The sequence below is a fragment of the Patagioenas fasciata genome, chromosome 2, assembly GCF_037038585.1.
Source record: "Patagioenas fasciata isolate bPatFas1 chromosome 2, bPatFas1.hap1, whole genome shotgun sequence".
NCBI classification, from domain to species: Eukaryota; Metazoa; Chordata; class Aves; order Columbiformes; family Columbidae; genus Patagioenas; species Patagioenas fasciata.
This window is the reverse complement of record NC_092521.1, coordinates 32,126,645-32,198,733: the sequence shown is the minus strand read 5'-3', so window position 1 is coordinate 32,198,733 and position 72,089 is coordinate 32,126,645. Positions and strand designations below refer to the sequence as shown.

The 72,089-nt window shown below is 38.5% G+C and overlaps 2 protein-coding genes across 3 annotated transcripts; one reads left to right on the top strand and one right to left on the bottom strand.

Moving 5' to 3' along the window:
• The first annotated feature begins 17,834 nt into the window (after positions 1-17,834).
• Positions 17,835-53,064, top strand: ZC2HC1A (zinc finger C2HC-type containing 1A). 2 transcript variants are annotated; one of them, XM_065829947.2, is made up of 10 exons: positions 17,835-17,954; positions 29,898-29,971; positions 30,650-30,766; positions 30,976-31,111; positions 33,842-33,990; positions 34,979-35,078; positions 35,992-36,100; positions 42,502-42,624; positions 46,564-46,671; positions 47,368-53,064. In XM_065829947.2, the coding sequence occupies exons 1-10, from the start codon at positions 17,939-17,941 to the stop codon at positions 47,546-47,548; spliced, it is 1,113 nt and encodes a 370-aa protein (XP_065686019.1). In that variant the 5' UTR covers positions 17,835-17,938; the 3' UTR covers positions 47,549-53,064. The 2 variants fall into 2 exon arrangements, with proteins under 2 accessions (XP_065686019.1, XP_065686021.1); XM_065829949.2 differs by lacking the exon at positions 42,502-42,624 and having other exon boundaries at positions 17,845-17,954.
• A 2,838-nt stretch (positions 53,065-55,902) lies between these two features.
• Positions 55,903-63,654, bottom strand: LOC136098896 (interleukin-7). Its single transcript, XM_065832660.2, has 4 exons — positions 63,441-63,654; positions 59,330-59,416; positions 58,401-58,553; positions 55,903-56,917 (listed from the first exon to the last, which is right to left on the bottom strand). Exons 1-4 carry the CDS (start codon positions 63,507-63,509, stop codon positions 56,765-56,767), a joined length of 462 nt encoding a protein of 153 aa, XP_065688732.2. The 5' UTR covers positions 63,510-63,654; the 3' UTR covers positions 55,903-56,764.
• Between the last annotated feature and the right edge of the window lie 8,435 nt (positions 63,655-72,089).

The window sequence follows — 72,089 nt, the reverse complement described above, 5'->3', positions numbered from 1 at the left end:
AAGTGCAGAAGTCTCAGAAAGCTTCTTTTCTGAAGATTAACAACACCACGCAGCAGCTAGAGTCCTACCACCTCTTCCAACCCACCTGACAAATTGTGTCCTGTTGTTGACTTTAGGTTTTAGTTTTTTCTTTCTTCGAAGTAATACAACTTTTCGACATGTTTTTACAAAAGACCAGAAGAGTCCTGAAATAGAATGTCAATCTTGAATACTTAAACCAGACTAAACACAAAAATTCTCAGAGAAAACCTTCTTCACTCCACCAACACTGGTGCCTGTTTATATACATACAGCTGAGAAGATCGAAGCCTTCTACTGTCACCAGTCCAAATAGCTCTCTAAGGAATCACTCTTAACCCATGATGGTATGTTAGTGCTTCTCTCTTTGTTTCAGTGTTAATTCCATAACATTTCAAGAAGGTTTGGCAGGTGTTAGAAGCTCTGGAAAAGACCACAATCTAAAATACTTGCTTTTCTAAAGGCAGGACTTGCCAAAATAGAGGACTGTCAATTCACCTTGACAACATAATGTTTGCTCATGATAACACCTAATCAATACTGTCACAACTCTGGTGAGTAAACCCAGTTTCTACCTTCTTTCTCAGTGTCTGAAAAATGACCTAGTGCTGCAGTTGGTTCCATTTTATACCAACAAATTTCTTATTAAACTATCTATACGTTCCTTCTTCAAAATGAAGTCTTTTGACCAATCTTTCTAGGATTGTAAAACAGTTCTGCATGAGGCAAATCCAAACAGAGAAATTACATTCCCTTTAAAGTAGCCTGTCTATCCTTTCACAAATTCAGGGTCCACATTGTATTTTAATATTATGAATTATGGCAGTGATGGTAAGTTCTTTTGAAATGGTACAACCAAACATAGCAAAAATGTTATGCTTGTATCACTCAAAAAAATTAAAATTGCTGTTTAACTCTTCCAAACACAGTTCTCCCATGTGCACAGCTTTCTCCAGCTGAGTTACTGGTACACCTAAATGTATGCAGCCACCTGTGAACCTTATCAATTGTGGATTTTTTTACTTCTGTTTGGGAACACAGTCTTTCCTAAAACTTCCTTGTTTTCAAAAGCAAAAAATGACAAATCTCCCTGACGAAAACTATGTACTTTCCTGATACATATATATGTGTGTGAATATTCAAAGACTGGAAAAAAATAGGCAGACTTCTCTTTCTTTGGTTGTTACTGGCCTTTGAAAGTTAAAGCAAAACAAGTTGCTGTATTTAATTTCCAGGAAAATCCACACCCTTTGCTAAATAGCATTCTTCTACCAAATTTTGGCCATAAAATATCTGATGTTAATGTCAACTCACTGTATTGTCACTGTATTGCCCTGGGGACACTGTTCTTTCAAAGGATGAAATACACTATTTATTCTATCAAGATGATTTTGCCATCAATTATGTTGATGCAAAGCTTGTATACAAATGCATCCACATAATATTTTTATCAGTGTTTGACCTGCAGGAGACCTGCTTTCATACCAGCTACCTGCAAGGCCAGTCAACATCTTCCTAAGAGCTCACAACCTCTTTCTAGTCCTTCGCTGCTGTCTCCCATGAAATGTTCAGGCTTTGTTCTCTGAAGCATTATTCTGTTTCTCTTAAATACTTCAGTGATTGTGGGAATGGCAGGACATGCAGTTCCAGCCACCTGGAGGATAAAGGAAGATCAGTACTAACATGACCATCTGGGCAAATACTACTAACACGATTAAATTACAGCAATTAGTCAAAACATAAAGGGCCTTGGACTGGTTATACAGGAGTATGTTTTTTATGAGTGTAAGGAGTGAGGCCACTGAGAATGATATCTCGGGCTGGAAAACCACCCCCCTATGTATGACATATAAATATTGGGCCTGGGCATGTGAATGAGTGGGTCGGAAAACTGCCCACAAGATATGCATGAGAACGTGACTAAAAACAGTCATGAGATGAGTGTGGTGTGTTTCTAATAACAATTATCGAAAAAAATGTCCTGGCTAACCTCTTGGTCCAGGAACTGTAAACCTATGAATTGAGAACTGTTAATTAAAGAAGGCTCAGCTCGGCTCAGCTCTGCCTGGCTCTGCTCTCGCTGTCTGCGTCTCTGTCTGTGTCTCCAGGTGCATTGTTCTCAATCGCTCCAAGTGATTGATATTCGTGTGTTGTGAAGTCAGAAAACATTTAGAAGTTACTACTTTTATCTTCCTTATTAGAATGTTTATTTTTTTCTCTGCTGTTTTTATGTCTTTATTGGATATTAGAGTATGCAAGTGAGCTGACAAATAAGTGCTGTCAGTGGTAAGACAGCTACAAGTCTCTACTTTTAAACCTTCAGAGGTATTTGATATGAATTTGAAAATTGTTCTTACATGGAAAAGCTGTAGATGGGGTTGTGACAATGATTTTATTTTAAAGGGACATGATAACACTACTGTATTTCATAGTATCCTATTTCTTTGCACTTACGTGGTAGAAGGAGAAGGCAGATATGTGTCACCTTGGAATTTATTTCCTTTCCATTTATTACCATTTTCTTTTCTATTTTAAGATTTGAATAGTGCTGTGAAGTGAATATAACAGAGGAATTATCATAACAACTTAGACCAATGTCTGGACTTGAACATGATATTTAATAGAATTAAGTATAATTACATATAATCTATTACTTATTTACCAATATGTTTCATACATATTAGTAAACTGATCTCCTTTTTTTGCTGTTTAGGTACCACACACTGACATTTCTCTCTTTCTGAAGACTGAATACATTGCTTGTTTGAGCCTGAGATGTCTACTTTTAATGCTTAGAAGATCACCCCATTTTGGCCTTTTTGAATAAAAAAAAAAGGCTTTTCAATCACTTTTACACGAGAAACATCCAGCTTCAGAGAAGCGTATGAAATCTGTAGCTCACAGCTTTGAGGTGAAAATTCATGTTTTGTTATTCTGCTGTTTTGTCTACATCCCAGAGAACATTTAGGAAGGGTTTCAGAAAGATCCTGATGAGTTTTTTTCATGATATGAAGTCATATCAACCATGAAAATCAATCTATTCCACTACTCAGCCAGGAGTAACAGGTCTTTCCAACTTAAGATCTGAATGAGTTCAGTCCAGTGCAAAGCTCCCTTTCTTACTAGTTGTTTCCTGAACTGTGTTTCATCCATTAAATATCTCTATCTACACCTATATATCTTTATTTATATCTACATCTATATCTCCATCTAATCATATGGATTCGCCATAGCTATATGGAAATATACTAACTACATTTATACAGATATAATCACATAGATGTTATAGAGACATATTACATTTCTCTGTAATCTATAATGAGTAGAATGGTACAATTTCCCCAAGCACAAAAATGGTTTGACTCACCGACTACAATCGTATGGCAATTCAGTCCTTTTTTCAGTTTCAGCAACAGGAAGAGCAGAACACATTTTTCATGAGCATTGTTTCTTAGGGACATGGTTTAGAGGTGGACATGACAGCATTAGGTTAACGGTTGGACTCTGTGGTCTTAAAGGTCTTTTCCAACCAAAACAATTCTGATTCTATTATCATAATACCTAACGACTCTAGATTATTTTGGACTTTGTTCAAATAGATGAACTATTTAATTCAAAGCTGTATGTTTGATCATATGAACATTGTAGAGATGTAATGACAAGTTAGCATTTATATTCCAGTAAAGATAGGACACCAAGCCTTCTGCAGATACTTTACAGGAAAACTATGCAATTTTATCTTAAAATCTCTCATGCTGTAGTTTGACAGCTTGGGCTTTGAAATCTGTGAGTTCTCTGACCCAATCTATCAGATAGCATCACAAGGTACAAATGCCCTGCACATGAAGTGAAGGTGCAGCATATAATCTTGAAGTGTCACACATGAAAAAGGTTAGCTCTTTCAGTTATCGTCATTCAGCCATGAGTTGATATATTCACACATCCTTACCAGAAAGCCAAATAAATGTTTGAGGGAAGGACTCTCTTGCAGAAATTGTTTTTCTCTAAGCTCATTTAGTGTGTATGGCAGCCACCAAGTATGTGAATACCAAGGCCAGAACTGCCTTCTATAATCTTCATTCTTCCAGGGAGCTGGGTTGCTTCTCTTTTAAACAGCTATTCATCACTTCTGCTATCTGATATTTTAGAGTCAAAACTCAAAACCTTAAATAAATATAGCTCAAGGTCTAGATGCTCTGTCCATTTGTGCTTGAAACTGACATCTCTTCCCCTTTCCTGTTGAAAGCCACAAAAACCTTGGGGCATTTTATCCTCTGAAGTACCTCAAGCAAATGTGGAACAGGACAAGGGCCAAATGGTCATGACAGTGCACTGTGTCACAGTCTAACATTTAGTCTTCCTGGGACACCACTTTGTCGAAGGACGTAGCAGCAGTGCCTATTTCCACAACAGTCTAAAGATTAAAGCTTTGATCCGTGACATCAAAGGTTCAGAATAAATTCCATCCTTTGTCTGAGGCTTTGAATCTCCATCATCTACCTTCTAGGCAAGAAAGTATCCTGGTGCTGAGACTTTCAAGCCTTCTTTTTAAAGCATTTCCAACTGTGTTAAAAGAAATTAAAGGCCTTACCTTCTCCCAGGTGAATGCCTTAACCATTCAACTACCTGACAATGAATCCAAAGCTACACTGATTGTTTTCATTGAGGAAAAACAGTCGGATTGATAAACTCATCTTCAAAGGAAACTACTCAAAGGGATTTACATGCTTAGTAAGAGCAGTCAAGCCAAAAAAGAGAAAGGCACTCACAAGCCCAAAGGGAGAGATTTACATCCTTGACAAGCAGGTCTTAAACACCACCTTGTGCTGTTCTTTATAGGCTTATGCACAGACACATGACTTCTCTAAATCCCATTTCTATGCCAATAACTCCGAGTCAGTCTGGGCACCTCAAAGGACAGAGAACTGCAACAGTTGCATCCTCCTCATGAGCACAGTCCAACTTTTCCTAACCGTCTTCAGCTCTCACAGGAGAGCTCACTACTCATGACTGATCTGAAATCCAGATAAAACCAACATTTTCCCTCCAACAACAAGAATAACAAAACCTCCCTAAATTATAATTATTCAACCAATCAGTGGCATTTAGGAGCGGATTTCATTCTGGCATTAATATTCCAGGCTAATCTTGGGTGAGGTTTGTGACAAACAGTTGCTTTTGAAGCTGTCAGTTAACCACTGCTTCCCCACTCTAGTCTTTGCCTTTATAATACAATCTGCCTTTTTCATGTATGATGTTGCTATTTCATAAAAAACCCCAAAATATCATTTATCAAGAGAAACATACAACTGAATGAATATAACTGGGGTGAGGAGGAGGTGTAGAAAAAAAATCTACAGTCCTTGGAGTTAGTCCTTTCCTGACCTGGAGAGTTGCTTTTACAGTATTCTGAAAGAAAAAAATAATAATTTAACAAGATTCTTTATAAATAAAGAGTTATTTTTCAGTGAAAAAATACATTTCAAACACAATAATAATAATAGTAATAATAATAATAAAGCAATAGATCCTTTACAGCTATGTTTAACAAAAAGATGTATCTGGTATGCTTAGAAATAGGAATATATATGCCAGAAATGCATACCATACATTTATGACTATTAATAGATATATTAATTAAGTCTGACACTGAAATTCAGTAGTCATCTGCAAAAAGAAAATTACAAGTGGGAGCTTTCCCTTTACTCCATCTCTCTGCAATATGTTGTCCCTGAGTAGATGTGAGGCTGCAGGGGCAAATTTAGTTCCTACGATGTAAATCTAAAGTAATAGTGATGAATTGAGTATCACACTTACTTATAGGCTTTGAGAGCAGTAAGCAACTGTACCCTGTAATTTCTGCATCAGGCTCCTGCTGTAGATCAGCTTCATAATTTAGCAGGATTTAAATCTCTGTATAGATGTATTTATTCCTGGGGTGTGTTGGCTGCATAATTGCTACTTCAGGCCCACCGGCGGGGGGCGGTCCTACATCGGACTGGATTTCCTGTTAGGCAAAATGTCTTTATCCTAAAAAGTTATCCCTAACAGAATCCAGCAAAGATATTTCAGACCTCAGTTCTCTCTTTGAGCATATGAATACAATATTGTTACTGCTTACAGCATTAGAGCTGAATAGCAGCATCTGAGAATAGCATATTGTTTTGATACTTCACAAGACCAAACAAAACATTGGAAACATAAACAAAAATCCAACCCTTCAGACAAAACCTTGATTATTTTTATTCCCCCCATATTTATTTGCCATTTAGCATTGAAACTTTATTTGAGGAGTCATGAGGAGGGATTATTATTGTTGTTGTTGCTGTTATTAATAATAGTTAATAATAATAATAATAATAACATCAACAATAATAACATGGAAGTATAAAAATAAAATACTGAGTTATTGTTTTTCATCATAGCTTGACTCTGCAAGACTTTCTCACAAAATAGTCACCCAAATAGAAACATGACATCATCCATATAATGTTAAAAAATAAAATCACTGCATGCATATATTTAATTCATGGCAAGTAATTAATTTAATTTAATGGTATGTATCAGCAACAGACATCTCCTGCATGCCTCCAAGTTTTATCCTTAGGACATATCCACCCTGGTGACTGACGTACCAGGGAAACTGGGTGATGCCATCTCTTTACTTCACCCATACCTTTTTAATGAGAAGGGAAAATAGGAGGGTCTCATATACTATTAATAAATCCTCTTTTCCTCACACATGGTGCTTTTTGGAACTTATTAACTATATTTGCTGAGGTTGAGTGCTGTCTTCAGTACATCCGACTTTCACATTGTCCAAAATAGCAGCTTTTTAGGCCAGCAGATGCAACTTCCTTCTATATGAAAACCATTACTGTGAGTGGGAACTGTGAGTTGATGCACACAAAATTTTTACCTCCCCATGAGGCTGAGGGGCACAAGGGCACAAGCCTGGATCCTTCAATTTAGATGTTCAGTGCTGTATTCTAGGAGGGATCATCCCATGCTTGCTAGACCCTACAGACCAGATCCTTTCAAGATATGTCTGGTACAGATTGTACAACATTTTTCCTTCATTCCAAGTATGTAAAGAGAAAGATAACTTTCTCAACACGATACACTGCAATTAAACATAATTGTAGTAATACATGTGAAATCTGTTGGAGGAATTCTTCATGGTTTGAATGCTTTCAGAGATGATGGAGGATGTTTAAAATTAAAACATTTACAAGATCAGAGAACACAGCAGACAGCCAGACAATGTGCAGAGAAATTCTGAAAACTTGATGCACACCATGCTTCTGGTTCGATTTCTGGTTTACAGCAGTGTTTTTAAGAGTACAGTCAGATTTCTTCTGCAAGGACATGTCATATTAACTGCTTCTGTGTATACCTTTCCTCAAACTTCCCCAGCCTGGTTCTTCTCTTTGAAGGGTGTCACTGGCGACTCTGGTTCTAAAAATGCTGAGCTTTATTCCCAGTCCTGCTGGTCACAGAATATGTTACCTTTCTGCTCCAGCTGGGACTGGACCTCTCCAAGAGCACACAGGCTTTTGGCTTTCTGTTGCAGCCCCTTGATAGATGTGAAGCAGCCAGATATCCCAGACTGAAGCACCTTCCAAGAACTTTACAGTCAAGTCAGAATTTTAAAAACTTAAAACATGTTCATGGGTGAAAGGCTAAGAAGAGCCACATATGAGATATGGATGTAAACTCACACAAAATAAAAAATATTTATTTGAGGAATTTTGCCCTGGCACTTTTATCGTAATGTTATTTTATATATTATCTGTTGAGAAAATAAAATAGAATACTTCTTAAGACCAACAAACTCCTCAAGGATAACATAGAAGTGGTATAAGGAAAATATCCACCAGCACCACCACACTGCCGTCATAAATGTTTTTTAATCAATGTGGAATACTGTCTTCTTAAAATGTCCTTTGGCACACGGTATTAAATAAAAGCCAAATTAACATACTTTTTTTTTTTTTATTATTATTATTTTGCGAGTATTTAGCTTTCTTCATGCAAAAGAAAGATGACTGTGAGTAAGAGTCAGGGGACACAATTTCAGCTCTTCACTCTGCTTGTGATTTTTTGGTGTGATTTCACTTCCCCTTTCCGTGCCTTACACTGCCAGTGTCAGTAACAGTTTAAGATCAAAAGATTTCCTTAGTTTCTTGCCATTATTTTGATAAGTAATAGCTTCTATATCCAAATGGGTTTTTTTAGACTGAGTATCTTGGAGCAAAGATCAGCTTAGTTCAGGCTCTGAGTTCCTGGTGTGTCTCATAGTATTGAATAAAAATGGAAACCTTCACTCAGTTCCAGTTTTGAGACCAATGTATGCAGATCTTTTAAATCAATATGAAATTCCACAGATAACCAGAGGAGAGAAGGAAACATTAAGCTATGCCTAATCAAATACTCCCCAGTGAATCAAATAATCGAAGATTTTTGCACTTCTGAATTCTACAGTTTGATCAAATAACACAAAGTATTTAACAATATATTGTGAAAATAATTCTGTGCTAGCATGTGTCCTTTCTATTTCTGTTTCCTGTGATTAAAATGGAAGTATGCCACCACCCAGTTGTTGAATTAGTTCAGTATGATGGGCCAACTGCTGAAAATCAAAGCATTGATTAATATTTTTGTGTTTCTTGTTGGATCCCATGTATATTTGGTGACTTTTTATAAAGATGTGGAAAGCTTCATGCCAGATAATAAATCCACATTAAAGCGGAATATTGTATGAGTTTTTTTCAATAGAACTTACATTAATTATCAAAGTCAGTCATGAGCAACTATTCATCATCATGAATAACGTTTTACAATCTAGTCTGTGCCAATTGTGTCAAGACTCTTCAGTAAGTATTCACACGAATCTGGAAATATCAGTGGAGTTGTATCATGCACAATAACTTTCAGTTTCTTGATAACTTTCAGTACATTGATCTACACCTAAAAAGCCATTTATTGCAATACTCATTTGAGTTGGGTGATAGAGAGGATGAAGAGCCAATTTTTACCACACACCGTAAGAAGATGTAGTCACTGATATTTCTTAGTACTGGAAAACAACATGGGACATACAGATATCTGACACTTGGAAAAAGAATATCACAAATCATTATGAGACAGAGGGAATTCTCACCATGGTTAGATACCAAATGCTACTAGTAAGACGTGATAGAGGGAGAAAGGGCAAAGACATATCTGGAGTGAGGTTGTGGTTCTGGAAGGACAAATACTATAAGGCAATCACTGGGAAATCAGCTACAACTAGAACAGGCCTGGAGAATTCATTGATTGGGCTCTTTTTGTTTAATTTAAGGAAATAGCATCCAATTTAAACATACTTGGATGAGATGAAACTAATTATTCATCTAAAACTAGATGAAGCTTTAACAGTTTCCTTCTTTGCTGAAGTACTATGCAAAAATGCTTAGTTTTAAGAAGGATTTGTACCACCATGTCCATGGCTACATATTCCCAAAGAGAAGAACTGCAACTGTGCGAATTAGTCACATCTCACAAGGTGATAAGGAATGATATGCACATTCTGGGACAGAAGATGGCAAGAAGTTGACTATATTAAGTGGTGAATAAAAAAGGAAACCAATAGGTGTAAATATCTTATTTTGAAATAAAAACTAAGTTCAGTCAGTAAATTCTGCTTTCACTGTGATTTAATACGTGCTTTTCCTCTGAGTGGTAAAGACACACAGTAAAATCACAAGTGACTATAAATATAGATTAAATTGTAATGCCTTTTTAATTTCTCAATTAAAGAAAATTTCCTAGAAGGGTCAAACCACCTCATGCCATCCACATTATCATGGTAGATGTGTAAATGTAATTTTAATTGCCATACAAAGCATTTGGAGAAAAGCAGAATATTTCACCATCTGTGTGGTCAATTGCTTTTCCAATGTATAGAAGTGACCAATTTTTACATGCCTACTCAGCAAAGTCCATCTTCTAATCAAACACTCAGGGAACAGAGAGTCATAAAGTGCTTTGTGGAACTCCCCCATATAAAATGGCTTAGTAAAATCAGCTTTGCATCAGTGCTTTGTTTCTCAGTAATCTCTCAGCTCTGGTTTGTGCTTTGCCTTAGAAAACAAGATTGTGTCCTAAACCAACAAGCTGGAGAGTGGAAGTGTGTTGGAAATGAAACATAAACAGTGCAGGGGACTTACTAAAAGTCAATCTGTTTCGTTTACATATTCTGTAGTCTGATTTTGCCACTCATTTTCTAAGAAGTATTCTGCTAGTAGAACTGTGAAAACTAACACCCTACCATTCAAAAACTGTTATATAGGTTGCAAATGCCAATATATATATATATATGAAGAAAACAGCAGAGGTACTACATGATGTGAAACTTTAACTATGTCTCTAATCAGGACTTGGAAGCAGATAATATACAAAAACTGTGTGTACTGTGTAATTTGCAAGTTCAGCATAAAAATACAGAGCCATAAAAGACCAGAATTTTGTGCTTAATTGCATAAATTTGGAATTACTGATTTTTTTGACCCCTGGTTATTGCAAAGTAAATAAAGCTCCTTCAGATAGAGAAGAGCAGCTGAGGCAGTGAGATGGTAATACAAATGCAATCCTGTTTTAAAAGAGAAAATACGAGCAAAAGCTGTAAAACAAAAGGAATATGTAAGCAAAGAACTCAATAATCCTCCTGTTTCTTCAGTCTTGAAACTTCATTTTATCAGTACTGGCTTTACAGATGCCACAAGCATACCTTAGTCTGCAGAAGAAAGATGTTATTCTAACCAGAGGAGAGTGACACCATACCTTGGACAAGAACAAGCTGGTCTTGCTGTCTTCTGGAGCTCTGGTTCCTCCCCTCCGCTCTGGGCAGTATGAGGTAGTTTGAGGACTAGAAAAAGGGCGATAGGAGAACATGTCTGGCAGAAGCACAAACAATTTGGGAAATCGACTTCTCCACAAGTTCCTACTGTGCTAACAGTTTAACATTTTCCATACCTGCTATTTTGGTCCAGTCTCTAAATATTTACCTATCTGAGGGAGCAAAATGTCAGGATTTCTTGAAAAAACAAGGAATAAGAACGGGTAACACGCAACAGTTCGTACTTCAGCCAGACTGAACAGCAATGAACAGGAATGCCTACCTTCCTCATTTTGTCCCTTCTATTTTCGAAATGTCTGCTACAAAACCATGAAAGGATTTGAGCCCATTTAAATAATAAAAAAATCACCCCTGTGAGACTTGTATAATGGACCCATTAAGGTTTCACATAGAATCTTAGAGACAGAAAAACCCAATCCTACACACAGGGCTGTATTTTAAGTGTTGAGGTTTTTGTGCTTCTGGATCAGAAAAAGATGAAGCATTTTAATGGGCATCGGATATTAAAACAATCAAACAAACAAAAAAACCACAACAACAACAAAAACGAGATCAGGAAGGATATTTCATATCAGACATGGGAGATCAGAAACTTACAGTCTTTTTGCAAATCCTTGGGTTTATTGCTGGAGAAAAACCTCCACATATTGTCCAACAGGCTGAGCTGAAGTGACTCCTGAATTTATCTGCTCTTTAAACACTAACTAGCAATGGAAGTGTCAGTTCTTTCTTATCCAAAGACTGAGTAATAATTCTAATTTTGATGCAGACAGCCTTCCCTGTCCTGGCACAGCTGCTCATGTAGCCAGCAAGATGGACAAATCTGATAGGGGGGTGTTGGAGCTGGGTAAGTCCTGAAACCACTTGAGCCCGTGAACATCTGGGACAGCACAAGGAGGACAAGGTCAGAATACAGAGCTGAGAAACCATGGTAATTGGAGAAGGACAACTGGTGGCAATGATGGTTTACTGTTAATGAAGGTATGGCATTACTCCAGCAATAGAGCGTCTGGTGGAATAAAATAGTATTCTTCTATTGTTTGCTATCCAACTGAAGAGTTAACGCCTCATATGAAGTCACAGTCCCTGCACTCCTCCTATTACTGGCTACTTCACCTAAGAATATACACCTAATATCATGGCATCCTAGAATTTAAATTGTTTTATTTTTGGTTTGGGCATTATTACATCTCATTTGCTCTAATACTTCCAGCTTAGATTCAGCTCTATAAATTGAGCAACTCACATTTGGAGAGAGCAAAAACTGTTCACTCCAGCACAGCTTACGAATTTTCATTTTGCCCTCTGGTCTTGTTCTATCTAATTTTTGGTAGTCCTGCAGCAAATAAAACTATAAAAGTGTACTGAAAAAAACCTGGGTGGGTAAAATCACAATACTGCAATCCTGAATATAAATTGGGACTACAACCCACCAAAGGACAAAAGGCACTCTTGTAGTAATTTAATTGCAGTTATTTCAGTAGGAGAGTAATCATTCTTGTCTGTAGTCCTCGATCAGTGTTAATTGTAAGAAAAAGCTTATTAGGAATATTTTAATTTTAAAGTCCACGTGTGCAAACATATCTGAATTCCCAGAAGCTAGTTGTAGTGCAAAGTGTAGTAATTAAAATGCCACTGTGGGAAATACTTCTTTATCCAATGTTAATTTTTAACACTAAAGACAGTGAACAAGTTTTGATTTTCTATAAAGATTTTAGTCATCACAACAAAAATTCAAATGGTGAAGAAAAGTATTTGAAATGTTAATGAATTTCTGATCATTTTACAGGGCTTAGTCTTCTTATGACACTTCTGCCCCAAGTGAAGGATTTGCACAGCTCTGCAAAGACCCAGGACAATGTATTGTCAGACTCTGGATCCCAGAGTCATTTTCTAAAGTGACTACAGATTTGGAGTGCTTAACTTTGGGGATTTTTTTGTTCTGATATGCACAGTAAGCCACATTTATTCCATAGTACCTATTGGCCTGTCTGAACTTTCTACAAGACTCACAGCCCATTGCCCACAGCAATCTTCCTGACCTGTTTGCTATATGAATATTTCTAAATGCCAGAATCCTCTCTCCATTGCATTTTACTAAAGATATCCTGTGATCAATATGTGCCTTTCAGATTATAAAAATCCAGCTATTTTGATAGAGATCTGATAGGACAAGGAGCTGCATGACAAATGGGACTTACACATAGGCGATGTCTTATGTTTATTGTGTGACCAGTCAGACTCTGCCAGTCATGAGCATCAAGCCCAGGGAAAAAGACCACCTGATATATCAGTCAGACACGTGGGATCTGTAAGTATAGTCCTCCAGTTCTTCTGCAAGAGGCCTTGACAGATTCTGGCAGAAAGATTTGTTATCACTGCTTCCCTGGTTTCTGAAATTCACGACCCTTTCAAACCTTAGGCCATGATTCCACATCTCTAGGCACTTTTGAAAATGCTGATTTATGCAAACAAAGATCCAGACTAAGCTGTGACTTTTATCTATGCCCACAAAATGTAGGAAATGTCTTTGTAATTTATCACAAACTTATAACTTATCATTCAGAACTTATCCCTGTGAGCAGACTCTTCTTTTTTTATCAACTAAAACTGGAAAAAACATCTCTTTACCAGCCAGCAGAAAGAGACCTGACTCTTTGGAAACTGTGTCTGAATCATTGAATCATAGAATGGTTTGGGTTGGAAGGGACCTTCAGAGCTCACCTAGTCCAACGCTTCTGCCATGAGCAGGGACACCTTCAACTAGATCAGGTTGCTCGGAGTCCCGTCCAGCCTGGCCTGCAATGTCTCCAGGAATGGGGATCTACCACCTCTCTGGGTGTGCTGGTTTGACTGAAAATGAGTTAATTTTCTTCACACAGTTAGAAACCTTTCTTTTCCATAGCTAGCACGGTCATTATTTGGACTTAGTTGAGAACAACCCCAGTACAGTGTTAATGTTTTTAATTCCTCTGGTCTGAGAGCCAAGGATGTTCTGAGTGCTTTGCCCACAGGTGTGGTTTCTAACTGTGTGAAGAATATTAACTCATTTTCAGTCAAACCAGCACACTGGGCAACCTGTTCCAGTGTTTCACCACCCTTATTATAATAATTTTCTTCCTCATGTCTAGCCTAAATCTACCCCTGCCTTTAGTTTAAAACCATTACCCTTGTCCTGTTGGAACAAACCCTGCTAAAAAGTCTGCCCCTGTCTTTCTTAAAGGCCCCTTTTAAGTACTGAAAGGCTGCAATAAGGTCTCTCTGGAGCCTTCTACAGGCTGAACAACCACAACTCTCTCAGCCTGTCCTCATAAGAGAGGAATTCCATCCCAGTGATTGTCTTGGTGGCCACTTCTGGCCCTTCTCCAGCAGGTCCATGTCTTTCCTGTGGTGAGGGCTCCAGAGCTGGACACAGGACTCCAGCTGGGGTCTCACCAGAGCAGAGCAGAGGGGCAGAATCACCTCCCACGACCTGCTGGCCACGCTCCTTTTGATGCAGCCCAAGATACGATTGGCCTTCTGGGCTGCAAGTGCACGTTGCCAGCTCATGGCCAGCTTTTCGTGCACCGCTACCCTCAAGTCCTTCTGCCCAGAGCTGCTTCCAACCCCTTCATCCCCCAGCCTGTATTGATACCAGGGGTTACCCTGACTCTTAGGTGACACCTCTATATTCCTGCTTAATTTCTGAGTTTACTGCAGATTATGTTTTACCTCTTTAATTTGGAATTCCTTTTGGAATTTGACCATCAGAAATCATGTCTATGTTAGTGGTTTTGTTTCAATTCTTTAAAACAAGTGTGAGCAAGGAAGATGTGACTTTTGCATTTAAGGCCATACTTCCTTGGTCTTTCTCAGAGATACTGAATAATCTGAACAGAAGGTGTTCAGACTGTATTACTCTCTAGAGGCAAAAATTCCTATCATCATTGCTGCCTCTGCAAAACAACTGATATGGAAAAGGATCTAAATATATACTGCTGCCTACAAGCTTACCATAACATAGCAAATGTAACCTAAGATGCATTAGTAGAAATACTCCCAGCAGAGATGAAGACCTCAAAGTGATGCAGTAAGATCACCTTTCAGGGACGGTTTAAAATTCTGATCATGTATGAAATATGAACTACCATGGGATAGGTGCAAATAAAGGGTACTGGGATTAATATGGAAATGGAAAGCATAGTTTCTGAGGACAGTTCAGTAGAGATGTATTCTGTTTAGGCTAACAAGCCAAATACTGAAACAGAATGCATGCTTATGGCCTATAAATACATCAAAGAGATAAACAATAGGGAAAATAAAATGAGTGAGAAATCAGTGCTGGTGCAAACATACAAGGTGCAGACTAGCAAATAATAAATTTAGTATAGAATTTGAAAAAAAAAAAAAAGTTATAGCAATGTCATTGCAGAACAGACTTGTATTTGGAGTAGTAGATCTACAGCAGAATAACACAGGCTTTCTTTTTTTCCCTAGCATGGAGCTAAGGTAAATTTGCATTCCTGTAGCACAGCGGCTATAACAGAGGACTAGTCCCCTGTTCCCCACATGGACATCACAACTAAAAGCTACTTTTCAGCATCAGGAGTCTTTTAAGGTATGCTGTCCAGATGCATAGTTACGCAATGGGTGTTCACACACCAGCCACAAGAGCCAGGAGATCCTTGTAGCTCTGCAGCAGATGGCCACTTTCCCATTCATTTTGTAAGCCAGCTCCTATTTCTTTTGCTTCTTAGATGAGAAATGAGACGGCAAAGTCAATCAATGATCTGCAATGATATTTGCAGAGTGAAACTCAGCAGTATGTCTATTTTCAGTACAGGATTCAGCCTGAAGAAATCTAGGGTAGGATTTGACTACTCTAATGGGGGAGCTGACTATCTACCTGCCTCTTATTCTGAAATAGGCTTTACATTTGGCCAGGTGGGTTGTACCCTCAATCCTATAGACTGTATTAACTACAGAGACAAATCTCTATAGACTATATTGGTGAACTTGACAGGTAGCTCAGATGTGAGCACCACATTGTAGACATCTAAAGATGGGTGAGCTGGAGTTCATAGAACCATTTAGGTTGGAAAAGACCGTTGAGTCCAACCATAAACTGAACACTGCCAAATCCAAATAATCTCCTGCTCCAGTTATTAACAAAAATAACCACAAATTTCAAAGAGGAACAACAAACCAAACAAAACACTCCTCTGAAACCCTTTATTAAATTGAGAACATAGTATCAAAATTGTGTTTACATTTTTGTTATAAAATATTTGCCTGCTGAGAGATTAAATTATCCTGGGCCTTTGGTTTTGAATTTGCAGTCCAAGTACAGGAATACCATGGAAGGCAGTGCATGCCTAATATACTACCCTGGTGGTTAGGTAAACAGCAAACGCTTGCCAGCTACAGGCTCATTTAAGTTTTATGTTAAAGATTTCATGGGTAATTCGCAAACCTTAGGACTCTGTGACACGGTGACAAACTAGCTCCTTCTGGCATGATCTGTAATTTCATAAGCCTAAACTCTATAGATCGAAGGCAAATCTGAGATGTGTTTTTAGTATGGTTCTAAACTACCTAAAAAAACTGCAGCTGGAATTAACATATATATTCAAGTTTCTGGTCTCAAAGAATTATTTTAATCATATATTAATCCTGGTTTACATGCTGGCCATTTGGTATGCAGCATCTGGATGTATTTGTCCCATGCTAAGGGGCTACAGAGAAGATAACATGATAATAATTTCTGATTTAATTTAGGTTTTATGTATTTCTTTTGCTTCCTTTGTGTTGCATTCCCAGATATACTGTGATTGGGAGAGTAACTGTGATTCTATGGACAAGTAAATCTATATCAACCAGCTTGTCTAGAATAACAAGAGAAATTACTTACATGTGCCTGTAAAGATAGTAGTAAGTTCTTCCAGATTTATTGTAGTTTACATAGAAAAACTTTATTTGTTGCTCATGGCATATTGCCACAAGCAAAATAGAAGATCTTAAGAATTAATTCTAAAATAATTTATTGGAGAAAAAAATCTTAAGGTGTTTTTGTTGCCAAAAATGTGGAGGGTTCTTGTAAAAGGAACAGAAGAGTTTCAATACGTGTCAAGCATTATTCATATTCATTAGTCAATAGCAATTTAGTAGCACCATTTTCCAAAAACATCCTTTACTCAAATGTTATTCTGTATCAGGAGATACCCTCAGGTATTAATTTCATATCAGCAGTTCTTTCAGTTAAGAAGACGACAGGAGGAAAAAAAGGGGGAGGAATCCATTGCCTGCAATTATTTTCAGGACATGAACTTGAAAACTATTTTTTTGTGGTTTTCTTGTGACTGCCCATAGTTGTCCCCAAACAAAGGGGCACCTGTGGTGGTCCCACGCTGCACTGCACCCCTGCACTCTCCTGTTGGGCTCATGGGTGCTGAGCGCGGTGGGGCTCTGCTGCTTTTCCAGGGGCACAATTATTTCTTCGTACTTGCTTTGTTTTTCATATGCAGTGCTACCCTTGGAACACCCTGGTCACAGCATAACCACAATATATGGGCACGCCAGATTACACCAGGGCCGGGCTAAGTCTGGCTTTGGTAGGAGGGCGCTGAGACCTGCTGCCCTGCTCCCTCGGGACGACCGAGCGAGGCGCAGCCAAAGGGCGGGTGGCACCGCCTGGGCCTGGGGGGCGGACGGGGCTCGGGACTCCCCGCGACGGGCGGCTGCCGGAGAACAGCGGGGCCCGGCCGGCCAGGGGGAGTGGGGCGGGCTGGCGGCAGAGCGCTGAGGTACAGCGGGCAGGTAGGAGGGCTCGGCAGCGGCAGGCGCTGCCCGCGCGGGAGCAGGGAGACCGACTGACTCTCTCGCCCCGCCCGCCCCGGGGCTGGGACTGTGGCCGTGAGGAGCCACCGCCCGGGCCCGCCCGCCGCGCGTCCCGGCCAATGGGAGCGGCGGTTGTTAGCGAGCCGGGAGGTGGCGGCGTTGCCACAGCAGCGGCGGGGCCGGAGCGGGCGGTTGGGCAGCGCCATGGAGGGACTAGAAGGTGAGGAGCAGCGGTGGGGGATTCTCTCCCTTCGCCGGAGCCGTGGTCGGGCACCTGGTGCGGGCCGCGCCTTTGTGCTGCGGCGGGGCATGCTCGGGCGTCGGCGGGAGCTGCGGGAGCTGCGGGAGCTGTGGCCCGGGCGCCGCCTCTCCTGTTCTCGGAGCCCCCTGAGGCGGCGCGGTGGCCTCGCCCCGCTCCGCAGCTGGGAGTGCTGGGGGCGGTGGGGCTGAGGCGGGGGAGTGGGCATAACGGGGCAGACTGCTTTTGGGGCGGTGAGCGGGTGGGAGGCAGCAACTGCCAGCGCGGAGCCCCGCGGACAGAGGGGCAGGGCCGGCGGGCAGGGCCGCGCTTTGTCTCGGGCGCTGCTTGGGTCTCCCAGCCGAACCGCGGGGTTGTGGCCGTTCCACGCCTGCCCCTCCTGCCTGGCCGAGCTCGCCAGGCATCCTTTCATTGCGAACAGATGGTGAAGGTACATGTTAGGATACGCCTATAATGTTAGGGAAGTGTGTTCAGTGCAGTGAAGACTAGGTATGTACTTGCTGATAGAGTGAGTATTAGCAACTTTATCCTGTGCCAGCTGCATTAAAGAAGATATCATCACCCTCCAGAGGATCCATCATAACCTAGGTATCAGTGTGGAATTTGTGAAGCTACAGCTTGCTATCTGAGTGTTTCAGTAGGCCTGTCATGACTGTGTTTGGCAAGCTGCTTTAACCATATTACTTAAGAAAAATAACAGACCCGTTCTAACTATCAGTGTAACTGAGTGCTTAAATAGGAGTGAGCACAAACTAGCATTTGTTCTTTATCGCTTCTAGCACAGTTGGAGAACAGAATTCTTACTGAATACCTGTCTTCTGTCTCTAGTAGATTTTACAGTTACCAAATTCTGATCTTATGCTTAGGGACTTCATCAGTTTCTACAAAATGACTTGGTAGTAAAATGACAAGAGGTTCTCTTCTATTTGATTTATTCATTATACTTTCCTGACTATTAATGCCTTTTAAATTCTTAAGGTAGTGTCCAGTGTTTATCAAATAATCCTTTACCAAGCATTCAAATTCTCATGACAGTCCTGTGACAACCATAAGTTGCATGTCCAGAAGTGGAAAACTTAGTTTAATTTCGAGTTGGCTATGTATTTCACTGCAGCTGGGACTGCATATCATCTGCAGCCCATCCATCAATTGATTTGTCGGTGAGCTAACTTAGCAAGGCCCAGCTATGCCAACTGTGTTGTATAAGCTGGAACACCTTCAGAACAGAGGGTGGGAAGAAGGCAGATCCACAGATAACAGCAGAAGCCTGAAAAAACGTGTCATTATTGGAGTACAATTTGTCTGACTGTTTTGACTTTGCTGATTTTTAAGTCTTCTGGAAATGGTTTACATTTTGTTTGTATTTCAGTAGGTACTGGGATGATGGGAGGAAGAACTGCTAAGTCATAGGTGAAATCTCATGTTTACTCTGTAAACCTTTTCTTGAAAGTATTTTCAAAAGCTAAAGCTTATCAAAGCATTTTTCCATAATGTGAAATGTTCCTTCTGAACACTCAAGATTAATTTGAGAATAAGACAGAGAATAAGCCATTTCTAAAACTTCAGATGTCCTTGCATTGTGAACACTCATATCCCACGCTGTTACCCAGCATCTTTGAATGTTAGAGTTCTTGAAAGTGAAGAATATAATATTTTGCATTTTTGTGGGTCACTTCATACTATGTTTTTCTTTCTCTAAACGAATTCCCACAACATAAAATACTTCCTTTTTTTGCTTCAAAACATTTGAAGCAAGTGGTTTTCCTTTTACTTACAGTTTTTCAGTTTAAGCTGCCTCTCTTGATGCACATTAGATTAGACTCAGATAAAGTTTCTGTAGAAAGGTATCCCCAAGACAGGAAAAGTGTAGGCAAAACCAATAACAACAGTAAACTATTTCATAGGATTTTATGCTTTTTTTCCCAGTCATTGCTCTACTGGCGACTCAGAAAAATGTTGCTGCTTGCCACTTTAAAATAAATTTGTGTTTAGGAGCACAATTGCACAGTCATAACCATCTGATATGGAAGTATGGGCTGCTTCTGAAATCTGGCTCAGCCTCCTCCCTCTCTATGTTATTGCTTAGCAAAATCAATTCCCAGAGCTGATTTGCGCAGCGGGTCCTGGCAGTTCTGTATGCGAAGGATGCGATTATGGTGGAGCACAAGACTGATGTTTGGCAGAACTCTGCTGGTGTGTTCTTATGAAAGTGGAAGACCCCCTTGTGCTCAGGGTGCTTGGCCTGGACTTTTCACCCTTAGGAGCTGGTGCTTTGTGTTTCTGAAGCTCAGCATTGTAGATGAAAGATCTGTTTTATTTCTGTTTATTTAAGCATGCTATTAGCAAGGAATAACTCTATTCAGTTTATAAGGATTCTTTCCATAATGTAGAGAGTTGAATGTGTGTTAGTTGGCTTGTGGAGCTTGCATTAGTGACATTTAAAAAGCTAAATAATATTTCCAGTGTTGTAGTTGCATTTTCTCACTGTGCGCAAGTGTGAATGTTCAGTGAAATGACAAAGTAGGTTTCTGTGTGACTTAAATGTTTCTTTTAAAATTTTGTTGCTTTTGTTAAGTCTGTTGCTTTATTATTTTATTTGTATGTCAGTATTGTTATATGACTAGATTGTTACTGTAAGGCAGGTTTATAACTTTCAAGTTTGCTAAGAAGAATCAGTGCACACGCATCATTACAACTGACTGATGCATACTTTGAAAGTTAAATCTAAAGTTACTAGCTCAGCATTTGTTACTTTACAGCCTGTGTGCTATTTGGCTGTTATTGAATTTTTATTTAATTTATTGGTGAAAATACTTAGAGCAATAGACTGTGTTTTAAAATGTAACGATCTCTTAGGAGAGGCTAAAAATCCTTTCCTGAGTAGTCAACCATGTGCCGAATCTCAGGACCATTTTTGCTGGGTTAATGGGCTTGTTTGTCTCGCTTCTAGACGGCAAGAAAAAAACCTGTCACATTGGCATGTTTGCTCTCTGCTTTGCTGGAAGGAGATGGGGTAGGGCATCCAAGAACTGAATTACTGACTTCATTTAAGCCAGAGCAGTTCAATGGTGGCATCTGATCGGCTTCTCTATAGCCTGTTGTTTTTTCTGGGAGGATGCCGGGAACGGCTGCTTGAACCGACTAAATGCCGCTTCCCACATTTGTTCACAGCCCATCCCAGCAAGTCGGGACTGCTACTGCCTGAGGACTAAAGGGCAGAGGGGCAGCTGTGTCCGAGGGTAAAAGTCCAGCTCTCCGTAGTAGGTAATGGCAGTGCAGCCCCAGCCCCAGCATTCTCCTTCAGCAGCCAGAGAAGGCTGGTTGTGGTTGGAAGGGGCTGGGTGGCTGCTTGCTCAGGAAATAGCCTGCAGTCTCAAACCCAGAGATTTCCCTTGCAGATGCCAAGTGAGGACTACTGTGATTAAGCATTCAGACTCTGAGCAGTCTGGGTGTGCCCTTGAGGTCTCATAAGAATAAGGGTCGCTGTACGGCATCTTCTGCTGAGAACTGACATCTGTGCTCTAATAGCATTTTTCTCTGGACCCTTCGCTGGCACTGATAATATCTGAGGCACCCCGATCTACCCCGAACAGTGCAAGTATTATAGTTCAGAGTTTTATATTGGTAATGTGGCTGTTGAAAACAAGTGCTTATGCTTGCTTTGTCAGAATTTCTGAATAAGCTAATGCTCAGTCTTTTTTTCTTTTCCCCCCATTAGTGTAGGAATTTATTTATTTAAAAAAAAAACCAAAAAATATTAGTATGAGACTTCCTTTCCTTTCAGTATTAATCTTTGTCTTGTCTCACTGGATGCATGCAGCAGCTTCCTTACTTTGGCAGCCATTTTCTTAAGCACCGTTTGAGAGAGGCTCCTGCCTTTGGGAATGCTTCAGCTTTTTTTTTTTTGCTTTTTTTTTTTTTTTCTTTCTTTTTCTTACATATTTCTGTGTCCAACAGAAGGAAGAATTAATTTTCTGGTACTGTTCTTAAATCAACAAGTTGGAAACTGTTAGAGATTAAAATACAAAACTAATATATATTCTTTTTAAGAATTTGTTTCTCATAGTCATTAGAACACAATGAAAAATATGACTTTGCATTGAACTGCTGTTTCACTTGGCACAATTGTATCTCTGTTAAGTGATCTAGTTTTGACATCTTGTACACTTCATAATTGTGGTCAACATATTTACTTTTTCTGAGGCTATTATGTGTTGTTTTTTTTTTTTTTTGGTTAATGTTTATGTTTTGGGGAAGAATTTAAAATTAAAAGTTTTACTTAAGGAAAAATTCTGAAGTTCAGGTTGATATGATAGGAAGTGCGCTATTACAATATGTTTCACCTTTAAAGGAAAGGAAGTAATATGTGTGGACAGGAATTTGAGTATGTCAGATTAGTTTCTTCAGCATTTTAGGACTAGCAGATTTTACCCCTTTTTCTATAGCATTTGTTGAATTCTTGCGTTTTTAACTTGACTTGCAGAAGCTAGACTGATCTTTTAATTGAATTCAATTGGTTGAATATAGTGAGAAGATGAATGTATTTTACCTGCACACACACTTGGTTATTATCAAAAACAGTTGTTGCATTTCAGTAAAATCTGCTTCCAGGCTTACGTTAAACAGTTGGCTAGAGGGGTGAGGATTTTACTTACTTTTTCGAGAAATTCTGGGCGGGGGAAGCAAACTGGGAATCAGTATATTATAAATGAAGTTTATTATCAAGATTGGTTTTAGCACATGATTTTATTGTTAGCCAAGTAATATTTTCATAAGCAGGCAGGCTTAGATTGGGATTCCTCTGTCTGATTACATTTGGGTAGTAGAGTATGTTAAGTCTAGGAGTTACTTTGAGGGTCAGTGGTGCAAAGTTTAAGGCTAGTTTGAGAAGGTGCATGTTCACTTGACTGCCTGCTTACAGTCATCATAGTGCTTGTAGCCTAATACAGGAGAATAGTGAGTTTATTATTACAAAACAGAATTGTGTAATGTACATAAATTTTGCAGGTCACATGCTTTCTGGTAGCCTTAGTTGATCGTAAACTCATTAATAGACCAGATAATGTATCGGGAAGTCAAATCGATCAAATAGTGTTGCTTATTTGCCTTTGTTTTTGTTGTGTTTCATACACAGTGCAGGGGAAGCTCTCATAGATTTTTCTGGATAATCATCATGACTGAGTGCCTCTCTGAAGTGCCTGTACTGATATTAAGACTCACAGTACGGGAAAAAATGGGAGGAACTGGAGATCCATGTAGTTGCAAGGCTACAGTCTTGTTGGGATCACATGTAGGTGGTAGGACAGCTCACAGGACTGTGGTGTTGTGGTGGATGAATACAGGTTCTTCAGGAAGAACCAACTGGATGGCAAGGATGGAAGTTGCCCTTTATGTGGGAGAGCAGCGGGATTGCATGGAGCTTTGCTGTGGAGCCTCTTAGAACCTTATGGATCAGGGTTAGAAGGCAGACCAATGCAGGAATTGTTGTTGTGGATGTTTAGGAGGCTTCTGGTATGCATTGATGACAAATTCCTGGCCCAGATGGTGGAGGAGCTGACAAGGGAAGGCACTCCTGCTGGTCTTCACACCTACAAACATGTGAGATGTGAAGGTCAGGGGCAGCTTTACCTGCAGTGACCAAGGGATGATTGAATTCAGGATTTTGAGAGGAGGGGGCTGGGCAAGTAGCAGGATCCCAACCCTGAACTTCAGGAGAGCAGACTTTGGCTTGTTTAGGGATCTGCTTGAAAGAGTACCATGAGATATGGTCCTTGAGAGCAGTCCAGGAGAGCTGCTTATTTTTCAGAATGTATAGCGTGGCTATGGCAAGTTTTCACATTAAAAGTTAAGCTTCCTATGAGGAAGGGAGGAAAGAAGGACAGATGGTTGTAGAAAAGGGGCATACACCAGGATGCAATTTGTGCATCTGCTGCTTTTACAACCATTCTTAACTGCATGCAATTCATTTCTCAATCACAAAAAAACTTCTTCACAGAATCCTCCTTCAGGTTGTCACTTTGAGGCATTGGGACCCTCCTTGATATGTTATTTTCAAGGAAGTAATATCAAACCAACCATCATCAGATTCATGTTCAATGCAGTAACAGTAGTTTTGGCAAATATAATGCACTAGCATTGTCAGGCTGAAGAGCTGATATAAAAACATGAAGAGGTACTATGAAAATCTTACTTGAGCTTTTCAGCTTGAAGGAATAGAAGTTATAGTGCTTTTTGTTACCTTTTAGAAGCAGAAGTGACAGGTTTATTCAATACTAGACTGCACTGTCAATACAAGAAGTAGAAAAGAATTCGTGAGGCTTTCCTCAAAAATTAGGGGTAGATAGGTAAAGGCAGATTTGTCTGCTATTTGTTACACGATTGTGAATAATCTAGTTGGATTAAAAACCCAAAAACTCTTCCTGCAAGCTGCTAAATAGCATATAGGTGAGAAGGAATTTGCTTGGTGGGGTACATCATGCACAATGTCAGTTATTAAGCAAACTTTAGCAAAGTATGGCAAGTACTTTGGCAAAGTATGGCAATGCTGTTAAGTCAATGTATGTCTGACTTTCATTTGCATTTCGGAAGTCATTTTGGCAAAACAAAGAAAAGTTGCAAAACTTACACCCAGATTTTCAGTTGTTATTGGCATGCTTTTTTCTACTTTTGTACATTTTGTATATTTGTATTTTCAGTATTTTATTTAGTGCTCTTTAAAAATTAATGCTCTAATTGGTATTTGGCTGTTCAAAGAAGTGTTTCCTACCTATGTCACTGCATTGGTATCATTTTTAGGTGACTGCTGTTTATGGCATTTGTCACTAGTCTTTTCAGACTGTTGTTCGTTAATGTGTTGATTAAAAAGTATAACCCAGTCAGTATGGATTAGTGGACATACACAGGAGATTGACAGTCCCCGAAGAACAAGATGTTGCGGCTTGATAATATAGATTCCGATTAATGTGAGGAATGCAATATATTCTTTTCATACCTGAAGTATGTGGAACTCTTAAGTGGAAAATACTTCACTTTTGGATATGAGAGTTATGCTAAAAGCAATAAATAGAATTTTGCAGGAGAAGAATTTGGCAAGCACTCTTCAAATAATAACTTTCAGTAGTTGTAGATGACTTACTGATTTCAAATAGGTACCTAGTCTTGAGGCTGGAATTCGTACCAGAGTGTTTGTGCAAGTTTGAATTCAGTGAGGCTTGATGGTTCTGATTAGCACAGTTGTCTGGCCAAAGTCACTTAGTACTGTCACTGCTGCAGATAAAAGGTTTTGAAGGCTGGTCAGTCAGATTTTACATGACAAAATACTGTTACTAAGTGCAATCTTGTTTCTTTGAAGCATTCTCTACTTTGTATATACAAGTGCTGACACCTAATTGGGTTGTCCTGGTTTTGTTAAAAAACAAGTTTCTCTTCTAGTGAATTTTGCCTGTCAGCTAAAGCCTTCATATTAGCTGCATTTTCCTGGAGAACCAGACACATGTTTTGGTAAACATAGCAATGAAATGCAAACTTATTGATAAGCACGGGTGAACATCTCGCGAGAGGGGCAATGAGAAACTGGTGACCAAGAGACTGACCGACGGTGTATAACATTCCATTCACGTAAATACTTCATATAAAAGTGGGAGATCACGAGTATCTCGTTCCTTTTTTCCTTTTCCCTTTTTCCTCATGGCTGACATTAGGAGAGGACCTTGCTGGTCGTCCCTGTGAACTGAGGCCTAGTGAGAGACTGAATCCAGCTCCGGTTGGCTACAGAGTCTAATCCAGGACTTTGGGTGCTGGCTCTGCAGTTGCTGAGACTTACAAGATTGGTTTTGTATACTTTGTATTATTTTCTCTATTCTTATTAGTAGCATTAGTAAAACATCTTTAATTTTTCCAACTCTCTTCTGTCTGTCCTTCCTTCCCTCCCGATCGCCTGTCCTTAGTGGGAAGGGGGGAGAGGGAGGGGCAAAAGGGGGAAGTGGGGGGGAGAGGAGGTTAATGATACATCTGCCAGGGTTTTTGTTGTCACCCCACAACCTTAACCCTCGACATGGGTATACAAAGCTCTACAAAAGAGAAAACTGCAATAAAACTTCAATAAATTGCTGTTCAGCAATACTGAAGACTTCTGCTCCCTCTAGGTATGGAGTCTATTTACACAACTGCTTAATTTGTAAACATGACAGCAAGAGCTAACGTTATGCCTGTAACTATGTCAGATCGACCTTGTGTGCATTGATGGGTCCACACATTGTACTGAGAAATATAAATGTGAGAACAGGCAGCTTGCACTTTCTGCTTTAAATCACTTGCTGTATTTAGACATGAGAGGAGAGAGAGAAAAAAAAATTGTTCCCTGGAAATCTAGGTTTCAAGGAAATCTAAACTCATCTATAAGAATATTGAAAGCACTGTGCTACATCTGGAAACTGAATGTACAGCTGTGCTGTCAGGCTTTGAGGTCCACTCAAACTTTATACAGTGAAACTCCAGCTTCAAGAAGAAAGTATGGCTAAGTAGGCTGTGACTGTATTCAAAAGGAATGTGTGCAATAACTTATGTGTAGGTAGGGAAAAATAATTTTGAAGGTGATTGTACTCTGAAAGTAGCTGGAAGAGGAAGAACTCTGACAGGGACAGTTTAGAAACACAAGTGATGGGATTATTGTAGTGCTGCTGGTAAAATTTGCGATATAGTTGTTTAATTCAGATACCCAGCATCTTACAAGGGTGAACTCTATGTTTTATTTGAGACCTGGCCTCAGGCAAACAGTAGGAGAATAGGGTGGAAAGCTGTTTATCATAGTTCTGGCATCACTTCAGCAGAAGTACTACTTCTTCCTTTGGTATTCACATAACTATTTTGAACATATTTCTTTTTTTCCCAAAGTGTGTTTAGATTAGATAAACAGTAATAATTATGTCTGTCCTTTCCCAAGTTAACTGTATTCATTCCTGTTTAATACAAGCATGTAAACTGCTGCTGATTAGTGGTATTAAAGATGATAAAAGGAAAAAGAAATGTAGCTGCTGATTCTTGGGTGGTCTGTGGTTATATAACCAAAATGAGGGTAATCCCTGTGTTGTTGCTAGACTTAAAGAAGGCTGAAGAAAATTGCTGTGACACCATCTTACTACCAATCTCTATTCTCAGACTCGTATACCAGGCAAATCCTTCTTCTGTTTCTTGATTTGAGGGTTCACTTTTAACCTGTTCCCCCCATCTTTCAATACAACCCAGTTGAACAACCATTTCTGATGCATTTAAAAACAAACAACAAAACCAAACAATCAAAACCAAAACAAAAACCCACAAACTGAACTCTCTTCCAACTTTTACAATTTTATTCCCATGTTTTATTTTTAAATTATCAGACTACATGTTGATGACATTGCTAGCCCTTATGTAAGGGAAGACTCCTGGGCTCCTAGAGATAAATGTTAACTTTTGTGGCTTTGTTATGCTTATGGTGGGTTGGTGGGGGTCGGTTTGTTCGTTTCATTTTTTGTGGTGGGGGTGTTTATTTTGTGTGTGGTGTGTTGTGGGATGTTTTTGCTGGTGTTTTGTTTCATTTTTTTGGTTGGGGAGATTGTTTGATTGTTGGTTTTCGTTTTTGTCATGGTTTAATCCGAGCTAGCAATACAACCACAATAGCCACTCACCACTTTCCCTACCCCCCAAGTAAGGGAGAGAATTGAAAGGGAAGGGAGAAGCTTGGATTGAGATAAACACAGTTTAATAAGATAACAAAATACTAGTATGCTACTAGTAAATATATATATAAAATAGAAATAGAATATAAAATAAAAGATACTGAATGCAATTCCTCACAAACTCAGTCCACACCAAGCAGCCAGTCCCAGGAGGCAGCACCTGGTCCCAAACAGCTGATCTTGAAGAGACAAAAAAAAAAAAAAAAGAGCAGGCGGGCCCAAAGGCCTCTGCAAAAGGGCAAAAGACCAAACTAAATGTCCCAAACAGAATTCTCCTGGCTTTGACAAAAAGAGCAAAGAACGCGTGAGAGAGAGAGACCAGAAGATCCCGACTCTCCTTAAATATGAAGCATGATGCTAATGGGATAGAATATTCTTATTGATCAGTCTGGATATCAGTCAAGCTCTGCCCCATCCGTGCCCCCTTTCCTCAATGCCTCTCACCTGTGGGCAGAGTGCCAAGTGTCCTTGGCTCTCAGACCAGAGCAATTAAAAACATTAGCTCTGTGCTTGGATGTTATCTCTTGTTCTCAAAGTAAGTCCAAATAATGACCATGCTAGCTATGAGAAAGAAAGGTTTCTAACTGCATGAAGAAAATTAACTCATTTTCAGTCAAACCAGCACAGGGGTTTTTTTCACCTTAAAAGTGAGGAAAATCACAGAGGAATGGTTAAAGGCTAAGTGTGCAAATATAAAGGACTGTAGGCTTCCCATTTTTAACAAAACTGAAGGGACTTCAATTTTTTAAAATAACTTCCTTTTCTGCTTTGGCTCACTGATTTGTATTATGGAGGAGGAGATGTTGGCAGTAGAAATGGCTCTTGGCAAGCGTGACTGAGTACCTGCCAGGGGCTGGGGAGGGTGGAAATGCTGTAGGGAAATCCAATTCTGTAACTGTAGCTGCAGTGAGTGCTAACTAGCATTCCTTGTGCACTGGTATGTCCTATGTAAACACTGCTCGATCAGGTGAGCATCTATCAAGTCTACTTCTTTTAATGGTGAGTTTAAACACAACCTTGAATTCTGGAGTTCAGTGAACAGAAGCAAATGGTGGAAAACGTAGTGCTTTTTTTCTTCTACTAAGGCAGATAGTTGAAAGAATTCTTCTCTTGGTCAGATCCTTAATCTTATACTATACACTTTATTTCAAGATCACAAATTCTGATTTATTTCAGTTAATTTCTTATGTACACAAACTGTCACTTTGTATTTCTATAAAATGCCTCTCACTTGTTTCAAAGCTGAGAATTGATTTAGAATAATGTGATAAAAGGAAGTTGAACTTTTTAGCAAAGATGTTAGGGAATAACACTTTTCATACGATTTATGTCTCTTAAGATGGACTGTGCACTGCAGTATATTAATACATTATATGTAGTTATGTACTGATGGTGAATTTCATTCAAGTAATTGAAAAAGGCAGAAGTAGACCTTATAGTTACATGTTGGTGCTAGAAATCTCACTCAGTTTTAATCTTTACATTTGGAAAAAAAGGTTTTCAATGGGATCCACATCTACATTTGTTTGCCATGAAACATTTTCTTAAATTATCCATTATCTTTAGGACTGGTCCTACAGACAATTGACAGGTGCGTATGTTTAGATGGAAAATTGTTTTCCACTGGGGAACTGGGAACAAAAAGTGATCAAAACATCAAATGTTATTATGTTCATAACTTCATTAATTTACGCCACTGGTTTCCCTGAAATACAAGTCAATTCAAAGTGGTTTTGTTTTAACTTTGTATAAATAGAGGGAGCTGTATTGTCTGCAATAGCCAGACTGAGTACAGAGAAAGCACCTGGTCACTCTCAAACTTAATCCAAACTTAATGCCTCTTTATTGATGTGTATGTGGTATGAAAAGAACCCTGTATCTCTAGTACAGTGCTAAATAGAATAGATGCCTGTTATTGGGAAACCCTGTGGAGTTTTTCATCTCTGCCATGACTCCATTGCGTAATGTGTGCTATATGAATATATTTGCTTGCATAGGCTTGGATACTTTGATTTGTTGGTCTTTTATCTGGTTCTGTGAATTTGTTGTATGTCAAGTATACAATTTTACATTTTTGGCAGCAACCACTGTTATGGCTAAGTATATGAAGTTAGCAATCCAGGAAGAAATTTTGATCATGAACTAAATGAATTTTCTTACAGAAGTATGTGTGTTTTGTTTTTTTAAGGTGAGGTTATAGTGGAAACTGGAGATCTGTTGCCGTGTAAGATTTGTGGAAGGACTTTCTTTCCAGCGGCACTGGTGAGTGGTATGAGCACTGTTGGCTCTTAGATCTGATAAATTGATAAGAGAGTTAAGCCATGGTCACTATAACTAAATAAAGCACATCTGGGTGCTTGGTTGTGGTGTTGGTATGGAGTTTTTGGGTTGTTTGTTTTCTCACAAAATATTACCCGTTCTAGTTATCTCACTTTTGAAGCTTAGAAGGAGGTTATTTTTATTTCAGCATCCCAGCACTTTCTGAAAATACCCGCTTCTAAAATCATCTTCTCTACGGTCACAGAATCATTCCTTGCACATGTAAGCCCTAGCATAATGCAGTTTCAGCTAGTAAATTAAGTGTCTTGTTAGGTACCTTCAAAATGTTGTGTTCTCCAGTCTCAATAGAAATTGCTGTCCTTCAGCATGAGTAAGGGTTTCAGACACCTTTGATTTGTCTTGACACTCAATGCAAATGCTGTCTACCTGCCATCAAATTTTATTTGCAAGGAGCAAATACATGCGCCTCTTATTTTTCTTCTTCATTTTCCAGTTTTTTGTGAGAATGTATATGCATTTGTGACTTCTGTAGTCCTGTTCTAAAAGTACTGGCTGGCATATATGTTTGACTGAAAGCAATCTCATCTTATTCATCAAGAGTTGGGCCTTGTTTGCTGATTGATTCTGTATTGTCCTTTTGTTTTTTTTTTTTGCTTGTAGAAAAAACATGGACCTATTTGCCAAAAAACTTCTGCCAAGAAAAGGAAGACATTTGATTCCAGCCGGCAGAGAGCAGAAGGAACTGACATTCCCACAGTAAAACCTCTTAAGCCACGGGTATGTTATAATTTGCTCTGCATATGAACATTTTAGGAAAACTATGTATGCATAGTAAGAATGCTTATTTCTGCTGGCTATTTGTGATAATTAGATCAACTAGGATCTGGAAGAAATCTACTATAATATTGTGTACTGAAATAAGGCACATACTTGGCTTGAAGTAAGAGCTTCATATATATAAAGCTCCCTCTTTTTTGGCTTCTTAGCCAGAACCACCCAAAAAACCTTCCAATTGGAGACGAAAGCATGAGGAGTTTATAGCAACTATACGAGCAGCCAAAGGACTTAATCTTAAAGACGGTGGAAAACTCCCTCCACCACCTCCACCATCATATGACCCTGGTATGTAAAACAATCGAGTTCTTTATGGATTTGTTTTTTAAACTTAATTTGTGAAAATTTAAATTGGAAAGGAATTTGTTGGAATACATTATTCACAAGTTCTTGAAGATGACTATCTGATTATCCCTATGCAGATGCTGGTTTGTGACTGTGGGTCTGGCTGACTAGCTTCCTTGCATAGCAGCTTTCAATGCTCGTTACTATTGTTTTCAGTGCGTTGAAAGGTAGTTGTGGTCAGTTTGCAGGTTGTTACTGTGTTATAAACCATAGGCTGGACAAATTGTTTCAACACCTCACTTCTTTCCACAACAGTGTAACTGCTCAAAAAGGGCAGGATACCTTTTTGATTAGCTGCCAGTGCTGGACACCCGCAGCCTGTTCATATTGTAGGAATGCAGGTCATGTATGTTCTTCAGATGTAGTCTCTCCCATTTCTTGCTGAGTTCACATTTAGTTTCCTGTATGTAGTGCCTGCTCTAGTGTGCATGTGATCCTTCCTCTTGTGGTGGGGGTACTTGTGTTTTGGGTGAAATGTGTGGGATTTGTATTAACAAGAGAGTGACAGTCCTCAGGTGCCTTCAGAACCGAGGCCGGGTAAAGCATTTAGGCAGTCTGATGTGAGAATAAAATAGATAATAATAGATACTAGATGTGATAGTAGTTTGGGGAAGATATTTCTTCTTCTTGTCGTAAGAGCTCAACCATTTTGGAATGCCTATCTCTAACTAGCTGCTAGTCTTTTTCCTTTCAAAGAAAAGAGTTCTGTATTAGTATTTCCTAGTTAATTGCATGCTTTGCATTTGCAAGCAAGCAGTATCGCTGATTCTTTGATCTCCTGTTCCACCTTTTCCTCAGAAGTGCGGACTAGCCTCCTGGTATAAAGAAGGACCTTAAGTCACCCCATTTGCATTGAACTTGACTGCATATGTGTACTACCCACTTATTTTGGTTAGTTTGTACTTTATAAAGGTTACACTGAATCCTAACAGTTCTTTGGGACAGTACAAACAGTACTTCCAGATAGCCAGGTGGCTGTCCGGTGCTAAGCATTTTACAAAAGAATGAAGATACAATCCCTGATTCTTCAGAGTGTACATTAATCCTCTATAGTCTGATCCGTTTATTTTAGGGGGCATTCAAAGTCTTTTGTGGGAACTGAGCTATGCCCCAGCTAGTAATGTCTTTTCTTATTATCTAGAGGGTTCCATAGCTGCTTTATTGAACTGTTTAGCTTTATTTTTAATTTTTTTAATAAAACTTTGAGCCTGTCTTGGTTTGACCATATAGATACTATGGTTCTTTGAAGTTTCTGTCTCTTAAGGTATAGTTTGTGTTTGAGTATTCTGACAGTAGTGGAGTTTATATAAAATAAATAAATAAAAATCTGTTGTTATCACATTAGATTCCCAGGCTGTCCCTTCTCTGAAGGATTTCTGTGTTCTTCCTGTGTCCTTTCCTCACACTTCTTGGATCACAATTCATGGCTTGGTGGCCACTACATTATTTGACTTCCTCAAAATAGTTTGCTAATCTAAAGGGATAACTACTTAAGCCAGATCTGCTGCATTTGGAGTAGTAACATGTAATACAATTCTTAATTTTAATTGTATAATATTTAACTGTAATCTCGGAGGCAGTGATTGTTGAATCTCTCACGGGTTTCTTCAATACATGTCTAAAACCACCTAGGATCATACTAATTTAACCTGCTTTGCCAGTCTCTAGTTCTTCTGAAATTGATGTTTGCATGGTTTTGAATGCTATAATCTGGGGAATTCAACATCGATATCTCTAGACACTGAAATGTCTATCTGAAATTGCAGTCCAAACATTTTGCTTTCCAAGGGCAGTGTATTTTAAGGAGTATATTTCCAGCATACAGATGGGGGATCTTTTAGTGTTTTAAACATTTACATAGCCTTTCTGGGGTTTTTTTGTGGTTGTTTTGTTTCGTTTGGGGTTTTTTTGTTTGGTTGTTTTTTTGTTTGGTTGTTGTTGTGTGTCTTTTTTTTTTTTTTTTACCCCAATATTAGTAATATTTCCTGCAAGTAGTACTGTTTGTAGTGTGACTAAACTAATCTTGAAAAATCATACAGCCATCAATTACCATGTTTTGCTTGTCTCTATAGATATCTCCTAATTTTTACTGGATTTCCTGTGATTTTTTTTTTTTTGTTAAATTCCAGATTTTTTTTTTTTTTTAATTCATTTCCAGTGTTACAGTTAGTATTTCTCATTTCTTTCAAAATTGCCAGAGGAAACAGATTTTGTCTTTTGCTCTTTGTATGGGAAATGTTTTAATGCTTTTTCTTATCCTGAACAAACTGAACTATGTTTTTTAATTTATATATATACTTTTTTTTTTTGTAAATTTTTTTTTTTTTAGCCTCTTCTGTTCTCAGCTTCCTTCCAGCCGATATCCCTGCCATGTCCATATACCTCTTTGACCACCTTCTCTGCTGAATAGCATCTCTCAAAGTATTTCTGATTTTTCTTAGGTTTTTTCTCTTCCTCAACTTTCTTTCCTATTTCTCTTCTCATTCTTATCCATCGAACAAGAAACATCTTTTGTGCTACATGTGGACAATATTATGTTCCCTGGTAATCTGTATTTTGTTTTCAGATTTAAGAGACCTTAATTTTCTCTGGGGGTGGGGTTGATCTTAAAAGACTTTAAAACACTTTATTTTTTAAAACATGTTATTAATGTTAGATTTTTATGTTTTTAAGATTACATTCAGTGTCCATATTGTCAGAGGAGGTTTAATGAAAATGCAGCTGACAGACACATCAATTTCTGTAAGGAACAAGCAGCACGTATTACTAATAAGGGAAAATTGGCAGCTGATACCAAAGGGAAGCTTCCTACTCGAACACAGGTGAACTACAATATTTTTCTTGTAACTTGCAAATCAAGCTTGTTGAATAGTATGTTGTTCTTAAATGGAATTAGCTATTTTGTTCTGTACTTTTATTACTTGTGCTAAACTGAAATTAGGCACTAAACATGGAAGAGGTTTTTGCTTTCTTATGAGAGTTGCAGAGATCCATAGATCAGATGGCAGTAGATGCAAAGCCAAAGTCAGTTTCAAGCGTAATTCAGAGATTTGTGAAAATGGCATGTAGGGGTAGCAGCAGGAAGTAGATACACAGTGATTTTTAAAAAAGTTGAACTTCTGTTGTGCAAGTGTTCTGAATCCGATTCAAGACTGTTCCTTAAGGGGACAAACAAAGGTAGGTAACTACAGAACAGCTGTCAGAAATATTTTGGCTAATTAGAGACTTAGAGGAATTCAGGCCTATTAAGGTGAGAGGTACAGTAGTTACGATGAGAACAAATGAAGGATTAAAGCATATATGTTTTTTCCATTTAGTGGTAATGCTCTTTTTTTTTTATGGAAGCTGTGAAGAGTCAAATAGAAGCAGTTACTTAGTGATTCTTGCACTATATTCCAAATCAGTGCTGGGACTGGTTCAGAGCACACAGGTGAGAGGATCTGAAAGACAAAAATGATCCTGTCCTTAAGTATTCTTTTTAAAATTAACTAGTAATGAGGTGGTAATGTTAATCCCGTGAGTTCGCTATGGAAAATGATTAACAAAGCTGTAGAGAGGGGAAAATAAACGAAGACATACAGTTAAATGAAAAAAACAAAAACCAGTTAAATAATCTGTCTTACCTAGTATAATCTGTATGTATGAAAAAGCAGAGTAGCAGAAGCCATTCACATGATCCTGTACCAGAAACAGTTTACCTAAATAGGTAATCACAGTCATTTTCTCACAGTACCTGAGACAACTACCTGTCTTGTTATATAGATAGTTTGATTTAATTGCTCAAAATTTCTAGGTTGTATTTTGTTACAGTGCAAACCTGCTACAGTTAAGAAGATGCCTTCTGTAGGATCAATGCCACCATCATCATCACGCTTACCACAGCCAAGTGGTGTTAGCAAAACGGTTGTAGGTATGAAATGAATGTTACTAATTCTCCATTTCCTTTCTAAGTATTTGTTCTCAAATTATGTAGTAAAAGCAGTATAACTTTAATAGCTGGAAGGATTTCTACAGCATTGCCCAGTGATTTAAACTGTTGAAGTAAAAAAAATCGTAGGAGTTCAGTGTTACACAAGTGGATAAGATGGTGTCTATTTTTCATAATACGATTTTTTTAATCGATGTCTTTGTGACCTTTTTTTTTTTTTAAACTTAAATATATAATGGCTATATAATTTATTGTTGAAATTGATATAGTAGTTTGTAAAAATTCATTTAAAGTTGGAAGGGACACTGATGACCATATTTCCATCAAGACTCTTGAGCACGTAGGATTCTTTTCTGTTTTATATATTGGGTCAAATTAAGCTTTCTTCTGAATTAAACGTGCAAAATCATTGTGTGTAGTAATGTATAATTGTAGCTAATACTCTTCTCTCAATGGAGTTTTTTCTGTTGCTTAGTTTTGTAACTAATTTGTATGCTGAATATGATTGTGAATTGGTGAAAATACGTAGTCAAGCCATGTATATTATAACTATGCAAATACTGGTCTTATTCTGATTTCAGATATCATCAGGTATCAAACATGTTCTGTTTGTACATACTTGGACATTCCAGACTTCTTTCCTTTTGCTTTTTGAGGAAAGTAATTGAGACCCAATGTTTTTTATTGGAATAGAACATCATGTTTCCATTGGATATCTTCTGTAAATTTTCAGAAACCTCTTTGCTTTTTCCTGGTATCTTGAAACTTGTTCATATCTTGATATTTCTAAAGCTCTTGTTTTGAATTTACAATTTAAAACTAAATAATAATTGTATCTTTCCAGCAGCAAAATCTTACATTTTCTTTTATTTCCATGCTTACTTTCAACTGCAAGGTGCCTCTTCAAATAAAGCACTATCTTCCTCTGGATCCAGTGGGAGCAAAATTCAGACATTATCACCAGCTCACAAAAACTCATTGGGAACAGCGAGCCCACAAGCAGGGTAAGTTTCCATTTAGCGTTGTTGTTTATGCTTTATTTCATATTTTAGTTGTGCTAGTTCTAGAAGTCTCTGTGGTCTGTTTCACTTGCATTTTTTTTTTTTCCTGAGAGAAGTGTAGTGTTTTTGAATTTATCCTTTCTTTATAAACACAATTAATGTTTAAGGAACATTTAAGTAAGCAGAGATTTATTTTCTAATCTTAAAAGAACACCAAAAGAGAGCAAGTGATAAAAATAGATATAAAGTAGATTAAAAAGTTATAGAACATGCAGAAGTGGTTGAAGCTATAATTTTTTTCTTTGTAAAAGTGAAGAGACTTAAAAAAGGAGGAAACATGAAGCATGATTTCCTTCAATTTGTGGAAATTAAATAAAGAGGTCTCTGCCACAAGCCAGTTTTGACAGGATCTTCCCTCTTAGCGCAAAAGGGTGAATACTTTGCCTCTTCCCTTTCCTGTCTTAGAATACTCAAGAGGCAAGAAATGAGCTCAAATAAGGCAATGGAAACCAGTACTCTACAACAGCAACAAGAAGTGGTAGATGGTAGTTTACTGGAGTTCAGTGAAAGTGCTGGTGCAATCAAGGATATTAGTGATATTTCGCTGGCAGGGGCAGTCAGTACACACTGTCTCAAATAGATATATGGAAGGGATTGAAGAAAACTAGCAGAATTTTACAGAAGACTGAGGAGCACCAAGGAGTGCTGGGAGAAAACAAAAAATACAACAAAGCGATTGCAGTTTTAACATGGGTGATTGAAGGAGACTTATTCTTATAAATATGTGTATCAGATTGGTGAAGGTTGTATAAGGTGGAGAAAAACAACGGCTTAGCCTTGTGAGGAAGAAAAAGAACATTCTGAAAGAACTAATGGGGATGAACAGCTTTATTAATTACACATAACTAGTGATTTTTAGTTTATCTCTCTTAAGTCTTACAAGTTATGCACAAGCTCTGTCACACCTCCCTCATAACACTGTGTAGCATGAAGATGTAGTTTTGTCGCTCCATGTTCTGCCCACTCATACTAAGTCTTTCAGACACTTACTGGAGGTAAAGCCCATGAGGTTGTCAGAATTCTTTTTCTTTTTATTATTTCCCTCCCCTCTGCCCTCCAGTGTCTTTGGTCTACAGTTCAGCTTCACTACTGTTTGTAGGCATCTATACTTTGACTGTCATAAAGTCCCAGGCTCTGTTACTCACTGATTTTTATATCCCATTTTTCCATTTTCAGAAGTTGAATTGACACCTACTGATGAGTGGCAAACAAGTAGGTCTGCAAACCATAGTAAAAAATGCTGGGATAATTTGAAGGCATGTGTCTGACCCCAGTGGTGAATCCCAGCTGCCTGGAAAGGCTTTTTCCTGTTGATAGGGTTTCTAATTGCCGTCTGTATTGATTTGTGGGTGGGCACAGATTTGGTCTTCACTTCCTAACAAGGAAGCTATATTAATTTTACTAGTCAGTTGCTCGCTGAACTTACTACTTTGTATTCTGTAGTCTTCCATTTCCTCTTCTGAAGCTTGGAGGAAGAATTGCGACGTGACCAAGCCAAACAGCAGTTAATATGTGGAGAGATGTTTGCACAGGTTCTCTCTGTTCACACATGCTATTAACTGCAAATAGATGACTTCCAGTTGGCATAGCTCTCAGATAATTATCTCTGCTGAGAGGCAGTGAATGTTAGCTTGGCTTATAACATCACTTAATTGCCTACATGATTTTCCAGTGTATGGATGTGAGTGTTTCTGCCAGCAGTCCTTCTCACTTCTCTGTTCTGAAAAGCTTGTGTTCACTTCTTGTCTTTGCCAACCAGTCCTTATGATTTCTTACTGGCCATTACTAACTAGGCTTCTCACAAATGACTGTTAAATGTGTCTGTTTCTTAAGCATTCTACCTGAGACTGAGCAATTCTTCCTTTTGCTTTTGACTATGTTGCATTCACTTCTGAGAACAAGCTAGTCAGAATTTAAGTTGAAGGAAAGAGGTGTAGGAGCAGTTACAACATAGAAGTGTTAAATGCCTGATATTGGTCACTTGTGACAATTTTGACCTTAATAATCTCAGCCATAGTATTGGGTTATATAGGAAAAATACTTAGGGTTCTATTGAAATACCTACAAAATTACATCAGAGCAGGGACTGAGACACTAACAGTCAACATCCTAAGTGAGAATAGCTAATATTGTAGCGACACAGATTTTAAACATTAAAACATCTTATAGTTTAGGCTGTAGTGAATTTCAGCTAGAATTACTTTATAAATAGTTTATATTTTTATTTTATATTATTTTATTTTATAAAATAAAATAAAATCGATTTTAAAGTTTTATAAGAAAACCCTTTATTATGATGAAACGAGGTATTTCTTTCGCTATATTTACAATTTAACCAGTAAAATGACAAGCCATAGGATGAGATCTGGGATTCTGTTGTACCAAAGTCAGGCAGAGCCGATGATGTCATGTTCTTCCTTCTGAGTTGTTAGCGAACTGATTTACCAAGCACAGTGTTGCACATGTATTGTTTTAAGGCCAGTCTTTCAAACGGAATGTTAAGAGATCACAATTGATTTATTTATTTTCCTTGACAGATATTTAAGAGCATACACACTTTTTTGACCAGCCTAAGTTCCAGTTGTTGCTATAAGAAACAAGCTCCTGCAGTTTGCCCTAAGGCAAGCTGTGTTGTTTTGTTTGTTTGTTTGTTTTACATATTTTTGCCTATATTTTTTTTAACTCCAGGCTTGGTAGAGAGGTAGTGAGGCTTAATAGTAGGATTACAATTGTATTGTGCAATATCAAGGATTAATTATATGGATATTGGAAGGAAGAAATTGAATCAGACACTGCTACTTTCTGTAGAATCACGCTACCTGTTCTCTGTGGCGAATATGCAAAGTGGCAAGAAACAGCCATCTGATGGCTAATGCAACAGCCAGTGATTAAAATATACAAGCGTGCAGTTTCCCTCTTGCTCTTTAGGTGGCGTTGTTGAACTGCTGCGTGACACTTCTGACAGACACATGAAGCTGTTTCATGTGTTTGTGTTAAACATGAAGGCTAAAAATTAGCTGGTTCTCTAAGGTGTTCAGTTCTGTAAAGGAAAGATTCTAGAACTTCATTTCATATGAAGTGCAACTTCAATATTGCAGTAAAAATTTATATTTTATTTATTATTATTTTATTTTTTTATTTGCAAACAAATTTTATCAACTCCCTTATTTTAACTCATTTTTTGCTATACTATTTCTTTTTAATCTGAATTCTCCTTTTCTGTCCTCCAAGTGCAGGAGTACTGAGAGAGTACGCGACAGCATCATCAACATAATCTGGGTCAGTGTTAGTGAGGCTTACTTTGTACATGTAGATCAAGATGTGTCAACTGAGCTCTGCTGTAAGAACTTTCTTTTTCTGCCTGGACAGAGTAAGAGCATAGGAAGTTATAAGTTTTAATGGAAGTGTAGCATAAGGGCATCATTTCTGAGTTCTAGAGAAGCAAGTGAGAGGGCAACAGTAGAATGTGACTCTGAACTGTAGTCAGTATGAAAAACTTCATTCATTTCAACTTTTTGATGTTGAAGAATTGGGAAAAGTAAAACTAATTCTACAGAGATTGTAGTTAGTCTTGTATTTTGATAGTGAATCATGTTAAGATCCGAAGTTTGATACATATTTTGTAAGAGTACAGCACTACCTTACATTTCTTGAGGGGCAGGGCAGTTCTAGTACCCTGTCAGAAGTAATCAGATCTTCAGGAGAAAAAAAGGGGTGGGTTCTTCCTATCCTAAGGCTACACAAATGGGCTAACTCCACCCTTGCATGCAAACTGTTTTGCATAGCAGAACTTGACACTGCTGTTTGTGCCAGCCAGAGATCTGCATGTACAAATTGTCTATGTATGTTTCATTTATGAACAGTATGGTGGTGGTTTGTTGTTGTTGTTTTTGTTGTGGTTTTTTTTTTCTTACTGGGACTTGGATAGTTATGTGGTTTTCAGTATAGAAAATGAACCCTTAGAAATTACTTTGTTATTTTTATTTTATTTTGGGGATAAAACATACTATTTAATGTTAAGCTGATCAGCGTTATGCCTTTTGGGAGTCATGTCTATTAATGACACATCCAGTACTGTCTTACAGCTGAAATGAAATGTGAGTTGCACACTTAACCAGTATCAGTAAATTTTAGGTTACATACATGTTTGCCATACAGCATGTGTAGCATTTAAAGACTTTATATTTTTAAAATGGTTTGTTTCTTTCATTAAGACTATAACTGACATAGCTTTGTTCAATGAAATCAAGGTAAATAAGAAGTTGTCTTAGTGTTCTTTTCATTTCAGAACATTTTTATGATTGTGCTTTTTTTCTTTAGTACATGAAAGTGCTGTCAGCTTTGGGGTTTGGTTTTGTGTTTTGTTTGTTTGTGTGGGTTTTATTTGTTTGTTTATTTGTATTTAAGTGTGGAAGAATACTGTAGTTCTTTATTTGGCAGTATTGTGACTGTTTCTAGGTTATTGTCATCTGTATTCTACGCTGCAGGTACCTGGAGTTCACAGATTATGTTGACAAATTGTTAAAGGTTTAGAAAAGAGCTAAGAAAATCATGATAGGTTGGAGTATATGGCTTGCCACATGAAAACCATCAGTCTTCCTTCTCAGTCCTTGGGAAATATTTAAAGAGTATGTATTTGCTCAAACAGGAGTTGATTAAGCATTTCCTGAGTTAATTAGTTTGAATTATAACATTTGTTTGGGAGGCAGAGTGGGAAGAACAACTCTAGGGAAGCTTATATTATACCCTGCATTGTTTGGGACTAAATTGTCAAGACTAAAATCTCCGTGTTCCCTGCTGACTTTATAATGAATGAATATAATTTAGTATTGTTGAATTTTTCTTCCTTATGGAGAGATTTCCTTTGATGCTTCACAGATGTAATGTAGATTGCAAGGTTCACACCAGAAGCTTCCCAAAACCAAATTATGTTGCAAACATATGGGTTCTGTGCCTTTTAATATTAATTTATTGGAGAAGGAGTATGAAAAGTTGTATGATACGAGTGTTGGAGGTACACAAGAGCCTTTTTTTTTATATAAATGTTAAAAGCTATATTGAAAATAACACTCTTCCTTGACAGCAATTAGCTGTTTAGTAATTTTTCTTGCATTGTAGTTTATTAAGGCTATGTGACAAGAATCAGAAAGCTGCACAGTAATTTTAAGAAATTATTTCTCCCTTTGTGAGGTTGTGTTTTGTTGGTTTTGTTTGTTTGTTTTATCTTATGACATCCCTTGAGGGGTGGGAAGCTTACAGAAGAGCTAAGCTTCGCTTACCCAGCCATTTCAATCAATCTTGCTTGGTTTGTTTCTTTACAGTTCTTTAATTTCAGAAAGACCAATAAAAATACTCTGTGTCATCATTTCCCAGATAAGGCTTAAGTTACTAGGCTTTTTTGAGAATAAGAAGAAATTTCTGTTGCATTGTTAATGTAGACCTGGAGATATAATGGGCTTTTTTGTAGGTTTTACGGTATGGTTTTAGATGATAAAAATACAGAGCTTTGCTTGAAGACCTGATTTTTCTAATATACGTTGTAGTTTTTCAAAAACTAAAGTTATTCATATGATAATGTGTGGGAGGATGGTGGTTTGTTTTATTTTGATGGGTTTTTATTTAATTAATTTTTTAAAAATTTTATTTATAGTTTATTCTTTTGGGTTTGTAAATGTTATCCATAATAGTAAAAAAAAAATGTTGAATTATTGCCTGTATGTATAGTTCTATCTATTATGAAAGGGGTTTTTTTTAATATGAAAATGAAGTTGTCTTTCTTTCAGGCTTTCCTCTGTTCTTTTCTCATCTCCATAAAAGAAAATAAAATGGAAGGCATATTATTCTCTTTGGGCACAATGTTCAGCCTCTACAAACAAACATAAGTTAAAAAGGAAAAAAATTCCTCTTGCTAGTTCTGAAGTTAAGGGGGCTCATTTTTACATCTCTGTTAGTAACTTTCTTAAGGTATTAGAAAATGACTTGTAATTATGAGCCCCCTTTTCTAGTTGTGATAAGCTAAACCTTATAAAAGCTATTCCTAAAAGAAAAAAAGCCAAATGCAACTCTGTTGTCCAAATTGTGAGGATAACTGACATTAGTTTTTTGTTTTGTTTAAAAAACAAAAAAACAACTGGAAACCTAATCCAAATATAGGGCTATGAAATCCTCTCTTCTTTAAAGTACTCTTTTGTTTCCTGGACTATTGAACTCTAATTTGCACTTTTTTTAAGTTAATGGTTGTTCCTTGAGAATATAAGTATTTAATTTTTTTTTTTTTTTTTTTTTGCAATAGCTTAAATAGAAATCTAGCAATCTCCTTATGAGTACCCCTTTATATATTTTAGTAGTAAGATGGACAAGTTAGGCCCACCACTGCGAACTGGAAGAGATGTGCAAAGGTTTTATGACACTGACACAAAAACAGGCAGTACCATCAAAAGACCAAATGAGTTGTTGCCTATTAAGAAGTAAGTATTACAAATCAGCTTGGTTTATCTGTTTTGCAGAAATGTTACTCTAAAGCACTGGAGTAGTAAAAGTGTGACCTTGACAGACATCTACTGCCCAGTATGTCTTCAATATAGATGCTGTGGGAGAAGAGTATGTAATGTAATTAGTATAAGTATCTGTTTCATACTAGATACACAACTTCATAGGAGGACAGGAAAGGTGAAGGCTTTTCTCAGACTTGATTTCTTCTGTCACTGACTCATAATGGACTGAGTAATGAACGTCTATAGTTGTAAACCTGAGATAAAACTGAATTTGCATGATGTAAAGCTGAAGTAAGCATTTAAGTCTGATAGCTGCACAAATATCTGCCTTACAGACAAATATTTTATGACAATGTAATTTTGTTCTCTTAAAGTCAAATAGTTGTCTATCTATTACTTCTGTAAGATAACCAGTGTGGTCCAAGCAAGACAGGCTTTGTGATGAGAGGTAAACTCTTGCATTAAGTCAAACTTATCTCATAGAAAGACTTCCGAATATTCACTAAGTTTAAGATCTAAGTTGGGAAGAAAGGCCATTCCAATCTTTTAAAAAGGGAATAGACACTATATTGTTTTTAACCCTTTGATATAATTTGGAAGATGCCAAATTCAAATGGGCCGATTCTTTGTAAACAATACCTTAAACAATACTGCGAAAGAGAAATTAGTAATGATTTATGTGTCACATACATGGAATGTAATACTTTAAATAGTAGAAAAGTGTCCAAATCTTTTGATGGTGTTATAGTGTTGTAATGAAAACTGAAGTACCTTTGAGGCAGGGCCAGAATATTTGAACTTTGGTTTCTATTTGAAGAAGCAAAAGGAATGAAGGGGTGCGGGGGGAAGCTTTTCTTAGACAAACAGAAATGTTGTTGTTGTTCCTTTACATTCTTGGTTAGAGCTATAGATCCTGTGAACTCTCAAAAATTAGGTCAGTTTTTCATTTTATAATGCGTTACTAAGATGTTGAAAATTTGTCTTCATAAGTTGCTAAACTTGCGTACAATAACCCCTATCTCTGGAGCGATTTTGCTTCTCGAGAGAACTTCTTTAAGAGTAGAGGCACTTATTCTGCTCTTCATAACATCGTTATTGTTCTTAATGCACAAACCCAGTGGACATTTATATAAATCTGCCTTCTTTGCAGGAAGCTATTCAATAGGTTATGTGCCAACAGCACTGGACAGATGTGAATAGCTACTAGCCATTGTTCAATTCAGTGTGGTAGTGTGGATGGTTACAGTTCACAGCAAAGGATTTTGGACTTTGGCATCCATGCATGCTGTTAGTGATAAGGAACTTATTTATGATTTTGCACAGAACTATGAGCTGTTGGTGACAGTGACAGCTATCAAGAATATCTGAAAACACCCTGTCTAGGAAGGAAGCTTGATATTTCAGTATTTCATAGCAAAATCCAGCCACATTGTAAATGCATAAATAAAAAAGGCAAGCTTCTTTTACAAATTTCATTCAGTTTCTAGTTTTGCAAGTAGTGGTAATTCAACTAGACATATGACATGAGCTGTTTCAGGAAGGGAGGTCCCCTTCTATCCTCTTTCTTTTGAAACTGAGAATGGATAATAAACATCTTTAATGGTATGTCCAGATTTTAAGAGTTCAAGGTGGCTTTGGTACACAGCCTCATCTGCCATCAGGCTCCATTAATACTTCATGTGATACAACTTAGATTAGGGATTTAGATACCTTTGCAAAAACAAAACAGAAAATACAACCAAACAGATCAAACAACAGAACTGGAGAAATAAATAGAAGTGGCAGAGGTTGGGCAGATTGGAAGGGACAAAGCTCTGGTGACAAAAATGGAGATAATCAGGAATGTCTGACTTTGTTGGAAGACATCTGTATCTAGAGATCAGATTACAACTTAAGGATGCAATTTCAAGATTTCTCATCATGAAACCTCATGCTAATTATGTGTCTAGATCTGGGATGAATGAAGTTGTAAACAGTGGCAGCCTGCTACTTCTGTTGATTTACTCATCAAAATGGCAAAAATCATTGCAGTTAATTATAAGACTCATATTAAAGTTTCTAGTCTGAATATAAATTTGATTTTTTTTTTCTGTACATTTAGAAGATGAATTGGGAAAATAAAATCTATAGAGATTATGCAGAATACTATGTTTAAACATTTCAGAATTAAGATGTCCCATAAAACCTTTAATGAATTATGTTTATCTGTTCATGGGACTCTTCATCCCTCAATAAACAGTGTGGACAGTGCACTTTCAGTGTGGCTTTTGAATATTCTGCCCTCCCCTCCACCCACTTACGAATCATGGTTTAAGGACACTGTGATTTCTGGGAAACTTCTCTAGTGTACACCTAGCATTAGAGTATCAAGTGAATTTTCAGACTACCTAGTGAGATGAGGGTATGTTATACATATTTTAGAGAATGGAACAGCTGAAATACAGGAAAGAATAGTGGACAATTATTCGTGTTAATTTCTTTCGAATACCTAGGATTCCTAGCATTATGTTAAAAAAAAAAATTGCTAATTCAGCGTACACCTTGAAGAGGCTTCACTTAAAGAAATTAATGCTGTTAGTTTTGAGAAAGTAATATGTTGGTCCCAAGTTGAAAATCCAGAGACAACTGAGTCAGTAATACTTTTGAAAAACTTAAATTTAACTTGGAGTTGTCTGAATAGGAATTTGAAGCACAGTCATTCTTTGCATCATTGTCTGATCATCCCTGATCCATTATAAGTACCATTTCTGTGTCTACAGCTGAATTTTTCTTTATGTGCTTTCCTAGCTTCCGTAACAAGTAACAGTTGAGTATGTTTGTTCCACTATTGATCTAGTGAATTTTACTCAGTTGTAAAGAAAGGTTTCTCTTCCATGTAAAATGAGATGAGGGAAATGACACAGAGTATTTAGCATCTGTACTGTTGTGCATACTTGTAGCAATGTAATTTAGGTTACACTTAGAACTTTTATCCTGGCCCTCTGTAAATTCTGAAAGACTGACATAACTTTTAATAGTCTTCCATTCTGATAGAACTTACTACTTTTTTTTTTTTTTTTTTTTTTTAATTAATAAAACCATCATTAGACTCTCCTTGCTAAATACTGGCTGGTGTTCTGCTCAGTGAGCCAGAATCTTTGGTGGTTCCACTCTACCTGTTGCATGTAGAAACTATTTGTGTTAAACTTGAATACTTTAGATACGTATAATTTCATACAGAATCACAGAATGTTAGGGATTGGAAGAGATCTCAGAAGATCATCTAGTCCAATCCCCCTGCCAGAGCAGGAACACCCAGATGAAGTTACACAGGAATGTATCCAGGTGTGTTTTTAATGTCTCCAGAGAGGGAGACTCCACAGCCTCCCTGGGCAGCCTGTTCCAGTGTTCTGTCACCCTCACTGAGAAGAAGTTTCTTCTCAAATTTAAATGGAACCTCCTGTGTTCTAGTTTATACACATTGCACCTTGTCTTATCACTGGTTGTCACTGAGAAGAACTTGGCTCCATCATCATGTTTGGTTTTTTTTATAATGTCCATGAGCCAGTCCCATTTATGCATTGGTGTTCAAGAATGAGAACAGAAAAACTTGGTCATATACAAGAAATGACTTGTAGTCTGTCAAGGTAGACATTAGAACACACTAACTAACCAATAGTGCAGAATCTACCTGTATTTTGGTGTGATAGCAAGTGAAACGCTGTTCCATTTAGCTTGTCATTGTAAGACTGAAGTTATAGTTCAAATGCAAGTTCATGGCAAAGCTTTTCTGTGTGCTCTGGGTAGGAATTAAGTGATATTTTTATACAATTAATTGGTGTGTAGATTGATGAACTAATTTTTTAAATATCATTTGTAAATGTATATTATTTTTGTGTGTATATAATTCATCAGATATTTACTCTCTTTCAGAGGCACAACAAAAACACGGACATCAACCCCTCCTAGTGTGGCAAGAACCATGAGCACAAGTGCTCTAACAAGCAAAAGAAAAACTAGCAATTCAGACAGTTACTCAAGGTAGCATTTAACTTTGTGGATTTTATCAGCAATAATACTTTTATTAAAAGGGAGTGCTTATTATTAAAGAAATTGGGGAAAATATTGTTCTCTGCAGTTAATAGATAACTCATGATCAATCTTATTTGACATGTTTAAGATACTTAATATATTTTGCGTATTTAGCATCTAACGGAACACCTTTGTCATCAGCTTTCTCAGATGTGCACAAAAGGCTCTTAGAGATGTCGAAAACCTCTTAGGAGCTGTTGAAAAAATAAAGAAGTGTACTTCCAAATGGGAAGTGAGTGGTTCAGTTGAAATGACATTAAATTTGCATGCCAAGCACACAAATTTTCTGATGTCTGCACTTTAAAAGGGTAGGATAAAAATCATATTGCTGTTTTAGTCTTTCTTGTTTTAACAAACTAAGTTTTAAGTTTTCAAACACTCCAGTTAATCTAACTAGTGAATCAAATATTTGATGCTTCTCCTAAAATTTCAGCATTTTTTGTTTTCTTGAAACAAAGAGGGGTATCTGGAGATAAGTAGGGAAGTCTGGGTAGAGATATAAGGTATATAATAAGTAAATAAATAGAAAGTGTAAGTATGAAAATGTCAGTAACAATAGTCATTCACTTCAGAGATTAGAATAATCTTGCATCAAGTTATGCTAAGCTGTATTACAGAGAATGTTCTTTATCTTGGAATTTCCAGGTCTGATGGTAAAATGGGGTATGACAGTGGAGACCACTCAGTCAATGGAGGAAGTTCAAAAAGCAGTGAAGGAAATTCAGCTGTACATTTATCCAAGTTCTGCCATGAATGTGGAACAAGGTATCCAGTGGAATGGGCAAAATTTTGCTGTGAGTGTGGAATTCGAAGAATGGTTGTGTGAACATATTCTTAAACGCAAAAAGAAAAAGAGAAATCAGAAGCATCTGCTATGTACTGCTGCATGGAAAGCTAGAGCACTCCGTCCAGTTAGATTTCATGCTGCAAACATATTGAAACATCACATTGTAATTTTCTGAGTGCAATCTTCTGGTTACACAGTTATTTATAAACAAATATATATACTGTATATAAAAATAGCAAGTACCTAAAACTGTGCCATTCAAGGAAATACTCTTTAATCCCTGTTAGAAATATATAAAATTAAGGTAAAAATGTGTAAAGTAACTTAGGTAGCGGAAGTGGTTCAATGTAATTTTTCTTGTAAATCCTACTAGGTAAAGGATTATTTAAATCACCTATGTAGGATAATACTTACCCATGTGTAACTAGCCATGAAGAACTTGGGCTTCAAAAGTTTCTCTGTGAAAGCATTTCCTTAATATGTGACAGTAACTTAGATGCTGTGTTGTAAGTGAAAACAACATGAGCAACTCCTTATAAATTCCTAGTTAAAAGTGCAAAAAGTCTGGATCCTTTTAAACTCTTTAACAGTGGTATCCCAATTGGACTTTCTAGTAACATCCTAGGGTTTTATTTAAAGAATTGAAGTAGAAAAGCTACCTGAGAACTTTATTCACATGTAAGATGGAAAGCCACAAAAAAACCTGTTTCATGTTCTGTTTTCCAAAGAGAATGTTAATATTTGTATGTATTTATAAGGACAAATATGGTATCATCTTTTTACTAAGTTCCTTTTGTTCAGAAATACTTGTCGTCTTCCTCCTGTGCTCCACTACGATTAGCATCTACAACTTTTATGCTTTTTGTCTTCAAAGGTTTCCAAAGGTCCTGCTCCTTTTTTCTCCTCCCTCATTTCCTGAAGGAGAGGCAAAGTCTCTGCTTTTATCCTACCTAAATGTTGAACTCTTGTTTTGAAAACAGCTTTATTGATGTATCCAATACAAAAAAAAAAAAAAAGAGTCCCATTAAAATGTAGGTTATTAGAACAGTAGAACTTGATGTACATAGTGACTTTTGTATTCTTATTCCTGTGCAAATAGCACAGCTCATATGTGAGTGCATAATGGAGTAACTGTGCTCCACAGGTTTATGTGTTAATACCTTACATGTGTTTTTTTGCAATCTCGTTCATTCTTGGGCTCTAAATAGCAGTCTCTTAAAGTTAGGGACAGACTTTGTATTAATTTGTTGGGAAGAAGGGTCAGGCCCTGGAAGAAGTTGTTGTGGTTTATTTTATAAATTACACAGGATATTAAAACCATTCACAAAACAAATCACTTGTGTCTGAATGTAGCGATTTGTTTTGTGAAGTTTTGCTTTGAAGTGCTGGCACCATCTTATGCATGAAAAAACAATCTGAAAGAACTTTATTGTGCCTTTCCCACAATAAATATACTCGTTTTGTCAGAAATGGTTACTTTCAGGTCACAAACACCATTAGTATCAATTTATATAATTTCTTTCTAGCTTATACAAAAAATAATGTAGTGTTTCATTATAGCAGTATGATAATTGTTTGCATTTTCAAAACCTGTGATCACCATCAGTGGGGGCCAATTTTGAAGAAAGTGTAATTGAAGAAAAGCATCTCCAAAGCAGGTACCAGTCTTGGAGGGTGGAGAGATCTAAGAGACTTGATGTAGTCATGTTGCAGGCCACAAGCTATTGATGTTTTAGAATTAGTTCAATGATGTTGAATTGTCTGACGCTTTTTATACAAAGAGATTTTGAGAGATTATCCTTCATTCAGCATAGTCTTGTTTTATTATGTTTTGTGTAAGGTGGCTACTGAGCATGGAAGGATGGATGACTGGTAACAATAGTTAGAACTGACAAATCTTAGCCAAATTATCTTCTAGGTAGTTTAGGTTCTAGGATCCATATTTTGTCACATTCATATCTGTACTTGGAAAAGCTGGAATCCTGTGTCCTTTGCATAGATAAGCCTGCTTTAGAAAATTTGCCCTGGGCTTGGGTCATGGAGGTCTGCAGACTGAATTATTGCAAGCTGCATGTTCATCAGCAAAGATCCAAGTTCAGAATAGGTTTGAGTTAGTGAGGAATCAATTCCTTTGTCTGGGTCAATGAATTTCCAGTTCTTGTTTCTGCTGAAAAACGCAGCTTACCATTTAGTGAAAATGCTTTCTACAAAGAGAAAGTTTAGTAAGGAAATAAATACCTCCCAGGATTTCGAGGATTACCATAACTGTATAAAAAACAGTGACTGTTTCTCCTTTGAATTGTAGGTGGCAGGTTTCCTAGTTTTAAATCAATCCACATGCAGTTACCTTAGTTTCTGCTTTTTGAGCTGTTTGTGTAACTGTTTGCTTCCAATGCAGCACTTAGTAAATTACTTGAGTCACAAATTTACTTCATTTATAGTTCTTTGATTTATAGCAAGGACTAGACAAGGGATTAACCTGAACTAAAGAGTTTTTAAAAGATTTCCTGATCTTTCAATTTGCCATTACAAGAAGGTCTAGTGAAACATAAATGATTGTTGATAGTAACATTGGGTAATGTGTGTTTAAATCTACAATAACTATAAGCAGACAATGGAAATATAATTGTCTGGGCTGTTTACCACTGTATAGTGAGACTATCAGAGGCCTAATATGTTTCCATTTCATCAACTGGTTTTGTTACTGAGTGACTGGAGTCTCTGGTGTTACAGACCATAGACGGTATTACACAGGTTATCAGCACAGATCACTGTGATTCCATCTCAATTGCATGTTTGTTAGGAAATAGTAGATTTGTTTTAATAATGCTCCTGCAAAACTAAGTATGGGAAACAAATTTGCTATATTTAAATAAAAAATAAACTGTTATGGGAGATGGACTTTGAATTTTGAATCTTTAGGTACATTACATGTGTCAGGAAGTTCACAAATTTAATTTATAACAACCTAGGTCCAAACCCTCTTGCCCTAGCCCTCTCTCCTGTATACTGTATATGGATACATACACTGACAGTATTCCAAAATGTCTCAAGAATAAAAATATTTATAATTGTGAAGATAAAACTGCTAGATGATCTGTGCACCACTGATGCACTTCACTGATGAGTCTGAATTTACCCAGTGTCAAGCTCTGGATGCCCTGTTGACAGATGTTTAACTCAAAAGCCAAAATTCCTTAGATAGTGTGCATGAGCACACCTGTATTTTGTGAGAACTCGTAAGTTATACAAATGTAAAAAGTTGTTTCGGTAAAGCGAAGTTGATACAAAACAGAACTGGACGCTGCTGAAGGATTGTGAAACCTCAGACAGCAAACTACTAGTAGTTACTGTCCATTTAAAGTGAACTTTGTTGATGTTATTCTATTAATAATTCCTATACCAATGTCTGACCCTATTATAGACTTTTACTGTCTGCCACATCTTCCTAATGTGCTTACTTAGGTTCTTCCATTCAATTGAAAAAGAAAAAAAAAAAAAGTCAAAGGTAAAATTCCATATAAAGAAACAAGGAAAAGGCTGTTTTTGAGGTCTGGCCTGAGGATATTTGTATTTCCATTCTGCTTTTGTGAATATCTGTTATACAAGAGACATCTCTGTGCCAGAAAGGAGCACAGGATCATTGGAACTCTACTGATACAAGTGCAATGGAGTTATGAAAAATACCAGTTTCGCTAGTAGAAAAAACATAGCATAAGGCTTAATCTTTACATGATGTGTCATACACAGGTTTGTATTTATGCATGATACCCCAGGTAGTTTCACATCTGAAATCTCTAAATATACAGCAACTTTGGTATAATGCTACAGGGATAGTTATACCCCCAGTCCTACACACCGCTCCAGGGGAGTGGGCATGGGGAGGTGCTTTTCCACTGTTTCAGCTTGTACCTATGAAATGAACATTTAGGCAGAACTTTTCAAATTTGCCAAAGAGACTCCAGGAGTCACTGAGCTCCCGAGTGGGTGTGAGGGGCTCACCCCGCAGGGCTGAGGCAGAGGAGGTGGTGCAGGGGGAGCTCCCCATGGTGCTCCAGGCACCGAACCCCCCGCAACGCTTTCTCAGGCTCCTCCACAAGGTGGTAACTCCAAAATGTATTGTAAGAAATGACTCAGTCCTCAAGCGTCATGGGAGTTCTCTGTTGTCTGAGACTAGGTCTTAATTCACCATTGCAACTGAGAGGTAGCGCCTGAAGCGCCGTGTGCAAAACAAAGGGTTTTGTGATGCCTGGTTATGCAATCAGTGGAAGGAGGTACGGCTGCAGTAGTTTAAATGATAATAAATGAGGTCTGTAGCAGTGCACACTGGTGTAGGCCATGTAAATACTCTTGAGTATAAAATGAAATGGTATTGTCTATGTATTGCAAAGTTCTCAAGAAGTGCTAGTTTCCATCACATAGACTTCGTAAATGTGCAAAGAACAAACTTGTTACAAGAGGTTTTTTTTAATCTTGGATGACAAATGTGTGTTTTATAAAAGCACTTTTGGCATTTTTTATTCTTTTCAGTTTGACTAAGCTATGAATAATTATATGGATTGTATGACAGTAGAATTTTCATTTTTGGTGAAAGTGGTTTTGGTGACTGATGAAAATAGTTTTATTGCCTTTCACATAAAACTCACTCCAACTTGTGGTGGTTTTGTTGCTGATGTTTTTGGTTGTTTTTTTCAACTTGCTAAGTAAGATTTGAGTTACCTCATATTGTTGTTGGAAGAAATGATAGAAAAAATATTCTCTAGCTGTATTCAGCAGTTACTTGGTAGGTATTTTCTTCCCAATATTCACAATATAAGAGATTACTCTTGCTTACTAGTTCAGTGGGTTGTTTTGTTTTGATATATCGTTCTAGAATATACATTTCTGGAGGATCTTACTTAGCCTCATTCCATTTCATGTTGCCAGAAAATAGCTTGTTCAGATTTCCTCTAAATTAGTGTTTCTTCTTTACAAAAATAATCAATAGGGAAATCATATTTCTGCAATGTGAACATTAGCTTTTGAGTTAGCAAATCAAATATTCAGTCTGATATAACTGAATGTTGAACTTAAGTTCCAAATACTAGTGCATGGTTTACCATAGTTCTGTATTTGGATTTGGATTTCTGGCAGAAGCAGGAATGGATTTGGGTCTAATCTGTAAAGTGCTGAGTGTTCTATGGCTGTTACAATACCTACTTTATATGATTGCTCTAGCTCCTGGTTTCCATCCTTCATATGATATACTTAGTATGTATCTTCATAAGTTTATTTATTGATGTTCCATGTTTTTCAATGAAGTGTTTATTCATGTGTTTGAGGTGATTGATTTTGTCAGCACTGTGTTTATTATAGTTTGCCTTGCCCCTCACAACATTGAATATTTGTGTTTGTGACCATCCAGTATTTTTTTTTTGCAGAATTCCTGAGTTTGTTTGCATCTTATTTGGTATAATGTGTTTATTTTAAACTGTCAGTTCTATTTTAATACATGTAAATCACTACCCAATGCTAATTTGCCACTTGTTAACAATAAAGCAAACATGCCAATAAAACTTTGTGATTCACACATTTTTGGAGCCAAATGTGAAATTGTCTTAAACAAAATAGCATAAGTATAGGTAACATCATTTCAACTGTATGAATATTGTGATGTCTTTGCTCTCAGGTACACCAGCCCTGATGTGAGGATCATCCACTGTCCTCTCCTAGCGATCGGGAGAGAACCACTTGGTTATTCCTTTCAAAGGACAGGTCTTTTTGATTGATTTGTGAGATGACATTTGGACAACTCAGTCACCTTGAAAACTACTCTATACCAGATATTTAAATCAATGTGACCTGCTTATATAAAGTTAACTCTCTGTCTCTTCTTTTTCCCAACTATATAGTGACCTTAGTTTATACAGAGCCTATCACTGTCATACCTGTAGTAAACTATTGTGGTTTTTTTTTTCTTTTTAATAAGGCTGTAAGGTATAATATAAAATCTAAGCTTGATCTGGGCTTGTTCTCCTTCATGAGGTTAGAGCACTTGTGTTGATGAAATGATTAAGCAGGGAAAAAAATAAGTTATATTTTTCACTTATGTGAGCAGAAATTGTAATAAGGGTTTGGGTTCCTGATTTTTTTTTGCTAAGTACACATGAGTAGAGACCAATTCCTCTTTTCTTTCAGCTTTTTAGGGGAAGGGCCCTCCTACTGGGCTCTTCTGTTTACTTCACCACACCCTCTTCAGAGGAGGGCAGATAGATTTTCCCTTCATTCTGGATGGAATTCATTTATGTGCCAAGGGTCTGAGAAATCTGTTGTCACTGCTGAGATTCCGTGAGATTCCTCATGCTGGCATCCTTGTTCTTCTAGTTCATCATGAACTGTTCCAATCAGATAGCAGGAGAGAAAACAAACAACAAAAAGAACCCAACGAAAACCTCAGCAGCTGCTGAATGAAACCTGTCATAAAGCAAACATCTCTTTTTCTCAGCACAAAGCTGAAGAGATAGAACTGGAAAGAAACACATAACCAGCCAGGAAAGGTTTACTCCTGCATCTTCATCTAAGAACTACAGCTCTAAACATCTGTTTGGTGGTGTAAAGTAAGATCTGAGCATTCACTTCCAGTGGTCTTCTTTAATCTGGCTTCCTAAATACCAGAATTTCTTCGTTCTCGTTATCAACCACAGGGCACCTAACTAATTTTTACTGTCAGAAATGCACGTGATCTTGCTCACAGAAGTTAGTCACCCCTTTCTGCTTTCTCAGCAGCAACAGTACTAAAGTTAATTTTAATACTTTAAATACCTAAATTGTTTTCCCTTGACACCTTCCCATAAATTCCCTTTATTTCTAAATTATGGGTTTGACCTCCTTGTATTCCTTCTTTGCTGTGGCCAAATAAATACATATAGAAATGGAAGTGGCAGGGAGGTAGGCATGGTGGTGATACCCTGCAAGGTTTTCATCTCTTCGCCCATTCCTCAGAGCGGTTTATTGCTATCACATTTCTGATTTCAGGAGAGACCCAAGAAGGTTCTCAAAGGGAAGGAACAAATCACAGAACACAAGTCACTGCATTTAGCAGTTAGTCTTTGCATGCATGTGGTGACTCAGGAAATTTGGCAACACAAATCAGGCAGGATTTTTATTAAGAGATACAATGGGGGGGGGGCGGGAGGGGGATACAATTTCATAATCACTCGATTTGAATTTCTTGTCTGGATCTAACCTTGGTCTTTTTAGCAGGACAGGCCTGAAACTCCTTGATTTGCCTCAAGATTTAAGTAGTGGGCTGCTGCTTAAGTCATTTATGCTGACTGAACTTCCAGTTTTCTAATAGCTAATATTGCATTTGTTGTGTGCTTTTAATTCCCACTGATCTTTTCTTGATAAGTGATTATTAGCAAATAAACCTTGGCTTTAAACTGTTCCTGAGTTTCCAAACAAAAGCAACTGTTCTTCAGTCTCTGAGACGATTCCTCAATCTCCTGGGACTTTTTCTGTAGAAGGGATTTCCAGAGAAGCCCTTACAATAGCGGTTACATTCTCTGATCTGCAGTATGATATTGGGAAATCTGTTTCCTGTTACGTAAAAGAGTTATGGGTTGGGTTTGGGTTTGTTGTTTTGTTTTGTTTTCTGTGTTTGGAGTTGAAGTTGCAATCTCTTGCATCAAGAGCTAAAAAGAATATGCGAGAGTCTCAGTCACAGTTTTACAAAGATACTACTCCTACCTCAAGAAGTGTCTTTACCGTAAATAGATTATGTGTTGAAGGGAGTGTGTTCCAGGAAAGTGTAACGCTATGTTTGCTTTGCTCTCAACCTCTTCCCTCACCATTAGCAGTAGGGCATGCCAGGTTTCATGGATTCAGTACAGTGATCTTAGTCCAAGTCAAAGGAGATCTATGCAGTTCTTCGAAGCATGTCCCACCATTTTTCAGGTCTGAATACAAACAATTTTTCAGAGTAGTTCCACAGAAAATTTAGCACAGATACAACAATGTATGTTGCCTTATTCTGAACCAGGAAACAACAGGCTGACTTAACTAAAAACTTCCTGAAGTATTTAGTCCAAGGCAGATTCCTGGTATGGAAATACTTATCTAAACTGGTGAGGTTATGAGCAACTAAGAAATGGGTATTTTGTAATGGGAAGTCCCAAGCAGCTGGAGGTTACATTACCAGCTGTGCTTTTAATGACTAACTATGAAAAAAGGCTAAAAAAGTAGTAATGACAACCAAAAAGTCAGCAGCCCAATTCCATAGGAGACAAATATTTTATTACCAAAGGAGTTATAATATCAAAGTAAGAAACTGTAAAAGAGTTATAAACAACTATAAAAATACTTCTATTTATCCAAAATTAAATATGAACACTTTATTAGTTAAATGCCAATATATTATTCTCTGAAAATATTCACACATTTTATGTCATGTTTGTCTAACATGTTAAACGCGTTATGTAAAATAATTGCGTATAAGAAATCACAATCTGAAGGCAAGAAATTCTAGCTTCTCCTGCAGCGAACTCTGATAACCAAACCCACAAGGCTGGTGCTGCTTCCAGTCAGCTGAACAAACTTGCATTCAGGCATCTCCTTTCTCGCTTTCCGTAGGTCTCACTGTCTTGCCAGTAGATGTGTGCTACATCTCTCAGAAGTCAGTACCATTCTTAAGTTTTTCAAAAGTTAACATTTTCCCTGTTTTTCCAGACATTAATCAGTTTGCAGACCCATTAGATACCCATGCTGACGACATTATTGCATCAGCAGAACAGACCAAGATGTGCTGCTTGTTTGGTAAATTGTTCCTTTTGGTCCTTGATGTGTTTATATAGACATAAGGAAACCAGCTACTTTTCCATACTGTTTTCTTCACCTGCAGCTTCTAAGGAGGTTTTATAAATTGCAGTAGGTGTGTAAATAGATTGCTTTTGTATGACATTACAGCGTAGTTACTCAAAAGATCAGAAAATTCAAAGTCGTCTCCAGAGCACGAAGGTGGAACACAGCCTTCTGCAGAGTCCTTTGTTCCAAACACTGGTCTTTTATTTCCACTTCTTGGACTTCAGCAGCTTGGTTTAGCTGTTTCTGCTTATTCCATCTCCAGGAACAAGACATGGTAGCTTTCCATCAGAATTCTGGCATAAAGTGTTCAATATAAGCGAGCAGAGTTACTCGAAGAATGCACGTAGAATGCAAAGATACCAAGTAATGCCACTTTGGAAAAAAAAAAAAAAAAAAGGCAGGATTTGCCTGGAATCACCTGGAAATTATTTTTTCAAATTTATTCCAGCAGGATCGAAGGCTAGATGTATTTTCTTTCAGTTCGCAAAATTCTTGGTTACATTTCTTTTTGGACTGTTCACCTGTTTCTGTATCTTCTTTATTATGTGTATTTAGCTGTGTGCAAACCTGAAAAGAAGAGTTTGTATTGTTAATTGAGTGCTTAATTAATTAAGTGCTTATTCTTATCATATAGACATCTTTTAAAACAAACTGATTCCATTACATCTTAATAAATAATAGAGATACCTTACATGGTAATTAAGCCAGAAAGCTGGGCTACTCATGAAATGTGCCGTGGTGGAACACAGCCTGTGTCATTTTGATGCCCTCACTCTAAATACAGCCCTGACAGCCCCCTGCCCACGGAACTGGGAGAATGTGGCTTTAACACAGAGCAAATGTGGGTGGCCGAAACCAGTGTGTGCAACTGAGAACATGTACATCCTCTGTCAGTGGTTTAAAATTTATCCTCCATCATTTGAAGGACTGGAAAAGTAAAGTCAATTAAATCATGAGCCAAACCTCAAAAGATACGAATACATGTGTGGTACCTTGAGGCTGGTGGAACAGGACAGACCTGTTCCCAGAGGTTGGTGCTGTGGCCTGGTGTTCACGATCCCACTCGGAGACAAGATGACTGTAGTTCTTGTCCATATTCAATGACTGTTCATGGTTTTTACCAAATGACTTTAATTGGTCTTTAAATAAAACCAGGCATCCAGGAGGTTAGGCGTTGCAAGGGTGACACACTTTGAGTTCTATGACATAACTGGGACACTGTTCATGGTAAGGCAAACGTTGGATTCACCACAGGTGGCTAAGCAAAATACAGACACCAACATTACTGTGAAGATCTGGTCCTAGATTATCAGAGTTTCTCCATTTCAAGGGAAAAAATACTGAGTTAAATGCAGCCTTCAATCTAACTATGTAAGCTAGTCATAAAGAATTATAGCCTGTGGTGCCTGTGGGGAGGCTTTTTGATGTTGGTCAATATTTCTGTGTTCAATAAGTAACTGTGAGCCACACTTAAAAGAATGTTCTTCCTTTGTTATGGTAGTCTCTAGATCATTGCACTAGATTTGAGTGACATATCAAAGAGCAGATTTTGCCAATGACTACAAATGCAAATATTTTCATATTTAACTGTTCTTGTTGAGTTTGAGATATGGTAGTTAAAGATCAAGGATCAAAGGGCTTAAGGAAAAAAGAGGAACAACTAATTATTTGTTGAAACAAATTTAAGCATTGATGCTAGGATAGAATCCCAGTAGGAAGTAAAAGATATGGTTTTATACACTAGAGAAGTTCAAGGCCTTCTTTGCACAAGTGTGGTCTTTGTCTCTCACAGGAGAATGACTTAAAGTATCTCAGTATTGAAATAGAGTGTAATTTTTCATTATAGACTTCATAATCATTGACTTAGTCTTTGCAATGGGCTTAAAGTCTTATAACAAGACATAACGCTATGCAGAGCAAAATTCATCATGCATTTAATGTGTGCATGATAGTTGCACCTTTGAGAGGTAGATATAAATGTCTGCACTGAAAGGCCCTAAGGAATAACCCACCTACTTCCAATAAACTGTAGACCATCATTGCTACTCACCTTTTCTTTTTTATGTCTTTCACATTTGCACTGTAGAACCTGTAAAGTCCCACATGAGACTAGTGCTGCTTTCCATCTGAAGTCTTTGCTGATTTTTTGCTTATGAAAGAATCTGAGCATGTTGCATGCCATACTCTGTAGTGATTCTATTTCCTGTAAAGAGAGCAGGAAAAATATGTCCTGAAAAGTCTATGTGCCATTAATTCATTATAATGTTGGTTTGTTTTTAAGAAAAAGCTCCATCAGTTAACATTAGTTTATTTTGCTTTCATAGTGTCAATCTTTTCCAATAAACCACGACTAATCTGACCTACCTGCCATCTATTAAAAATGTTTAAAGTATCAGTTTGTAGTAGTAATAATAATAATAATGTATGGATGTTAAGGAGAAATTGTAGCCAAAACGAAATCGCCTGATGTAGTTAGGAGAACAGTGAATGATTTTTGGAGTCGGTCCTTTTATCAAGTTGTGACAAAATTTGCAGCAGCAGCTGAAAATTGTGCTTTCCATCATTTGAGATCTGCCCAAACTATTACTTCTAAAGCTTTCAGTTCTGAAGTGAAAAGCTTAGCTAATAGGTTTTCTGTTGAAAAATTAAAACAGATGTTGGGAAATACCTATGTTTACTTCTATTGGCAAAATCAAATAAGTTTTCCGTACTATTTTGGGTAATATAAAATAATCTTTATAGTAGGGAAAAATAAAGCACTTAAGCACTTAGATATGGAATTGCTTAATATTTTAATTTTTAAAATATCAACTCATTTGACAAATTGTATGATTCCAAATTCAAAATAGGAACAACCCTGAATATCATGATTTGACTATTAAAAGACAATTTTATTCTCTATCACAATAGATTGGACTGTACGAAGAACCCATTTGAGTTTGTTTTCTCTAAAGTAAATATTGACAAGTTAGATTTTACCTGAGTATCATTGCAGAAAAACATTTTGCTATTTTCATGTTTTTTATTCTTGCAGCACCTGTCACGATACTCTGCAGACATATTTACCTGTAAAATATAAAATGTTTAATCATGGAAGTACTTTTAATCAAGTGAGCCAAGTTTCTCACTAACAGCTGATTATGTCAACAATAAATTGTTCTGTAGGATCTCCTGAGGTATAGCAGGGTTGGTGTAAAATTCTGAGCTCCCACAGAATCATTTTGGATGGAAAGGACATTTAAGATCATTGAGCCCAACACTGCCAAGTCCACTACTAAACTATGTCCCTAAGCACCATGTCTACACATCTTTCAAATACCTCCAGGGATGGTGACTCAACCACTTCCCTGGGCTTGTTCCAATGCTTGACAACCCTTTCTGGGAAGACATTTTTCCCAATATCCAGTCTAAACCTCCCCTGGGACAACTCGAGGCCATTTCCTCTCATCCTATTGCTTGTTACTTGGGAGAAGAGACCAACACCCTCCGTGCTACAACCTCCTTTCAGGTAGTTGCAGACAGCGATAAGGTCTCCTTGGCCTCCTCTCCTCCAAGCTCAACAGCCCCAGTTCCCTCAGTGGCTCCTCATAAGACTTGCACTCCAGACCCTTCACCATGTTTGTTGCTCCTTTTTGGACACACTCCAGCACCTGAATGTCCCGATATGATTTCTAAAGGTATTCACAGGATCACACAGAATCACAGAATGGTTGAGGTTGAAAGGGACCTCTGGAGGTCATCTGGTCTAAACCTCTGCTCAGTCAAGCAGGGCCAGTTCAGATGGCTTTTAAATATCTCCAAGGATGGACACTCCACGACGTCACTGGTCAACCCGTGTCAGTGCTCAGTCATCCTCACAGTGAAAAACTGTTTCCTGATGTTCAGAGGGAAACTCTTGTGTTTCAGTTTGTGCCCATTGCCTCCAGTCCTGTCACCGGGCACCACTGAGGAGATCCTGGCTCTGCCCTCTTTGTACCCTCCCTTCAGGTATTTATAGACATCAATGAGATTCCCCTGAGACTTTTCTTCTTCATGCTGAACAGTCTCAGCTCTCTCAGTCTTCCTTGCTTGGATGGATGCTCCAGGGCCTTTATCATCTTTGTGGCCCTTGGTTGGACTCTCTCCAACAGCTCATAATTCTCTTGTACTGGGGAGCCCAGAACTGGACATAAATCTTTTCATTTTAAATCTCCGTATTCTATCAAATTACTTGGTTCTTTGACATTTTAAAACATACAAGAATATTTAAATCTTACATAGATATCAAATACCATATTTGCCAACATTTGTCTCAATAAATGCATGCCCCACTCATCTAAACAGATTGTAGCTTTCACTTTTCATATGCACTAACAGAAGATGTCCTAAGCAACACATCTTGCTCCCTTTGTGTGACCATAATCTTTTACCCATTGTTATTCAATTTTTTTTCCTTCTACTTTCATGCTTATCATTAAGACGACAACTGAACCCAACTCAACGAAATTCCTTCCATTTCTTCTTCAGCCTGTATCCAGATAACCTAATACAACCATAAGGGCTTTAAAAAAGGCAGCTCTTGACGATACTATATTAGCTCTGCTCACTTAGAGATGCATGTGAACACATCAGACAATGTAATTCTAAGTTTTTTCTGCTTGTACCATAAGAGAATAAAGCTTTGCTGCAGTCACACAGCACCAAGACTTATAAATAAATAAATAATTAGTCACCCTAAAACCCGTATATCTGTGGCTTAATTTGCTAACTCCTAAGGGATTTACCCATTCTCACTGACTTTCTCAGTTCATCATTAGTATAACGTACAGTAACAATTTCTGAAGACAGTTTATTGGCTGTGACTAAGAGAAGTCCCAGCTTCAGAAAAGGCATTAGTGAAAATCAAATTAACTTAGGGAGGTCTAGTATATAACCCACTAGTCATCTCCATAACTGCCTCCAAATATCAGGATGAAGAACTGAAAGTTATTACTTTGGCTCTGTAATTGGAGAAAAGTTCCTAGTGGACAGTTGATATTATCCAAATGGCATTGTCCGTAGTATTTGGTGTTAAGTTATAGTGACAAGAACATACACTATTTTTACAAAGAGCATAAATTAATCTCTCTGAAACTGGGAAAAATAAAGACAGGAAAATGAAGAAAATTGCAGAGTAGTTGCTTGTGTATACCTTTTCTAGGAAGGAAGAGCTTCAGAGTTCAATAGATTCCCATTAGTTTCACAAAGATTAGTTGATTAAGGTTTGCTTATTTATTTATTTATTTATTTAGGTAATAGTTTTAGTTCTCATACAGTCTCCTAAGAGACTCTATCAGTGATAATATTTATTACAACAAAAAAAAAAAAAAGATAAAGACTTTTCAAATGCATCTGGATGATTGGCATTGCTCTGCTGAAATCCTTGATGGCACCCTGGGGCACCAAGAGCATCAAGCTGCAGCCTGCAGTCAGGGAGAGGAGAAGCATTGCCACCTCCGGCCCAGGACACCCATCAGGCTTCCCTGATCCTGCAGCTCCAGCAGAGCTGGGATGTGCCTCGTGGCTTCCCACCACAGGAAGATGGCAGCATCTGCTGCCCAGAGGCAGCTACTCCTGAAATTGCAGGTGGTGAAACACTGGCACAGGTTGCCCAGAGAGGTGGTAGATGCCCCAACCCTGGAGACATTCAAGGCCAAGCTGGATGGGGCTCTGAGCAACCTGATCTAGTTGAAGATGTCCATGGTCATTGCAGAGGGGTTGGACTAGATGGCCTCTGAAAGTCCCTTCCAGACCAAACTATTCTATGATTCATACTGTTTTCTCTTATAGGTCAGCTATCTTATAATACCTGTTCACCAACAGGTTTTGTTTTGTTTTGTTTTGTTCTCTAGGAAACACTTGTCTTTGTCAGAAATAAGATGACAAACTAAAGGGGCTGCTTCTCCATTCTAATATGGCCACTAATATTTTCTCCAGCTTTGGTGCCTTGTTCAGAATAAGGTTGTTTATCTATGGATAAGTGCCTTTCTCACTTCACGATCTCAAGAAACAACATGATCAGAATGTTTTTGAAGATCAAATGATCATTTCCTGACCATAAAGTATTTCTTTTCCAGATGAGGGCTGATGTGTCTTGGTAGGGAAAAGCTGTAAAACACAGGCATAATGCTCTGAAGGATGGTGGTGGATTGTAAGTGTGAAGAAATGCAATGGCTCCTGATTTCACCTTTGGAAAAGCACTGTATATCACTCGTATTTCATGCAAATAGGTCTTGATTTAAGACTGCAACAGAATGGTGAGCTCTTGTTCAGTGACAAATGGTAACAAAAATCCCGTTTTCATAGAAATGCCTCTGGTAGCCCAATTTTAGAAAGCACCCTCTGCCATGGAAGTGTTCTTGGCAGATGAATTTAATTGTTAATAATTCATGCTGAAGAGTTGGAAGGTAGGTTTTGAGCATGGATTTGTAAACTGTTAAGACACTTTTTTGCAAAGCTGTAATAAATCTGGATGATAAAGCCATAATGGAGGAGATTTACAACAGTCAAAGTTACGTTTTTCTACACTGACATCTAGAAAAGTTGATTCTGTGTGGGCTAAACAAGATAAATTAACAAGTAAAACACAAAAACGCTTTTGTTGTACGAATTTTGTGCCTCTGCATTTATATTCAATGGACAACACAAAACTTTGGTCAAGAAGTTTACAATCGGTTGAAAAAATTACAGGTTGTATAATGCTTTCTTCTCTTGATAAGAAGATGTAACAGAAGTAGTCATTAAACTACTTCAGGAAAGAGTACTCTTTAATGTAATATTATACTATTTAGAGCCTAATGGTTCATGTGTCTAACTGCATGGTGTGCAGGCAAAAATATCTGTATCACAGTATTCGTACACGCAAATAGGCAGCATCCATAGATTTCAGCGATTTTAAAGAAACTGAATTGTTGCAAGCCCTCAAATAAAGCCACCATTCCAGGATAATGTCTGATTTTATATTGGTCTTTTATTGTGTGTTAACATTAGAGCTTTTTTTTTTTTTTAATTACTCTTTCCTATAATCTAAAAATAATCAACATTTTCTGAAAGCCCAAGAGCTATTACCTACCAGCTCATTGATGTCGTAGCTTAGTATATTCTCATACTTCACACGGATTTCAGTTGTTTTATTTCCCATTGCACAACTAGATGAATTCACTGGAGACAGAACAAGGAGCAGTGGCAAAACCCAAAAGATAGATCTAAAAAAAGCTGGATTACAAGAAGAGCGGTTAAGTACATATTAAATGCCATAGAGTGTTAACCAATATATTCTGTAATGTGTTTACATATTTTAAAAGGGATCTTTATACAACCAAATGACTTGTGCCTTGAGGGAAGGATTCAGATCCAGATTAAGACACTATTTGGGTGTCTAAACTCCCTCATACTCAAGGATGATTTAGCCAGCATGGTTAATAGCCTACAGCTATTGAGCTGACCAGGCACTTGGTGTCTACTTGGGCTGAATTCATCTCCAGGCTTCACTGCAAGCACTGACGAGGTCTCTCCATTGACCATAATTGGTTCATAATCATCTAATACACATGTAGACAATTAAGTGTCTTAGTCAGGTATCTGTAGACATTGAAGTGTCTTAATCTGCAGCTGAATCCCATCCTAATTACCAACTTTCCTTATGACAGAAAAAAATCTACAAATGCCCATGAACACATCTTTACATCAAAAGTGTCTTTAAACATATTTTTGGGCTGACCAAATAGACAAATCCATACCAGTGGCCATAACATCAGTTAAGGTGGTAATACACCCTCTCTGCAAGATTTCAGCAAGGTTCCCAGACTAGTATGAGCTGTTTCTACCCATCTGTGTTACTCAGTAAGAACAACAACTGAATACAGAGTAACTGGGGTTGCAGCAGGAAGGGCAGAAGGGATGCCCTGACCCCAGCTGCTATTTTCCATCTTTTCCATTGAAGATGAGAGCATTGGTTATAGCCAATCCAACACTTGGACATGGGTGTCTCTGGACTTGGAATCACTAGTAAATCCCAGCTGCAGAGAGAAATCTCGAATAACTTAAGAAGAAAGCCATGGAACTTGACCATAATCTTTACTAAGCCACCCAACCTCCATGATACAAGAACTGCTGTCACACACATCTGCCCTTCATAGAAACACAGTCCCTCACAGCCCATCCCAGCTGAATTCCACCATACACTGCTGCTCCAAAGCAAAATGCAAAACACTTTTCCTGACTATTAAAGCCTTTCTTTCTGATAGATGACTTGTGAACACACCGTTATGTACACCTCTGTCCTAGAAACAGGACTGGATTTTTTTTACCTGTACAAGATGAATTCCAAAGTTCTCCCTGTGGCAAGCTGCCTGATAAACTATAATGGGAAATCTGATGGCCCGGAAACCAAATTTTCTAACCTTTTCTTATACTAATCAACATATTAAATCTAGCCTAGAGAGCTACATGGATCTTAAATGTACATGTAATAAATATAAAAACTAGCTACGATTTTCAAGCTTCAAATGGATATCTGAACTCCACAGCGCTTTACTTTTGTAGGCCTCTATGCTAACTATATCTATGCCAAGTGAATTATCAATTTGTAGGACTGAGATTTAATATTTTAAAAGAAGTGTACAAAAAATGCAAGAACTCAATTACAACACATTTTTCTAGTATACCATTGCACCTCTTGGTTCCAGTGGGAAAAAAAAAAACAAACAAACAAACAGAAAAATAACTGCAATGCTTGTTTCCAAGTAACAGTGATACAAGTAACTTGTATATGCTGCTTCAAAATTATGCTTCAAAAGACACAAATAATGATCTTCTACATTCAAAACAATCTGACAAATTCCATCACTTAAAACTTGGCCTTCCAGCAACAAGTGGAGATAATAGGTGAAAACTGCAAAGTCACTTCTTTTATTTTTATGTTCTCTGTATTATACAGATTATTAATATTTTTTTATATGAGGAAATTACAGAAACAAAGCAGATAATTCTGAAAGAGATGTTGTATGCTCATGACCCATTGCAGGATCATGATGAAACCTGTGCAGATGTTCCTAAATGAGTCCTTTGGAACACATTAGACGAGTGTCACAAAAAGAGGCCCTGGAGCTTTTGACTGAAAATTGAAAGGAATTTTCTTAAAGTTGGGTGACTTCAAAAGAAGTGGAATTGTCTACGCTAAATATGATCAGCGCTTCAAAAGAATGGGAGTGTGTATTACTGGTAATACTCCATCCTTTTGGTAAACTCCCAAAAACCTCGTAAGTCATATCTGGAAAGCCCCAAAAATATCTCCCACAAAAGCCAGGAAGAGGTAGTATTCCACTATTTCCAAATACAAAGAAGCCTCTCTTGTTTTTCTAGTTAAAAAACCCCTCTTGTGCACTCAGCCTGCAAGTGGCACTCCAGGCGTGCCCTTGCCTGAGGCGGGTTCCCGGCCGGACCCCGGGGGTTCCCTGCAGCAGCCGGCTGCCTGCGGGAACCCCCGCCTCCCCCAAATCACTGCATCTCCGCGGACGGCACCCCCTGCCCCGGCCCCCCAGCCCGTCTCCGCAGCCCGCAATCCCCGAGGGGAGCAGCTAATAGCAGGAGTTTCCCGCTCTGCAAAGGTGCGGCCAGGCGCTCCGCGGGTCACTCCTGCCGCCCTCCGGCTGGGCCGGCCCGCGGGCGAAGCATCCCCGGAGCTGCTCCAGGGCGCGTCCTGAGGGGCGACAGGTGCCCGCGGTGCAACGCGGAGCAGCGCGGAGCAATGCAGAGCAATGCTTCCCCGCAGCTCCCCTGCCTCGCACCGCCCCGCTGTCCCCGACACTCCCGGGCCCTGGTTCCCGGCAGCGGGAGGGATGGGAATCGGGCGCTTTTGCTTTCATTCTAAGGGCAAAAGGAAAAAAAAAGCAAAACTGGGAATTTCCCCGACCGTCACTGCGGGTTTAAAAGGGCACCGGGCGGCACCTCGCCGCCACAGCAGAAGAAGCGGCGGGGCCGGGAGCGCGGAGACAGCGGAGCCGGTGAGGAACCAGCGCGGCTGGGAGTGCGAAGGGTTGCGGCGGAGCGGAGCCCAGCCTAGCCCGGGCGCAGGTGGAGCGGGGCGTCCTGCGGAGCGGAGCGGCGCGGTGCGCAGTGCGTGCTCCTTACCATGGAACATGGTCCGCGGGGGGGGTTGGCAGGGAGCTGCGCCGGCGGCTGCGCGGTCATGTTGGCGGCGCCCTCTCGCCCATGGTGTCCGCAGCCCGCGGAGTGCCGCGCAGGGGGACGAGAGGAGCTGGGGCGGCCGGGCGAGATTCAGCAGCACCCCGCCGCCCTCCTGCCCTGGGGGGCCGCGGCGCTGTCAGAGGCGGTTGCGGGACGGCAGGGCTTGGCTTTTCCCATGGGGCTTCCGCCGCCGGCAGGTAGTTTCACTTTCTGCTCCGCCGACGGCCGCGGTGCTCCGCGCAGCGGCGCCGGGCTCCGCGGCCTCAGCGGGGCGAAGCGAGCGCGGCCGGCCGGCCGGGCGCCAGGGGAGGAGGCATCCCCGCTCCGCCGCGGGGGAGGTTCGGCGGGCGTCCCGGGCTTAGCGGAGAAGACCGGCGGCGGGCAACGGCTGGGACCGGGGCGCACTCGGAGAAGGGCGATAGCGGCGAGCGCCGTCGGGATCCCCGCGAGCGGCCCGGAGCGGCTGTGGCGGGGCCGTGCTGTGCCGGCGGGGGTTACATAGAGCCCCGGCTACCCGCCCAGTACCGTGTGCGCGGCCAGGGAGGGAAGGATGGACCTTGGCAGCGCGCGTGGAAAGAGCCGCTCATCCGCGGGGAAAAAATCCTTAAAAAAAAATTTTAAAAGGGTGGAATTAAAAAAAAAAAAAAAAGACACACGTGTTCTGGAGTCGCTCTTTTGGAGGAAACAGACTTGGTTTGTGAGCTGCTCCGCAGTGCCCTATCGCTTGCTCAGTTGTTCCTGAGTGAGTCGCGGGAGGCGGGACTGCCAAGAGGGCTCCCTTTCTGGTCGAGGGTTACCCCAGGATGCTGGCACCAGATCAAAAGAGCAAGGTGGATAGCTTACTGAAGACCTCGCCCATCCACCCCTGTCCCCAGTAGCTCATCTTGAGAAATCTGAGAGGGCTAACAAGAGAAGGTGGATGGCTCAGGAAGGCGTTTAAGTGTAAAGGAAGTTCAAGTTCTAAAAGACATAACTGTAGCCAGATTTTTTTCTTTTTTTTTTCTTTTTTTTTTTTTTTTGTAAATTGAGAATGCGAAAGTTTATGCTTTGGTGAAAAGGCTTGGAATAAAAGAAGGTATGAAATGTCTTTGTAGCAGCCCCTTGACATCCCCTCCTGCCCAATGTACTTTTTGAATGATGAGTTCTACATCACTTTTTCTGCTCTGCAGCAGCACAGAGAGCTGATTTCCTAGCCCCTCTCCCTTCTTGTAAGGGATGGATACTGGGGTGTGAATATCAAGAAGCAAATATACAGACTTGGCAAAGGAGTAAACTGCTCAGGATGTTTTCCTCCTGTTCTCTCATCCTGGAATTGTGCCACTTCATTCACATGGGAGGAGGTACTTAGTCCTCTTTACTTGTCTCTGGACTACACTGTGCTTTGGATTGGATACATATATCTCTTGAGTTTTTCTTTGGAAAAAAATTGAATCAATCCTCTTCAGAACTAATCCGATAAGATCCAAGAGTTAGAGTGTTTTCCACCCCTTCAGCTTTGAGAAGGTTGACTTTTCTAACAATTTCACATCACTACCATACTGTTTCGGCAAGGGACAGTGATCAATATCAACATAGCTTTATACAAAGAGCGGGCACCTGCCTTTGCTTGTTCCCTTAATGTGTGCTGGGCTGGATGTGAGGGATGGCTCAGATCTTGAATCTGGACAAGGATTTTGCCCCACTAATAGCTACATCATCTGGTTCTTAAATGTTTCTTAAGCTGTCACTCTTATTTTCATATGTTGCCTTCTCTTCACTTTTCCTCCAAACATCGTCTGAAAACATCCCTCTGTGAACATTTGAATTTTCTGGTGTGGGCAGGTCAGCGAACGCCATGGAACTCTTCTTTTTTAGGGAAAGAGTACCTGGTGTAATGCAAGCAAATTTATGACCAGCTGTTTCTAGTGTATGACACTTAGAAACTAGCACTTTTAAAACTCGGAGGCTTAGAAAAAGCTGCATTATAAATCGCCAGTCATGCAAAAACATATCCACAAGATCAGTTTTCCTTCTAGGCAAGTACTGATTCTGATTTCTTGTGATAATATACGTGTGCTCACAAAATCAGGTATTTTATACAGATGCTAGTAAGTTGTCAGGGTCTAAAGTATAAGGCAAGATGCCTCTAGCTGCTTTGATTATGGTAGATTTCTGTCTGTCTGAACCATCATAAAGACAGATTATCGTTTCAATTTCAGTTTTAAAAAACAGTAGGATTCATGGCAGAAGTCAGGGTAGTAGCTTTACTCATTAATGGGAATGTGATTCTGAAAGGTGATGCTTGAGTTTCAGTAGTTTTGCTCTTTTCTTTGGTAGTGGCAGTGTCTTGTCGGCTGTTTTTAAGAAGAGGAAGAGTCTGTCTGTTGAATGTATGTGGAACTTTTGCTTTAGTCAAAGCGACAAATAGGTGCTGTGATCTGTACATTCGCCCTAATCATGTATTTAGATCTCAATCAATTCGTGTTATGTGACCTAACCTTGGACCGTGGCATACACGTACAATATAGATGTTATTTAATGTATTCATGTGTGGAGGGTGTTTAAATATGCAAGGTTTGACAGTAACTTTTATATTTTGAATCATTAGATGCACTTCGTTTTTAAAGTATGTCCTTTAGTGATTTAGTAATGATTTTTTTCTGAAAAGATTACCTGCAGAAAGTTCAAGTGCAAGTCTTCAGAGGACTATGTTCAGCAGACACAATTGCCTATTTTTTAAAGAAAGAACAGAAACCAACCAGTTGAAATTTTAAAATAAATAATTTAAGACTGATTCTATTAATATCACCTTAATAACCCATTTTAATCAAGAACTGATGAAAGGAGTCTTGAAGGTATAAATGTTTAGTCTGAGACTTAGCTAATCTAAAGGACTGATACCGGTTTGCCCATTTTGAGAAATGCAGTTGGTGCCGAGCTGTAAATAGCGAGCAATCCCTCTGGAGTTGAATTAAGCCGTGGTTTGACTGTGGCTGTGGGTAAAAGCTTCACGGAAGGAACAAAACTGAAACATTTCTGTAGAATTTCTCAGGTGTTAAGTGTCCCACTTCTTTTTAATACCTTGACAATTTATAGGGCTGTCTCTTTTAACAAGAGATATGTTAGCTTTACTATGTAAATAATTTGAGTAGGTAAAATTAAAAACAAGCAGCTTCTCGAAAGATGTAGTCTAATGCTGGTCATTAGTGCAAATGATTTTTAAAACTGTAAAAGAAGGTATTGCAAATTGCATAGCTAACAGCTGAAAAGCACCAGTAATTTTATCTGTTCATGGATGAATATATTCAATGATCCCGTTCAGCACATTTTCCGAGGACAGTTTATCTAAATGAGTTCAAATTTAAAGATCCATTGTCTCCTGACTTCATCAAATTTATTCTTAGAAAAGTAGCTATTTTGGCATTACATATTAATCTCTACCGGGATACTAGTATTCCTGGGTAGCTATTTGATCGCAAAGCACATGATTTCTTGTTAAGATTCAGTTCTCAAAAGACTAAGTACTTCTGGGAATGTTGCTGTCTTTCTGCAGCTGTTACTTGTCAGCTTGAAAAGACATTTTGCTCATGACTTTAGATTTTACCGTCAGCTGCTTGCAAATATACAGTACCAGTAGTAAATGATCGTATTATTGGATAAAATTAGTTGAAAAGTTATAAATTTTTTGTTTTATTTTTGGAGTAAAATGTATGTGTTGCAGTCATCACAAACTGATGGAACTCATGAAAGTGTGGCCACTGTTATTAATGTTGTTATTTTTAAGAATAAATGTGTTGGGTACTTATATTATTCTCATCTAACTATGGAGGATGGGGAGAAGGAGAAACATATTCCCTCCTACCCACCCTCCAAAAAAATCCAAAACCATAAGAGGATCCCCGTTTAACTGGGATTTGGAGTTAAGTTTATTGTGCACCCAAAACTCGATACTCAGGTCTGGGAAGTTCTAATCTTCTGTTGAATCTAAGCAAGGCCAAAAGATCTAATTTTGTCATTGCACCAGACCACCCGTTTTGTTGAATTACTGCTGCTACTTTTTCAGCGCACATCATTTGCTCTGTCATTGGGGTGTGTGCTGAAAAAAACATGAACAGGCTGATGAAGTGGTTTTTAATGCAGAATTACAGAATTATATCGTACATTCACTCAAATGTTAAGTATATATCTCTTTTGTGTGTGTGTGTGAGAGAGAGAGAATTCAAGCTAATTTTCCCAACTGAGGTTCAGAAAGAAAAAAGATGGTTTTGGAAAACTATTAAGATAAGAACTGTAGAAGCGTGGGAAGCTCACAGGAAATTTTTGTTGTCAAGCTGTGGAAAAGCTTATTCCTTTAATAGAAAGTGGTAATTCTTTTACCTTCCTGTCTTGTAGTACAGGAAGATGCCAATAAAGATTTTATCACAGTAACATGCCCCATAAAGGGATTTTGATAAACCACCCCTGGGAAGGGAGAGTTTCCTAAGAGCAGCACTACCCCTGTTGAGGAGATGGTGTAAGGCAGTAGTAGTGGGAATCAGGATCCTCACTCCTGGCTGCCAGGAGCGCTGCCTACATTCTCAGCCATCCATCCATCCCAGAGCTTGGTCTCCAAGTCTGGCTTTGCCCGTGCTGGTCTGACAGTATGAGGAGGCTGGTACCTCTTCGGGCTTCCAGCCTGCAGGTTATGATGCTCAACCCAAGGAGCAAGAAACATTCCCCTGCCAGCACCTTCTGGGCTCTCACTGCCCCTCCTGTTACAGCTCTTCTTGAAGTTGAATTATTGTATTTTAGGGTTGATTGCAGATAGGAAGCACGGTGTTAGTTCAGCTCACGGAGGAGAAGGCTCAATTTCAGAAATGCACATCTATCTTTAAATGAGGCAGAGCAGCCTCCACAATTTCTCCAAGAGCTTTGGTCCCCGCTCACCCAGTGTTGCGACAGACAGCAGGCAGGCATGGGGATCACTGGGCTTTGAGGGCAGGATACAGCCCTCCTCCTCTTTTTCCTCCCAGCGATGCTGCAGGCCAGGCATTGGTCAGATGCCTGCAGAAGGGCCATGGGGCACAACAACTATTCCTGGTTCCATTTGTTGGTGGCCGGGGTGCGCCCACAACCCAGCCCTTACTGTGCCCGAGAGTAACACCAGCTGCTTGCCTCAGCTCCGTGGCAATGAGAGGCTTCAGCAGGGTTCTCCACTGCACTGAGTGGTGACTTTTGAGCCGATTGTCATCTGATTTGGTGCCTCAGATGAGGTTCTTGTGTGTGGGAGACGTGAATATTTCATCCGGGAGAAATTATGAAAATCCTGCATCTGCTTTAGTGAGCCACAGAAAAAAGAAGGGTTTGGGGGCGTTTCTGACAATTTATTTATTTTTGCTTTTCCTGCTTTAAAAAGTACTGTTTCAGGGAGCAGGGGGGGAGATTTGGTGGCAGCAATGGTCTTTGCAGATATTTGCCCATACTGAAATTATGAAACTTTCATTGCCTTTCAGGGTCTTGGAGGGTCATTCGGTTTTGGTCTTGTGCTTTTGAGAGTTTTTTTCCAAAATTAGAA

What these genes read in the sequence shown, in the direction of transcription:
- LOC136098896 (XM_065832660.2), bottom strand. Translation starts at nt 63,509, where the DNA reads ATGGGAAATAAAACAACTGAAATCCGTGTGAAGTATGAGAATATACTA. An exon ending in TTTTCTGCAATGATACTCAG is followed by an intron (nt 58,554 to 59,329) that starts GTAAAATCTAAC and finishes CTCTCTTTACAG; the next exon opens with GAAATAGAATCACTACAGAG. An exon ending in AAAGACATAAAAAAGAAAAG is followed by an intron (nt 56,918 to 58,400) that starts GTGAGTAGCAAT and finishes TCTTCTTTTCAG; the next exon opens with GTTTGCACACAGCTAAATAC.
- ZC2HC1A (XM_065829947.2), top strand. An exon ending in CTTTCTTTCCAGCGGCACTG is followed by an intron (nt 29,972 to 30,649) that starts GTGAGTGGTATG and finishes TTTTGCTTGTAG; the next exon opens with AAAAAACATGGACCTATTTG. An exon ending in ACAGCGAGCCCACAAGCAGG is followed by an intron (nt 36,101 to 42,501) that starts GTAAGTTTCCAT and finishes TATATATTTTAG; the next exon opens with TAGTAAGATGGACAAGTTAG.